Source organism: Sceloporus occidentalis, unplaced genomic scaffold (assembly GCF_023333645.1).
Source record: "Sceloporus occidentalis isolate IW3139 unplaced genomic scaffold, rSceOcc1.0.p SCAF_14, whole genome shotgun sequence".
Lineage (NCBI taxonomy): Eukaryota > Metazoa > Chordata > Lepidosauria > Squamata > Phrynosomatidae > Sceloporus > Sceloporus occidentalis.
Genome location: NW_028316994.1, coordinates 14074234 through 14128652, shown reverse-complemented (window position 1 = coordinate 14128652; position 54419 = coordinate 14074234). Strand labels below are relative to the sequence as shown.

The 54419-nt window shown below is 40.4% G+C and overlaps 2 protein-coding genes across 2 annotated transcripts; both read left to right on the top strand.

The window, feature by feature from the left end:
• The first annotated feature begins 23476 nt into the window (after positions 1-23476).
• Positions 23477-30319, top strand: LOC149304150 (vomeronasal type-2 receptor 26-like). The gene is made up of 5 exons (XM_089480372.1): positions 23477-23767; positions 24000-24848; positions 26182-26409; positions 28067-28193; positions 29418-30319. The coding sequence occupies exons 1-5, from the start codon at positions 23477-23479 to the stop codon at positions 30317-30319; spliced, it is 2397 nt and encodes a 798-aa protein (XP_089336498.1).
• Positions 30320-37727: 7408 nt separating this feature from the next.
• On the top strand, positions 37728-44175 carry LOC149304149 (vomeronasal type-2 receptor 26-like). Its single transcript, XM_089480530.1, has 5 exons — positions 37728-38012; positions 38463-39320; positions 40275-40502; positions 41005-41131; positions 43274-44175. The coding sequence occupies exons 1-5, from the start codon at positions 37851-37853 to the stop codon at positions 44173-44175; spliced, it is 2277 nt and encodes a 758-aa protein (XP_089336656.1). The 5' UTR covers positions 37728-37850.
• Positions 44176-54419: the final 10244 nt, after the last annotated feature.

The window sequence follows — 54419 nt, the reverse complement described above, 5'->3', positions numbered from 1 at the left end:
AGAAGCCGTCACTGTGCTTCTTGCACAGTAATAGAAGCCAGAGTCTTCTGGCTTCAGGCTTGACATCTGCAGATGGACTGAAGTTTGAGCATTGTCCCTGGAGATAGTGAATCTGCCCTGGACCTTGGGATTATACCACTGGCTACTTCCACTGAGCTGGCTTACTTGAGCCACCCACTCAAGTCCTTTCCATGATGGCTGACGGATCCAGTTCATGTAGTAATTAGTAAATGTGAATCCTGAAGCTTTGCAAGTAAGGCGGAGGGTGCCTCCAGGTTCAACAACTCTGCCCCCGGTCTCCACCAGCAGATCCTCTGCATGGCCACCTGAAAATGAAAATCAAATTGGGAATCAGGGGATCCTTGTGTAGAAAAATGTACAAGTTCCTGCTTTTCCTGATGAGAAAAAAAAAATTACCTGGGAGGACTAGAAAGAAAAGGAAGAGATTCAGCCAAAGGATCATGTCTCTGACTGTTTAGAGGGTTTCTGGAATTAATTCCTGAACTGGACCAATATGGTTTGTTTGTGAGAGGTTGAGAGATTGAGACTGCAGCTTTAAGGAAGTGAGCTAGAGTGATTTGCATGGGCTCCATATTATAAAGGCTGCATTTATCCCTCCTTCTGGGCCTTGATTCCTGCCATCTGGAATAGCTGCACTGAGGGGGATACAAAACCTTTGGGCACAGCTAAAGAGGGCTTGGCTGCTTTGGGGGCCGACAGTGACCTTTTTGCGGATGGAGAAACTTGGTTCAGATTCATCTCTGCAATAATCGTGATAGAATAGAAGCAGATGTTTGCTGTGAAGGCAAATATAGACCCTTCATAATTTCTCTCCTATTTTCATATGCTGGGGACAAAAAAAGAGAAAAGAGTAGTAAACATTTCCTTACCCTGAATATGAATTCTGGAACCAGCTGAGAAAGCTGAGGATAGAACACATCATCCGTGTATCTGTGTGAATGTACATTCATCCCTCCACATTTGCGGCTTTGATTTTTGTAGATTTAATTATTCTTGAATTTTATTAATATGTTCTCTGTAGGAATATGTAGGTCCTCCAGGGTAACTCTATGGTCAACTTTAACCAAAAGTCACACACAAAGACCTAGCAATTCCTAGAGAGAACACTAGGCATTTGTAGCTCCTCCGGCACAATACTATGGCAGATGTTGACCACAGATTTGCAATGGAGGACCTAAAAATTCCTGTCTCATCAGTGAGGTGGAATTGTCCCATCATTTCCCTTCATTTCACATTTACAGAATAAGCCGTTAATACTAGTGACAAGGCAATTCTGCTTCAGTGACAGGATAATTACCAGATAAGTGTGATATGTATGATATTATTTCACATGATCATGATAAGGATGGGAGAGAGATCCACTTTGCACCCATCCCCATTTTGCCCTCCTTCTCATAATCTCCATAATCTTTAGTGAGTAGGGTTTTTTTTTTTATAATTGAAGACTCTATCCATCCATCCATCCATCCATCCATCCATCCATCCATCCGTCCATCCATCCAGCTGTCCATTTATCTATCCCTCCATCTATTAGAGAAGGCTTTGCTATCCCCTGGCCTGGTCTCTGTTAGTCGCACATACAGGGATACATCAATAGACATGTGTTTTTGGTCAGTGTAGAGATGGGTCCACAATGATCAAAGCCCCACCTCCTGAAACCTGAGGAGGACTCTGATGATGTAATTATTTCCCATCTTGCTATGTGGGCCTAGCCAGATGCTTTTCCATTTCTGCACCACCATCAGACATGGAACATCAGGGAGAGGGGAAGTAAGTCTCTCTCTCTCTCTCTCTCTCTCTCTCTCTGTGTGTGTGTGTGTGTGTGTGTGTGTGTGTGTGTGTGTGTGAATGGTCAGCTGTTCTACAAGTGGAACTACTGTGCTACACTGAGCCATTGAGGCCCTGCTGTGACATTTTTCCTTTGCCACACCTCTGTCAGCTATATTCTTCATTTGGTGGCAATTTCCCTGGTTTTATAGACATTCATTTGTACTAAGATAAGGCTGGCTGGACAGGACCCATTTGTGCAATTGAGCCATGAATATTTCAAGTGTGCTGTTCACATTCAAAAAGTTCCTCCATGAGCCAAACCTGCTTCAAAACCTCCAAAGAGAGAAGTGCTATAATCCTATAGCACCTGGACCAACATGTGTGTTATGGGGTCCACGGCAGGGCTGTATGAAGTGCTGTTGGTGAGCTTTGCCTTGCTGTAGTGATGTGGAATCCTAGCCTCCAATTTGGCTATGCCTGTTTTGTATTCTATTAGGATCAGGAATGTGAGCTACATTTTTCAGCTGCATAACACGCCTTCATTGGGAGTGTGAGTGCAGTATAGACACTCAACATGCCAATGAAGCTGAACTCTGAATCTCACAGGCACAGCACATAATAGAACTGCATCAGTGCCAAGCTGACACCAGAATAATTGCACAAGTCTATATATGGATACTTATCATTGGTATTTAATAATAATAATATTAATAATAATAATAATAATAATAATAATAATAATAATATTTATTTGCCATCATGATTGCTATTCATCAACTATCCTGCACAAGTTTTGCAAAATCAAGGCATCTGTTGCTTCCTTGACTGAATTAATCCATCTGTAATAAAGTTTTACCCTTTTACTACTCTCTTCCACTTTTCCCAGCATTTATCATATTTTCAAAGGAATCACTTCACCTCATGATATGTTCAAAGGACTACAGTCTCAGTCTAGTCCTCTTCACTTCTAACGAGAATTCAGGCTTGCTTTACTCTTAGATGCCCTCATTGTGATATTTTAGCTGTCCATGGTAATTTAGCACGTTTCTCCCATGCCACATTTTAAATGAGTTGGGAATAATACCCTTGAAAAAATATCCCTCAAGCTAAAGGCTCATTGGTGCAAAGCTCAATGGTGCATGGACTTTATGCTCACCATCTTCATTTCTGGGAATGTAACACTAAATGTAAGAATTTGGAAATATAGGAATCCAACAGGAGTGATTCCCAGTTACATAGATTCATAGAATTCTAGAGTTGGAAGAGACCACAAGGACCATCCATCCAACCCCCCTGCCATACAGGAACTCTCACTCAAAGCATCCCTGACAGATGGCCATTCAGCCTCTGTTTAAAGACCTCCAAGGTAGGAGACTCCATTACACTCTGAGGGACTGTGTTCCACTGTCGAACAGCTCTTACTGTCAGAAAGTTCCTCCTAATGTAGAGGTGGAATCTCTTTTCCTGTAGTTTGCACCCATTGTTCCTGATCCTGTTTTCTGGAGCAGCAGAAAACATCCCCAGCTCCCAAAGTCGTTCCTCATAGGGCATGGTTTCCAGACCCGTCACCATTATAGTTGCCCACTCCAGTTTCTCAATGTCCTTTTTGAATTGTGGTGACCAGAACTGGACACAGTATTCCAGGTGGGGCCTGACCAAAGCAGAATATAGTGGCACTATTACTTCCCTTGATCTAGACACTATACTTCTATTGATGCAGCCTAAAATTGCATTGGCTTTTTTAGTTGCCGCATCACACTGTTGACTCATGTTCAATTTGTGGTCTACTTGGACTCCTAGATCCCTTTCACACGTAGTTTCATTCAGCCAGGTGTCCCCCATCCTATATCTGTGCATTTCATTTTTCTGCCCTAAGTGCAGTACCTTACATTTCTCTGTGTTGAATTTCATTTTGTTGGTTTTGGCCCAGCTTTCTAGTCTATTCAGGTCATTTTGAATGTTGATCCTGTTCTCTGGGGTATTAGCTATTCCTCCTAATTTGGTGTCATCTCCAAATTTGATAAGTATGCTCCCAATTCTGTCATCGAAGTCATTGATAAAGATGTTGAAATCATGCCTTGCTGAAATCAAGATATACTATATCCACAGCATTCCCTTCATCTACCAAGCTGGTAATTTCAAATATCAGAAGAGGAGACCAGATTTGTCTGGCATGACTTGTTTCTCTGAAACCCATGTTGACTTTTTGTGGTTGTGGAATTACCTTCTGGTAACTTCATAGTCTTTTTTTCTGAGAAGACTGAAGGGAAGAAGGTGTTGTGTAATTCTGCCTTTTCTTTGTCCCCTGTTAACATTTTGCCATCTTCTCCACACAGTGGCCCTACCATTTCCTTTCTCTTCCCATTTGCTGTGGACTACTTGAATCCCCTCTTGGAACAAAGACAGTGGAGCATAAATTACATTAGTTAATAAAAATATTGGTCCAAAACACTGAGATACAATCCAGTTTGAGACCACTTTAACTGCCCTGGCTCAGTGCTAGGGTATCCTGGGAATTGTAGTTTATTGTGACACCAGAGCTCTCTGATAGAGAAGGCTAAATGTCTCACCAAACTACAGTTCCTAGAATTCTCTAGCATTGAGTCAGGGCAGTTAAAGTGGTCTCAAACTGGATTATTTCTGCAGTGTGTTTTGGACCATTATCAACAGAAGGTTTTTGTTCAGCTCCTGATTCACTTCCTTCACTGTGTCTCTTGCACAGTAATACACAGCAGTGTCCTCTGGTTTCAGGATGTTCATTTGTAAAAACAGCAGGCTGTTTGAATTGTCTCTGGAGATGGTGAAGCGCCCTTTGACTGCATCAGCATAGTAAATATAAGCTGCATTTGTTGGATGCATGCGTGCAACCCATTCCAGGCCTTTGCTAGGAGCTTGTCTCACCCATTCCATGTAATAGCTACTGAAGGTGAACCCAGAAGCTTTGCAGGACAGGCGGAGGGACTCTCCTGGCTTTCTAACATCCCCTCCAGATTCTTCCAACTGGACTGCTGACTGGACCTCTGAAAAGAAAGGACTAAAATCATACTTCAGACAAACAAAGAAGTAAAATGTATTCATTGTTTTTGTTTGAAAGGACAGGGATACCTTTGAAAACTGTTAAAAGGAAAACAAGCAGAAGCCAAAAAGTCATCTCCTCTTTTTTCGCTATGAGAGAGATTATACAGAAATTGGTCACAGGACCTGCAGAGTTGGGTATTTGGATCCAGCTTAGTAGGGAGTTTATACACTAGACTGGAACAGGATGTTGTCCATGTATTTGCATAGTCATCAACATAAAAGTGCCAAAAGAGACTTTTGCCAACCCACACTCTACAGTTAGGGAAATATCAAATTGTACTTTGAAGGAGAAAAAGAACAGGATGGATAGGTTGGAGGTAGAGGGATGCCCTGATCATTTCTTGGAAGGGCGGGGTAGAAATAAAATTTATTATTATTATATTATTATTTATTATTATTATTACACAGCCCTTCTCACCTTGCTGCTGCAGGGCCGCTCTACTCATAAGTAGACCAGCACCTCAGCAGCAGCAAAAAAGGGTTGCGCACACCCTTTTGGCCACTGGCCCCAAAAGCCCCACCCCACTTTCCCCCTGGGAACTCTGTCCTTGTAAGCCCTGGGCCCAGATGCTCCTCTTCCTCCACCAGGTGACACCAGGGGCAGGGACACCATTGTCTATATACCACCTATGTAGTTGTATTCATTCTATAGCACAGAATGAAACATGATTGTACTGAAGGATTTATAAGAAATCTCTTGGGAGATTGAAATCACTCAAGGACAGATGTTGTTTCAGGAAAGCAACCAGAGGAACCAGTCACCCACAAGACAGCCCAGGTGCAGCATCAATATTCCAGTTCCCTCATGACTAAAGTCTTTTTAGAAATTTTGTTCATGTCTCTGCTGCCCTCTTTTGGGAAGCTGGATGAAGGCAGACTCTTGATCTTGCTTTGAAGGTGCTGTTCAAAAAATGGTCCAGTGAATTCATACTTCAAGCAGATGTGCAAGGCATTTTTGAAATCATAGTCAGAGGGATAGAGAGAGAGAGATAGAGATCTCCTATGAGCCTTCATTTCTCCATTCCTCATCTGTTATACAGTGGACCCTTGTTGTACGCTGGGGTTTGGTTCCAAGATCCCCCATGTATAACAAAATCTGTGTATGCTCAAGTCCTATTAAATATAATGACATAGCAAAATAGTGCCCCTTATAAAAAATGGAAAATCAAGGTTTGATATTTGAAATTTATACTTTTTTTGAATCTTTTCAAACCGTGTATGCTTGAATCCATGTATAAAAAATCCATGTATAAGAAGGGCCGACTGTAATTAGTGATTTATGGAAGATATGAAACATTAACACAGACACATTCATGTGCAGCTAGTTGTTAACATACTAATTAAAAGCATTTCCACAAGCAAGTCATCCTCTTTGCCAAACACGCCGTGTTGCTGAACCTCTTTTGTCAACAATGCTACATTTTTCACATCTTGGGCATGTTGGCTAGCCCAGGATGTTCTTTTTCTGGCTTCTTGTAAGAGGCCAGTTAAATTATACAGGGTGGCATGTTTGTGCCGCACTGAGAAAAGGGTTGGGGGTGGAGCCAAGCCTTTATATGGCTGGCACCCCTGTCCTTCTTCCTCCTGCCTCTACAGCAGCAAGAGTACATCTGGTCGCTTTGGGGCTGGGTAGGAATTTTCTCCCGTTTCCAAGGTTTCCCCACCCCACCCCTCACTGTTTCAGGGGACTTTGAAAATTGGCTCAGGTGGTGGCTTAAATAGTCGGTCACTTTCTGTTTCTGGGGGAGATATATAGAGATGAGGTGAAGGTTAGGCCTCTGAAACTATTCCTTTTTTTAGACCATGTGGCTAAACGGGATAGGGAAAGAAACCTTCCTTGGTACTGACCTGAGATAAACACCCTTACTCAAGTCCTATGAGTTGAGTGAGGAAGTCTCAGATTGGTATTCCTTATGCGAACTGGCTGGGGAGCAACCCAAATATGGGTTATCCATGGAGCTCAGCTGTTTCACCACCTGCCACAGCTGCTCCCGCACTAAGTTGCTCCCCCAGTTTTGCAGATCTCTCAGAAATTACATAACTAGTTAAAGTTAAATAAAGTGGCCCATTTTCTAACCCATGTGCATATCTGGTCTCATTAATTACAAGTAAGTCAGCAAATGAAATTAAAGCTGTGATAGTTCTACTTTTTTATTATTTGCATGTGTCTCTCCCCCTCCTTTGTCAGTGTTGTAAATGTGCTTCTGTTTTGTTTTTGTTTTTACAAAACCCTACATAGATAATGCCGAATCAATCTTTTTTTAAGCAGTGTCACATGCATTCACCCTTAGGTTTGTTTCTGTATTATACCAACTTTGAGAAATCAGAGGCATTCCCCAAACACTGGTGCAATTTAGGAACTTGCTCAAACACAGTGCATTCCAGATGTAATGAACAAAAATGTACAACATTACCAAATATTTGAAGGATTGATGGTCCCTAAAAGCTGATTCCATATGAACACTTGGAAGAATCTCTTTGTCAGGGTCCCCTTGAGGTCCCCTGTTATGGGTTATTGGTTATGATGGTTTAGGTTATGGAATGTATGGAGCAGTGATGTTATAACTGGGGGAAACTGTTTTTGCTGTTGAAACAGTTTTCATTAAGTGGCTGGAAGTGGGAGGCAAAAAGGAGCAAGGCATTCTTGTTATTTGAGTCTCAAGATTGCTCTCCTAGAGAAGGAATGAGAGGAGGGGGAAATTATCAGGGAAGAGGGCAAGTGTGAAGGGGTTATATGCTTGTGTTTAGGGTTCTGCAGCGAGTTTTGGCAAATGCTTATCTGTCGTGCTGGGCTACTCAATAAATCCTTTTTGGTTCATCCATGGAGCCTGGTTATTGAGTTAGCTAAAGACAAGGACATCACAGTCTTCACAGTAAATCTGTCCTACAGTGTAATGGATCTCTTTGGAGGGTGGTGAGCTCTCATACTTTGCCGGACTTTAAACAGAGGTGGGATGGGCATCTTTCAGGAGTGCTTAAGTTGTGCTTTCCTGCATGTCACTGGATTGGACTAGGTGCTCCTTGTGGTCCATTCCAACTCTACAATTTCATAGTTCAATGGTGCTGGTTGGGGATGATGGGAATTGGGAATTTTAGCCATAAGAGATGGCTAGGTTTCAGAATATTGGGTCACTCAAACAATCATGGAGAGTCAGTATGGTGTAGTAGTTTAAGCATTGGTCTAGGACACTGGAAGACCAGGGTTCAAATCCTGGCTCAGCCATGGAAACCCACAGGGTGACCTTGGGTAAGTTACACTCTTCAGCTTCAGAGGATGGCAATGGCAAACGTCCTCTAAATAAATCTTGCTAAGAAAACCCCATGATAGGATTGCCTTAGGATCACCATAGGTCGGAAATGATTTGAAGGCGCGCACACACACACAATCATAAAAGCATAGAATTGAAAGGGATCGCTGGAGCTCTCTAGTCCTATTTCCAGCCAGACAGGAAAACAAAAATGTATTCTCCAAAGATTGCCATTCAACCAGTGTTTAAAAAACGTAAGAGGACGACAGTATACTACTCTGTGAGGCAGTGCATTTCTCTGTCAAACAGCTCTTACCGTCAAAAGGTTCTGCTTTGGACAAACATTCTGTTCATTATCCTTCCAAATTTATTTCATATAAATATGGAGCATGCCTAGGAATTCTAGGTTTTTCCTCTTTTTGTACAGCTCCCCAATTGCCTTGTCTCACTGTGTTTTCTCGGGCACAGAAATATATAGCCGAGTCATCCGATCTTACTGAGTTTAGCTGGAGGGAAAATTCATTCTTGGAGGTGTCTGAAGAAATGATGGTCCGGCTCTTCAAAGAATTAGCATAGAATTTATTTCCTGTGTTGACATTTATTGCAGCAACCCATTCAAGTCCTTTCCCAGGTGGCTGGCGGATCCAATGCCAAGCATAAGAAGAAGAAGTGGAGATGGAGAAACCTGTCACTTTACATACTAGATTGAGAGTCTCCCCAAGTTGCACCACTCCTGGTCCTGATGATACGAGTTGGACGTCTGAGAAAGCCACTTGGAAAAAGAAAACATTAACAGTGAATATACAAATATTGTGTCATCAGTTTGTTCTCTAACAATATATTTCTTAGCATTCCACCAAAAAAAAAAAAGCATGCTTACGTCTTGAAAGAGCCAGCAAAGAAAACAAGAAAAGTAATAATTTTATCATGATGACAAAGAGGCACTGTTGATAGTTGAAGAGAGAGGAGGCTTTGATACGGAATGAACAGGAATCTTTCACTGGATGGACTCTTTTTAAAGATTAACTTCCTCCACCTTCAGTTTCTCCTACAGGGATTTGCATAAGTCCCTCCTCAAGGGGAAGATGGAATATAAAGTAGCTGCTCAAATCAGTTTGTTGTTGCCAGGGTTTGTTCATGGCTTCCTTGTCTTTTGTAGGTCTGCCTGCCATGTTGAAAGAGTTTCTAGTTGGGGATGCATGTTGGATAGTCACGTTTTTCCTGGAGATAGCTCTAAACCAAGTGGTTCATTGATGCCCAATATCTGTAATTTCGAGGTATCAGATTTCAAGGTAACATATGAATCTGCTATACAGGGCAGAGTCTTCAGCCTTCAGGCTCGTCATCTGCAGATAGAGCCTTAAGCTCTTTAGGAGAAGGCTTTCTCTTGGTCCCACCACCATCACAGGCTTGTTTGGTGAGGACACAAGAGAAAACATTATCAGTGGCTTCTCCCACTCTCTGGTACTCCCTTCCATGGGAGGCTAGGCTGGCCCTCCTCCATGCTTGCCTTTCACCACCAAGTAAAAACATTTTTATTCAGGCAGACTTTTTAAAATCATGACAGAGGAAGGTATTTTACATTATTATTTTTTTAACTTTTGTATGTTTTAAACTTAATTTTATACTGTTTTAACTAGGTTGTTTTAACTGGTTTTTTTTAAAAGAAAATGATCCCTATTGGGAAGAAGGGCCATATAGAAATGAAATAAACTAAATAAATACATTTGTCCCATCAGACCAGTTCCAGCTCTCAGTCGTGTGTGATATGTCCCATCAGGAGCTTCATCTTTCTCCTCCTCTCTTCCTTTGCTTGGACTGTCAAAACAATAGTAGAGCGTTAAGCTCCTACCATTTCAGAACATACACATTTTGCTTCCTTGTTGTGAGATTGTGTAGCTGCACCTTCATGGATAATGGTGTCCTTTGCCAGTCAGTGAAATAATACGTTTGATAGATTCATTTACATATTTTGGCTTTTTTTTTCTGGTGCAGAAAATGTCAGCTGTCATCTTGACTGCCCCCACTAGAACCATGACTTGGGATTTCCTTTTATAGCTTCAGTAAGTAATGGTGTATTTCCTACCTAATGATCTTCCTCTCTGGTAACATTTGAAGTTTTTGTAAAAGAAGTGAAACAGAAGCTATCAGTGTGTGTCTTGCACAATAATACAGGGCAGAGTCTTCAGCCTTCAGGCTCGTCATCTGCAGATAGACTGAACTTTGAGCATTGTCCCTGGAGATGGTGAATCTGCTCTGGAGTTTGGGGTTATACCACTGGCTTCCTCCATGACTGCTTATTTCAGCCACCCACTCAAGTCCTTTCCCTGGTGGCTGACGGATCCAGTGCATGTTATAACTTGTAAAGGTGAATCCTGAAGCCTTGCAGGAAAGGTGGAGGGTGCCTCCAGGTGCAACAACTCTGCCCCCAGTCTCCACCAGCAGAACCTCTGAATAGCAATCTGAAAACAAAAATCAAATTGGGAATCAGAGGATTTTTGCAAAGAAAAATGTACAAGTTTCTGCTTTTCTTGATGAGAATAAAATTACCTGGGAGGACTAGAATGAAAAGGAGGATATTCAGCAAAAGAATCATGTCTCTGACTGTTTAAATGGCTTCTGAAATGTTCTCCCAAACTTGATCAATGCAATTTGACTCTCAGTGGTGGAGACTGAAGGATTTAAGGACAGGACCCAGACTGATTTGCATGGGCTCCTTATTATAAAAACTGCATTTATCCCTCCTTCTGGGCCTTGGTTTCTGTCAGTCCAGAATAGGTGTACTGAGGGTGACAAAATCTTTGGGCACAGCTAAAAAGTTCTTGTTGTTTTGGGGGCTGACAGTGACCTCTTTGGGGATGAAGGAACATGGTTCAGATTCATCTCTGAAGTAATCATGATAAGAATATAAAGAGATGTTTGCTGTGAAGGCAAAAATAGACCCTTCATGTTTTTATTTAATTTATCTCCTATTTTCACATGCTGGGAACAAAGAAGAATGAATGACAAACATCTTCTTACCCTGAATATGCATTCCAGAATGAGCTGAGAAACTTGAGGACAGATGTTTGTCTCCAATATAAATGGAAATAACATTTGATTTAAAAATTCCAAAAATGTTTTTTGGTTGGGGGTTATATTTATGGTTCCGTAATTCCATAAAACATAACTGTTCTTCCGTTATTTACAGTATAGCACTTATATAAATATATAATCCCATTATGAAATCTCATTTAACTTAACATCCCCAGTGCCTCTACTAACAGGGTTCAAATCACCCAATCATTTCATCAACTTGTTTTTTTAAAAAAATATGATTTTTAATAGTTTTCCTAGAGCCTATTCCAAATCTTGTATTTTTCCCTAGTAATCTCTTCAAAATTGGTTTTAAAAAACTATTTTGAGAGTTGAGAAACCATGACAAGAAGAACCCTGGACTGACAACCATCTTCATAGTTCAGGACTTATTCTGCATGAAATGTGTATGTGGTTGTTTTGTACATTATTATTCCTGCATAGCAGATACTAACTACAGGAGGTTGATTTATAGCACAGAAGGGTTATCGCCCTTCTCAGCTTGAATGAAGAGAAATAATTGTTTTTTGTGCATAAATGATGCATTTTGTGTCCTCTGCATCCTGCTTTACATGAATAGGGGGAAACTGAATAACATATGTATGCCTATCAGCCTGTTTGCCTCTCAATTTGCCACCCAGAGTTTAGACAGTTATTTCTGAAAAGTAACACAGGCCTTTTCTGCACTGGCCAGGATATTCCGGGAGGGAGCCTAGAACATTCTGGCCTCACAACTCCCCTGATCTGCCCCCATAGCCTGGCCCTTGGTTCTTCACTATCTGCTTGGGTGTCCCACCGAGTCTCCCGGTTCATCCACCACTGTCACAGGTTGCTTGCTTCTAAGATCTGAACGAGGCACCCAGTGACGATGATGTGACTGACACCTAGTTCTAACTTTAGAACAAGAGACCCACGGTAGGGACAGACACACTGGGTGGCTTGGTGGGATGACCATGCAAACAGCCACCACAGTGCAGGAGGGGAGGGCTCTGGATTGCAGCTTTAAGGACGTGAGCCAGCAAGAAAAACTTTTTTAAAAAATCATATTAAGGCTGTTCAACCACAGTTCTTGTGCATAAAATGCCAGCTGTCATCTGGACTGCCCCCACCAGAACCATGGTTTGGGGTTTCTTTTTATAGCTTCAGTGAGTAAAGGTGTGTTTCCTACTTAATGGTCATCTCTTGGGAAACATTTGAAGTTTTTGTACAAGTTGCAAAACAGAAGCTGTCACTGTGCTTCTTGCACAGTAATAGAGGCCAGAGTCTTCTGGCTTCAGGTTTGTCATCTGCAGATAGGCTGAACTTTGAGCATTGTCCCTGGAGATGGTGAATCTGCCCTGGACCTTGGGGTTATACCACTGGCTTCCTCCACTACTGCTTACTCTAGCCAGCCACTCAAGTCCTTTCCCTGGTGGCTGACGGATCCAGTTCATGCTATAATCAGTAAAGGTGAATCCTGAAGCTTTGCAAGTAAGGCGGAGGGTGCCTCCAGGTTCAACAGCTCTGCCCCCGGTCTCCACCAGCAGAACCTCTGCATGGCAACCTGAAAATGAAAATCAAATTGGGAATCAGGGGATTCTTGTGTAGAAAAATGTACAAGTTCCTGCTTTTCCTGATGAGAAAAAAAAATTACCTGGGAAGCCTAGAAAGAAAAGGAAGAGATTCAGCCAAAGGATCATGTCTCTAACTGTTTAGAGGGTTTTTGGAATTAATTCCTGAACTGGACCAATATAGTTTGTTTGTGAGAAGTTGAGAGATTGAGACTGCAGCTTTAAGGAAGTGAGCCAGATTGATTTGCATGGGCTCCTTATTATAAAGACTGCATTTCTCCCTCCTTCTGGGCCTTGATTCCTGTCCATCTGGAATAGCTGCACTGAAGGGGATACAAAACCTTTGGGCACAGCTAAAAAGGGCTTGGCTGCTTTCAGAGCTGACAGTTATCTTTTTTGGGATGAAGGAACTTGGTTCAGATTCATCTCTAGAATAGTCATGATATAACAGAAGCAGATGTTTGCTGTGAAGGCAAACGCAGACTCTTCATATTTTTATGTAAATTTTCACATTCAATTTTTACATTCTAGGGACAAAGAAGAAAGAATGGCAAACATTTTCTTCCTCTGTATATGAATTCCAGAACTGGCTGAGAAAGCTGAAGATAGGACACTTTATCCATGTATGTTTGTGAATATATCTGCATGTCTGTGTACAAGCTAATGAAGCAAAAGCAAACAAAGTTCAACTGCAAGAAGGAATCCTCTAGCAGTACAAAAAGATCTGGGTGCTTCATGAAGCAATATTGAAGGTTGGCTTACATTTCAGCCTAGAAGAGACCATGTCTGCTGCTCTAACTGTCACAGCTTCAACTTACGGAATCCTGGGATTTGTAGTTTCATTTTGGCTCCATGGCTTTCTGACTGGGAAGGCTAAAAATCTCACAAAACTACAAATCCCAGAATTCCACAGCAATGAGCAATGGCAGTTAAAGCAGTGTCAAACTGCACTAATTCTGCCCTGAGCAGGGCTTCGAACCCAAATCTCCAGATTCATGGTCCAGTGTTCAAACCACTTCACTCACTTCCATTATCAATCTTTCTATATAGATTGCCTAGTTTTTCACTAAGAATGTTTTGCAGGCTGTTTTTCACCTCATTCTCTGTCAGTCAGAGAGATTGTACAGAAATCAAAAACACACATCATAACTAGTTCTGTTTATGCTGCATGCTGGAAAAGTGGGAATAAGACTTCCTCTGTTTTATAGATGATATTCTTTACCCTCTATGCTCTTTTGTGAGAAATTGAAGACTTCTGTGAGACTTGCTTCTCTTCCATACTGCAAAAATAAAGCAGTTTGACACCACTTTAACTATCATGTCTCCATCTTCTTCATTCCATCTTCCCCATGGACAATCTGATAAGGACAGGAAGACAATGTGGCTCACATTGGGTGTGTGATTTTTTTTTTTAAATGTCCTTGCAGTAGTTATATGACAGTTCTGGCTGCAATGTCCTGCTTCATCTCATGATATGCACTTGTCTTGATGTGTATTGTCATACTTAAATTGCTAGCATTAAGTTAGGCAAAGTCAGCGAAGTATTGACATTTGAACACTATCATAACTAAAACAACAAACAATACAATACAGCATTAAAATGTCTTTATAATAAAGGCAGCACGTAGCAGTAAAATACCGTTCGGATTGAACATTGTCCTAAATCAGCAAGGATCCATGGAAAATTTAGGAGATGTTGCTGTGAATCCTATTGTGTGGGTCCAGATACAGTAGATCCATTACACAGATTGGAACTTCTTTAAGTTTTGATGTACCAATTTCTCACTTACTCCATTAATGTATTCTACTTGGGATTATGTTGTAGTCTTCACCTGGTCCCTCAAAAAGAACAAAACAAAAACAGTAGCTCAGTATTTTTGGAAGACATTCTACTATTGGACTACCAGCACGGCGGCAACCTTCTCCTTACTTGGCTTAATGTGGTGGTGTTGGTGGGGGTGGGTGGGGGGGAATGGAGCAAGGTCTCCAATGAGAAAAGATTTGTGTATGTTTTTGGGTGAGAGTACTTTTTCAGGTGAATTGGTTCTAAGCCCATGGCAGTGAGACCAGAAATAGTCTGAGATCAAGTAGAAATGATAAAGCATTGGCATGTTGTTGCTGTTGTGTGCCATCATGTCATCCCAACTTATGGCAACCCTAAGGTGGACCTATCACCTTAGGGTTTCCGGGGCTGAGAGTGTGTGACTTGCTCATGGCCACCCAATGGGTTTCCATGGCTGAGCAGAAAATTGAACCCTGATCTCCAAAGTCGTATGTTCCAATGTTCAAACCACTATGCCATACTGGATCTCAGAGTACTGGCATACAGTCGACCCTTCTTATACACGGATTTATTATACACGGATTCAAGAATACACAGATGTGAAAATGTTCAAAAAAATTATAAATTTCAAATATCAAACCTTAATTTTCCATTTTTTATAAGGGACACCATTTTGCTATATCATTATATTGAATGGGACTTGAGCATCCACAGATTTTGTTATCCACAGGGGATCTTGGAACCAAACCCCAGCTGATAACAAGGGTCCACTGTATTATGTTTGAATTGTCCAGGCTCCAAAGAACATGAGAAACCACACTTAGAGGATTATTTAGCTTAGTGTTTACTTGCTCTGCTCCTATTTTTCCTACTGTTTCTTTATTTTAGTTTGTTTCATTGATTCAGTGCTTTCTAACATTGTTTCCTCTTTTTGTACACAGTTCCCATTGGCTTCATCTTACTGTGCTTCTCGGGCACAAAAATAAACAGCAGAGTCAGCAGCTGTCAGGGAGTTTAGCAAGAGAGAGAACTCATTCTTTGAAGAGTCTGCAGAAATGGTGGTCTGACTTTTCAGAGAAGGGGCATACCATATGCCCCCAGTGTTGGCATTTATTCCTGCAATTGCTTCAAAACTTTTCCCAGGATGCTGTCGGATCCAATACCAAGCATAAGAAGAAGAAGAAGCAATAGAGAAACCTGTCACTTTACAGACCATTCTAAGATCCTCTCCAGGTCTCACCATTCCTGGACCAGTTGGTACAAGTTGAATTTCTGAAAAGGCCCCTAGAAAAAGAGAAAGAAAAATGGCAATGTCTTGATAATATATCATGATCTCATCAAGGGATTCACCAAAATTTCTTAACTTTCCACAGAATTGTACACTTACATCTTGGAATGGCTACCAGAGAAAACAAGAACAGCAATGATTTCATTGTGTTATTGAAAAGATGTCTTAGCTCTGTGTTGAAGACAAGGCTTTGAAAGTCAGTGTAAACTGAACTCTGTAATATGACAGAGGTCCTTTTGTAGAACAACTCTCTATGTACTGGATGGATTTGCATGAGTCCCTCCTCCTATGGCAGATAAAATATAAAATAGGGGCTAAAACAAACTGCCCTGAAACAGCTGGCTGGAAGTGCCCATTTTAACTCTGGAGGGACGCCGCAGCAGCCAAACCACGCAGCATACCTCCGGAGGTGCCCAGCTGATGTCACACGTGTGCCATTGGCACACCAGTGATGTAAGCAATGTGCATCAACATCTGTATGCTGCACATCCCTTACGTCATCATGGTGGTGCCCGTGTGGATGGGATGCCTCCATGTTGCTGCCGCCCATAAAGACTAGGGTTCCAGAGTGTGTGGTTGCTGTGTGCTCTGGAACTTTAGTATCTGCGGCGGCACACCACTTTGGGCCCGTCTGTCCCAGACCTTAGTTGTACAGAGCAGAGTTTGGGCATGGTTTGACCCTGTACTCTATATTTGTGCATGATGTGTACTTCTGAATAGATTTTATGACTTAACATGTCTTGAAGAAGGATCACTACTTTTGCACTGGGTCCAGGTCTTTTCTGAGCCAATGCAGTACATGACTGTTGCTTAAGTTTTTAAGCCTCATAGCAGAGCTGCATAGGTTTTATCCCACCAGACTTTTAGCTATGCTTTGTATGGTTCCAGAATACTCCCCTTTCTGCAAAGCAGCTTAGATGATCAAGCTACTTTAGGGCAAGCTCAGTACATTTTTGTTGCCTTAGACAAAGGATAGGATGGAACCCTACACATGCAGAAGCTCCATGACTTGGTAGCCACTACACCACAGGTGACAGGACAACATCCTCCAGCATGCTTGAGACAGCAGACTTACTTGTGGAGGTACAGGTTATGCGGTACATATCCCTGTCCTCTATCTTTTTGCTTTGGTCCAAATTACTTCTGTATTCTAGCCTGCCTAAATACCCTAAAGGCACTAGGTCCTGTCTAATCTTGAATGCTAAGCACAGTCAGCTCTTAGATGGGAGACCACTAATGAATTCCAGGTGTTGTAGACTAGATTTCAGAGTAAAGAACTGGTAAAACCACCTCTGACTATTCCTGGCCTAAGATAATTCTATGAAATTCATGGGGTCAACATAAGTCAGCAGATGACTTGGAGATGCTTAAAGTGTTTTAACTGATGTAATGTGTCTGTTAAAACTATGGATGCTGGCCATGAAAGCCTTCGACTTCATAATGTCTGTTAATTGTTGTATTTCCTTGCCTTGATCCATGGGGAGAGGTAGGCGATAAATAAATAAACAAACAAACAAACAAACAAATAAATAAATATGTCTAACCGCATACAGTTCTTTTACCAATATCATTACTGATGTGAGCACTACTTTCATTTAGTCACATATTATAACATGCAAATTTCCAATCAGGTTGTGGAGAAAACTACACTATGGAGCAAATCTGAAGTCTGTTTTTGGATTTAAAACACCCAATTCCTATAAAATCACCATCCATTTTTTTAAAAGTTTGTATGACCTCAATTTTGCAGGCCTGTGTATTGTTATTAATAGCAGTCCACCAAATTCTGCAGTTCAGAGATCCAAATGAACCCAGATGTCTACCAGGAGCACAGGGAGGGGTTTTTCTTTTTGTCTTGTTGCAGATTCATTTCCTCTCACTGTGTCTCTTGCACAGTAATACACAGCGGTGTCTTCAGGCTTCAGGCTGTTCATTTGCAGATACAGCATGTTTGAGGGATTATTCCTGGAAATAGTGAAGCGGCCTTTCACCATGTCAGCATAGTGCTGCTGGCTCCCATCAGCATATATTCCTGCAATCCATTCCAGACCCTTTCCAGGAGCCTGTCGCACCCAGTTCATGTAGTAGCTGCTGAAGGTGAACCCAGAGGCTTTACAGGAGAGTCGAAGGGAGTCTCTGGGCCTCTTTAAGTCCCCACCGGACTCCTCTAGTTGTGGCTGAACATTGGATTGGACATCTGGAAAGAATAGGAAATTGTCAAATTATCTTAAGAGTAACATCTGGAAAAGAACATCTTTTTGCACTGTAAAAAAGAAAAGGACAAATTACCTGTGATTCCTGTTGAAATTAAAACAATGTGAAGCCAAAATATCATTTTGTACACCTCTTTTTGGGGGGAAGGATTTGCTAGAAAGCATTCACAAGAACACAGGGGTGCGTCTTTAGAGATAGATGTCAGAGGGAAGGTGCATGAGATGAATTTATAGAAGATGTATCCCCTGAATTTACATAGGCATTGACATAAAAGAGAAACAGTCCTTTTACACTATCTGAAAGTAGGTGTAAAAGAGATTTGAGTGAAAGCAAGCCCACTGTGCATTGCATGTATGCTCATCCTGTTTTTGCTATTTGGAAACAGGGTTCTAGGTGTCTTTTTTTAAAAAAAAACCCTGCATAACCTATTTGACAAAATCAGTAGTATCATAAAAGAAATATACAGGTATTACAATGACATGCTTCTACCATCTCCCCCTCAAAATAAGGCTCCAGCTTCATCTCTTTGCTTATGTTACCTACTGAAGATCTGAAAGACAGCAGATCACGTTGCATATGTGGAGTCCAATGGAAATAAATTCTGTGTCTGTGTTCAGAACAGAGCAGAGTTAACTTTAAAGACTGAACTAACATGATTTTAAAGAATGGACTTTCTCCAAATTTCAGAACAATGGAAGATGGCAACGCTTGTGGAGTGTGGGATGTGAAGAAATCTTGTCATATGCCCAGCAAGCTTTAATGCATTAATGCATTTAATTTAATATAATGGTGTAAGGTTTGTGTGTGTGTGTGTGTGTGAGAGAGAGAGAGAGAGAGAGAGAGAGAGAGAGAGAGAGAGAGTAGTGTAGTGAGAGTATTATTTTATTTGTATTTATTATGGTATTTATACCCCGTCCTTCAGCCCTAATGGCTATCAGAGTATGTAGTGTGGAGAGTAGGGGGATACATACATACACACAGTGTACAGCTGCAAATTTGTCAATAGGGAACCTAGTAAAATCTGACACTTAAAGTGGTGTCAAACTGCATCATCGAGTTAGATCTGTTAACTCTTTTAATCAAGATGATGATGATGATGATGATGATGATGATGATAGGAACTCTCTTGGAGAGTCAACCCTACAAGGGATCAGAACAATGTTTGTTTTTAAACAAATGGCTGAGGAAAGAATAGATCTTACAGTTGAAACCACAAACCATGATGTTCAGCTTTGCCATGGCCAATGAATTTTGCCATCTATGCACCATTGCTGCCCTCTTGTGAGAAACAGATGGAGGACAGATTAAGGGACAATTTGAATGTCCTGCATCTACACCATAGAAATAATGCTGCTTGACACCACTTTAAGTGTCGCAGCTCCAGCCTATGGCATATTGGGATTTGTAGTTTTACAAAGTCTTAAGCCTTCTCTGCCAAAGAGTGCTGGTGCCTCACCAAACTACAAATCCCAGGATTCTGTAGGTTGGAGACATGGCAGTTGGTGGTGTCAAAGTGCATTATTTCTACAGTGTAACTACACCCTGGATCAAACCAGAACTCCTTTGAAATGTAGTGAATTTAGATCTAAACAATTCTAAACATTCATTGGCAGTTTAGATTTGGAGGGACACAAAGACACGGATGCTGTCTCTCCAAAAATGTGTGCATATCTGCTTAATAGCTACACACAAGGAAACTATCGAGGTGGGGATTGGTGGGAGGAAAAGGAGGAGAGGCTGTTTTTGTGGCTGGCAGTTCTAGATCAAGGAGAAGGACAGGGCACAGCAATCCTCCCTTTGAGAAACTACCAAAACCAAAAAATGATAAGCCTTATTAGCTCATCCACACAATTCCACATAAAGAAGAATAGAGAATCCTAAGTTGTCTGTCCTCTGCTGCTGCTTAGTACTTTTTTACAGGTTGCTCCAACCGTTCACCCTCAAACCAGTCTCAAGCAATGAAAGTTATGTGGATTGATTCTTTTCACTTGCTGGTGCCTCAAGGATATCACCAGGCAAGCATTTCTTCTACCTAAGTATCTCCACTCTGTAACTGTTAACAATTGCTATACAAACATCCCATGGAACAATATGACACGGATTCTGCGAAAAAAGCTATGTCTGAGGCCAGTAAGGACGCAACAGAAAATTCCCACTCATATAGAAAATGTGAAAAATGACTGATAATACACCTCCGAGGCTTAGATTTTTCTTCATGTCTGCGGGGCTAGGGGGTGACAATGTGAAAATACATCCCTCCAAATCATATCAGGAAGGCAATGAAATGCCACAGCTTGCAGAAGTTACCCATCCAATAGATTGATTCTCAACTCTCAGTGAGGACTATGAAGGGGTGTAGGGAACAATATTTAAGCCCTACATCAGAATCAATATAGACAAAGAAAGCAGACAGTTCAACAAGCAGGATAATTGATATGTATCAGAAATTGCTTATACATTCAGTAAACAAAGAAACAAACCAGGCTATGACTTATTCATGCATAATGTCAATATTTTTGTTGTTGCGTAATTTCAACTTACGGAAACCCTAAGGCAAACCTACCACAGAGTTTTCTTAGCTAGATTTGTTCAGAGGGGGTTGCCTTTGCCTTCCCCTGAGGCTGAGAGAGTGTGACTTGCCCGAGGTCATCCAGTGGGTTTCCATGGCAAGCAGGGATTTGAATTCTGGTCTCCATAGTTGTGGGTCAACACGCAAACCACTATACCATGGTGGCTATCAAAAATCAATATACACCATGTTATAGATGGAATTCCATATCATTGTATCTTTCAAACATTCCTTGGAGATATCCACTTGTTTGAATTCTCACCTGGTAGCTTGATTCTGGAAACCTCTGCTGTTTGGTGCCCTAGACTCATATGTTTTTAAAGGGAGGTTTTTCAATTGTGCATGTTTCTCTGGAGTTTGGAGACTTATTGGTTTGGGCTTTAGTTGTGTTTTTGAGACATTTTGTCTGAAGAAGTCAAGTAAAACATTCTGCTTCCTAGCTGTCATGCCTTGGGCATTTAGGACATCAGACATGGTCAATGGATGTTTGCAATTAACATGTAGACTGTATGTCAAGGTTTTAATTTTATCTATCAGACTTTTCTTGGGGGACATTATTTGGACAGTTCATCAAAAAGTTCTGATGTATCTGAACAATATGTGTCAGAACACAGAATATCTAGACATGCCTTTGCCAGGAGAGGAAGATTGATCATCCAGCGTATGGAACTGGCACATATTGTTCTTGTAAATCTAGGAATTTTAAAATAGAATTCATAACAAGTAGAAAACAGAATTTGTAAAATATATATGAGAGTTATACCTTTTTCAATACCTTTTTAATTAGTCACAAATATTTTGAATATCTCACAATTTCTAGTTTCTGTACTGTGCATCTAAATATTCCCTTCTGTTAGTGAGACATATTTTTGTTACTGTAGATCATGGACAGGTGCTCATTCCCTTATTTCATCATGGTGAATTTTATGTATGTATGTATGTATGTATGTATGTATGTATGTATGTGTTGGGTTCATAGCCTGCCTTTCTCCCAAACTGGGATTTAAGGAGGAATTTAACTGTGAGCCAAATTGCAATTAATTTAATGGAATATTACTTCACTTTAGAGATGCATTTACAGAGGAAGTGAAGACTAGGGACTCTAAGCTATTCTGTTTTTATCTCAATATTTGTTTATATCAGTTTTGATCTCAATGTCTGAATATTTAGGAACATTGCTTCAACTCTATTTGATAGAACTGGGGGTAAGGTATTTGAGAATAATGACTAAAATGGCTTCTTCTAGCTGGAAAGACTAGAAGTGCAGACAAAGTGCAACAGCAGTTCTTACTCTCTGATATCAAGATACATTATAATCAGACAAGAGTGAATACATCAGTTTCACAGCAACCAAGAACCTTACAGGCAACTTCCCCTATAGAAAAACCTATACTGTCTTATCTTGGGATGTCATCATGAGGAGGACATCAGGTGCCATTGCCAAGTTCTGTCCAATTCTGTTTTCCTTCTCTTTGGCTATACTCTGGGACCAATCTCAGAGTTTGCTTGTGGACCTGGTCTCCCTCTTAGTATCTCATGAGGGAACACAAGTAAACACCTATTTTCCAGACTGTGTCAACCATAGCTGGAATTTGGCTGAAGCAATTATCTTCCACTATAATTATGAAAATCACTACAATTGCTTCTGTGAGCCAAATCTCCAGCACCTTTCCAGAAGAGGCACGAAAAACAATCTATATCCAGATCAAAAAGTGGTTATAAAATCCTCCTCATGTGCCATTCAGAGCTAGGATGAGGGGTCTGTAGGCAAGGCTCTGTCAGGTTGAACTTAGATTTGCCCCTTTCATTGTATCATAGTGGTTTGCTTGCTGTCTGTCAAGGTATGCTTTTCTAATTGTTGTCTTAAACATGAAGCTGATACACCTCTTCCTTACAAAGTGAGCTGTGAACCAGGGCCACTTTTTAAAATTTAGATTGATAGCTATCAGGTTGTTGGCAGATGCAAGCAAATAGACATTTAGCTGTGAGAATGATGAGGTTCCTGGCACCACTTCTTCTGCTGACTCTCCATCAATGCAAAAGAGAACATGCAAAATGTCCTAGGAAGGATTCCTTCCCCATTCCGGTTCCTCATGAGTGGCATCAGCCTGGGACCCTTCTTATTGGTGGCATGGCTTCTCACATCATTTGTTTGTTCAATGAACTTTTCTTCAGAAGGGATCCAAACGACTTTGAAGAACTGGGTATTGGTTTTCAAGTGTAAGGAACGCATCCACTTTCTCTATATCACATGTTCTTGAAAATGTAAGAATGGTATAATTCAGGAAATAGAATTTTCAAAGAATATTCATAGGAAGTTCATCCGAATCAGAATATTCATGTCTCAAAATGTTATATATCTGCACCATGTATTTTCTGCAGTTTGACTGGCCAATGAAGGTATTGCTGTTTTGTGGGTTTTAGATGTTATAGTACTTTGCCACATGGCAAACACTGCTACTCAAGATAAATTGTTTATTTGTTGTGTATCACATGGTTTTCTAATTTGTTCGCAGTGTCCTTCACCTATATATGTTCTTTCCTTAATAACAGAAAGCTTTCTCTTCTGTCTCACAAAGTGAAATTCTGTTTTTTCCTGTTCATCGGGAATTTGACATACTATGTTGACATGAAAAATGTGGGAGATCTGAGCTTGTGGTGGGGGTGAGGGAGACATTGAAAAATGATTTCAACAGGAGAATATGGTTCTAGTGAGCATGTCAAATTAGAAGGAATCAATTATGAAAGAACTTCAATGGAAGCTACACTATCACAGGCTAAGGAAACATACACAGTGAAAGAGAGTAAGGGAAAAAGAAGTAGGAAGGACAATTGCTTTGCTTTATTCCTTCTGAAATGTCATGTAACTCTGCTTGCAGCATGGTGACAAAGTTCTACCAGCATGTCCTGGCTTTAGCATTTGCCGTAAATAAAATAAATGAGAATCCTGAAATTTTACCCAACACCACCCTTGGTTTCCAAATCTATGACAGCTACTACTTTGAGAGGATGGCATATCGTACAGTTTTGGACTTGCTCTTCAAATCCCAAAGATTCATCCCAAATTACGAGTGTGGTCCACAGAAGAACCTAGTTGCTGTAATTGGAGCACTTGGGTCTGATCTCTCCTTCCACATAGACGAACTGTTAGGACCCTATAAGATCCCACAGGTAAAACTTCTATGGGAGGGGGAAAGGGCTTTGTTTGTTTCTTTGCTTATTAAAAGCTTAACTTGCAATGTTCTTTTTGTATTATGGTGATGCTTGTTTCAAAGACTCAGAGATATGCTCAGTGATGGGGAAGCTTTATTTCAAATCTACATACAGTATATCAAATAGAGAATAGTTTTTTTTTCTCATTCATTGTTTCATTTATCTGAAGTCATTGTGCATGGTCTTTTAGCTTGCCTATGGTTCCTTTCCATCAAAACCAAGTGATGTGAGACATATTTCGTCCTTCTACCGCATGGTCCCAAATGACTCCAAACAGTACATGGGGATTATCCAGCTGCTTCAGCATTTTGGATGGACATGGGTTGGCCTCTTCACTGCAGATGATGAAAGTGGGGATGAATTTTTGCAGGTCATGGAGACCTTATTTTTCCAGAATGAAATCTGCTCAGCTTTCACACAGAGATTCCCACGGCATGGACGTATTCTGGACAAACAGGACAACAATTTTGTGAGAGTAGAGGTGGATCATAAAGTCAGAATATTTCTTATGCATGGTGATGCTATGATGATTATGTGGATGATCACGTACTTTAATGTATTACTTTCTGAGGAGATGCAAACGGTCTATTTTGGGAAGCTGTGGATTACGACAGCACAGATTGAGTTTATTGTAACAGGTGTCACAAGGGGATTAGACTCTCAAATATTCAAAGATACTATATCCTTTGCAGTTCACTCAAAGGAACCTGTAGGTTTCCAGAAGTATCTTCAGAATCTAAAACCTAGTCATATAGAAGGAGGTGACTTTCTTCGCCAGTTCTGGGAACAAGTTTTCGATTGTTCAGTCCCAAGTCCCAAGGAGCCAATGCAGACTGATGATATATGTACATGGGAGGAGAAGCTGGAGAATGTTCCTAAGTCTGTTTTTGAAATGGACATGACTGGTCACAGCTACAGCATCTACAATGCTGTGTACACTGTGGCACATGCTCTCCATGCCATGGAAGTATGTAGAGGAAAACTCAGAATGATGTCGGGTGTTAAAAGAATCAAATGTCAAGATCTTCAGGCTTGGCAGGTAGCATTTCCATCATAATTATTTTTCTTTCAGATAGCTAAATAGCATCCCAGTTAGTCAACTATAAGAGGTGCTGCAATGATGTTACGATGATGATGATGATGATGATGATGATGATGATGATGATGACAGCAGCAATTATTACTGTATTTCTTAGCATTAGTAGTGCAATAATACAGGGGTAACCTTGAGCCAGTGTGGTGTAGTGGTTTGTAACCATACCCTACGCCCCCATATAGGGCTTTATATTTTCATATCTGGAACCAGTAGTGGAATTGGAGATAGCAATAGTGCAATTGGAGAGAAATATAGAGCATGTTACATCTTGAGATAATTCAGTGTGATTTTTAAATTTGTTTTCTAAAAGTGTACAAAAATTGTACATTGCCTTGAGCAGAAAACCTCTCAAAGGCCTCCTTGAAGCTAAGCCATTCCCCCAACATTGAAGGAGATACTAATACAATTGGAGGGGGACCCCCAGTCCTTCCACTTTTGGGGGTTACAGGTTCGAGTGTTGGACTACAACTCTGGAGACCAGAGTTCAATTCCCTGCTTGGCCATGGAAACCCACTTGATAACTTGGGAGAGTCACACACCTTCAGCCCCAGAAAACCATGTCATAGGGTTCCCTTAGGTTCATCATAAGCTGGAAAAGACTTGAAGGCATACAGCACACAGCAACAACAACATACCAGGAGTGTCATCCACAGCATCTCAAGCAGCAGCAATAAAACTCTCTGCCATTTACATCAAAAGTAGCTTCTGTGAAAAGAGACAAAGGGGGTAAAAACACTTAAAATACAAGTTCAACATTAATTTCCAATGCCAAACACCCTCCTTTAAAAAGCAGCAGCAAGCATGGGAAGAGAAATAGAAAATTACGCTTATCTTACCCAATGGATCTCAAAGTGACCCTTGAATGCTGTCTATGGCACAAGGCAATGTACAGTTTTTGTACACTTTTAGAAAGCAAAGAAAAATTATCCTGAATCATCTCAAGATGTAGCATCTTCTGCAGTTCTCTCCAGTTTCACTATTTCGTTTCCAGCTATAACAGAACATAGAGAGGATTATCTCTATGAGGATTATCGCATGGCAGAACATGAGCAAATTCAATTGGGCTGCTATGGAGAAGGTGGAAAGGAAGGGTAGAGGCAAGGTTCATTAACACACTAGTGACACTTCAGGACCAAACTCTTGATGGATATGGAACATTTTATTCCTCACAGTACAGTGATTTCAGAGCAATTCCAGGACTTCAAGCAGTAATAAAAATATTTGAAAAGGTCCGCAAATAGGCCAAATATCTTTATCTCTTTTCTTTTGTTATTAGCTCCACCCCTTTCTTCGTGCCACTTTTTTTAACAACTCAGCCGGAGAAATCATAACCTTCAGTGATAATGGAGAACTGATGACTGGATTTAACATAATGAACATGGTCATATTTCCAAACAATTCTTTCCTTAAAATAAAAATTGGAATGGTGGATCCCGATGCTATTGATGGAAAGCATTTGATCATTAATGAGGATAGGATCAAATGGCGTGCAAGATTCAACCAGGTGGGAATTCTTTGGTTTTCTTGGAGGAAACTCATTTAGCAGAATAGGTGAACTCATGGTTGGGCATTTCTTTTCCTGCACGACTAGAAAATGTCCTCAGTGATCTGCTTCTATGTATGGCAGCAAAAATAAAGGGATATGTCATATTCAAGTACTGAGCATCTTTGATCTTCATATTTAAAAAAAGCAGTTTGATATATTTAGTAGAAGCAAAACACAGTAATTTTTTGCAATATATTAATGAAATGTATAGAAAGATAAAGGAGCCAGATAACTTTGCTCCAAAAGTTTTTTATGTCACCCCTTCAATTATATTTATTTTCAAAATGGGAAAGAGCAGTAAAGTTATTGTTGTTGTATGCTTTCAAGAAATTTCTGACTCAAGGCGACCCTAAGGAGTATCTATCACAGAGTTTTTTTGGCAAGATTTGTTCAGAAGGAGTTTGCCATTGCCTTCATCTGAGACTGAGCTTCTAGGATAGTTGCGTTGTTGTTGTTGTTGTTGTTGTTGTTGTTGTTTTTAGTTATATTTCCAAAGGTAAGGTTGTGATTTACTCTGTTCTGATAAGTTTTGTTTTTATTTTTAAAGATTAATGCATGCCATAATTTCTGCTTAAGAAAACTGTTTCCAGTCACTTTTTCTGCACAGTGCTTCTTTTGAAGTTGGCTTTAAAAGAAATAGTTGTGAGGTTAAACCAGCATAAGTCCTTTCCTTTTCTTTGTTCGGACATTGAAAGCAGAGGCATTTAGTATCTCCTTGCACAACACTTCTCTCCTGCCAGTGGAGCAATAGTCAAAACAGTGCAGGGAGCACCTCTTAATAGCAATGGCCACAAACTGGCCATTGGTGCATGCCTTCTAACCATCCAGGGAATAAGTAAGCCTTTGCCATCCCAGAACACCAGAGCTTTATGCATTCTAGTATCCTTGGATTTCAACCCCCTCTACTATCTTCAGAAAAATTGCGGCCCTTTTGGAAGAGCATGTAATGTTCTTTGATGTAGGTGCAAGTCAATTGACTCCGACTCAAGTCAGACTCAGTTTAATTCAATCCCTTGACTGGGACTTGACTTGGCAATAAATGATGCATTGGCTCAGCTTGAAACTTGTACATTTTTAGTCACCAACTTGCTGGCCTTACTTCATCCAGAGGCAGTAAACACATTAGACAATGGGTTTAAGGCAGGGTTTAGGTCTACTTGGCAGCATGTCCCCACAGTACATTGGAGGAACTTTCTAAAGCTTTGTCAAAGCTTTGGAAAGATCTTTCTGCCTCATGACTGTTGCCTGACATGTTTGCTGTTTCCTTCAGAGAATATTTTTACCTAACTTTGTGCACATCTTCTTAATTTTCTAGTTATTGAAAATACACACACACACACACACCACCACCACCACCACCACCACCACCACCTCCTTTTTTTGTTGTCAAAGTTGTCTCCCAGACTTTAGACTTGAGACTTGACTTTACAGCATCTTGCAAGGACTTTAGACTCAACTTCAGACTTGAAGATAGAGATGTGAGACTTGACAGTTGGAGTAAATTTCTTGAATACATCACTGGTCCTTTGTAAACTTTTCAATTCTTTTGTTGTCAACGAATGTATATCTAAAACTTTCTTCTCTCACCCAAATATCTCCTCATTTTTATGGACAGACACTTCCCCTTTCTATGTGCAGTGACCCCTGTCAACCAGGGAATTTAAAGACGAAGTGGGAAGGGAAGAAATTTTGCTGCCATCTGTGTCATCCATGTCCAGAAGGGAAGATTTCCAATAGAACAAGTAAGTGACAAAAATTCTCCTCTAACATTCAAGCATTCACATTCAACCAAGATACATATTTATCAACAGGGTTATATAACGTTAGGATTTTCATCTCAAAAATCATTGTAGTCAACAACCAATTGTTTTGTGATTGCTGCTAAACAATGGCACACAAGATTTGTTATGAGCCTGATCAGACATTTTAGTGCTGACCTGTTAGGACTTGATTTTTGTTCCAGTAAACTCATTTTTTTGGAACTGCAGGTTTTGAAGTCTTGTTCCATGAACAAGTTAATAAAAATTGGCCCTGTATAAGATATTCAAGTGACTCAATTGCTCAGGAAATCAAGGGTCTCAGGAAATTGTGCTGGGTTACCATTTTTCAACTTTTTTATTTCTTTAGTGGAATATGAACAGGAAAAAGACCAACTTTATTGATTATTTAAAAATATTCAGGGTTTTAAAAAAAACCCACTAAGAGTGTGCTAAACTTCAGACCATCTCACTACAGTATATGAATGTAGAAAATGAAATGAAAAATCCTGTTCCATACAAGTAAATTCATTGTCTTTTATTATCAAGGCATTGTGCGGTGAATTGCATACAAGGGGTGACTGCGTTAGGTTTGGTTGAGACTGATATAGAAATCTCTTGGGTATTTTGATAAAATTGTCTTCCTCTGATATAGGTCCATGCCTTCATAAGCTAGACTTTGTCCATCATGCTTAAAACAAGATTTATTCTACAGCTTGGTCCAATGTGACAAAAAGAGATAACTTTATGCTACATTTTTTTTTTACTTTATAATATATCCCAACATGAGAAACATTGATTTGGCAACATGAGAAAAACTGATTTGGCAACTGGAACATTACAGTTGGCCCTCCATATCCACAGATTCTTTATCCACAGATTCAACCATCCAGCTTGAAAATATTCCAAAAAGATATACATTCCAAAAAGCAAACCTTCATTTTGCTAGTTTATATAAGGAACACCATTTTATTACACCATTATATTTAATTGGACTTCAGCATCCATGGATTTTGGCATCCACTGGGGGTCATCGAACCAAACCCCAGTTGATTTCAATGTACTAGTGGATCTTATATTACTATTCACTAGCCCACCTCCATTCAAGGAAACAGTAGAAGAATCAGCAATTCCCATTCACACTTTCATGAAATCATGCCAATTTTGCACAATTGTGATAGCATTAATTCTTCTGTTTTTGTTCCACAGATATGAAAGAATGCTTTGAATGTCCAGAGGATCAGTATCCAAACAACAACAAAACCAGATGCATTCCCAAAGACATATCCTTTCTGTCTTATGGTGAATCTTTAGGGATCACTGCTACTTCAGTTGCTCTTTCTTTTTCCTTAATCACAGCCTTGGTGCTGGCTACTTTTATTAAGCACCAAGATACTCCGATAGTGAAAGCTAATAACCGGGACCTTACTTACATTCTCCTCATTTCCCTATTGCTCTGCTTCCTCTCTTCATTCTTATTCCTTGGGCAGCCTGGCCGAGTGAGTTGCCTTTTACGGCAAGCTGTATTTGGCATCATCTTTTCAGTAGCAATTTCTTGTGTGTTGGCCAAAACTATCACTGTGGTTGTTGCTTTCGTGGCTACAAAACCAAGGTCCAACATGAGAAAATGGGTAGGGAAAAGACTAGCCACCTCCACTGTCCTTTCTTGCTCTTGGATACAGGCAGCTATTTGTATGATCTGGCTAGGAATTGCCCCTCCATTCCCAGCTTTGGATATGCATTCACTAACTGGACAAATAGTTGTGGAATGCAATGAAGGTTCTTTTATAATGTTTTACCTTGTCCTAGGTTACATGGGACTTCTTTCCATCATTAGTTTTACAGTCGCTTTCCTTGCTAGGAAATTACCAGACAGTTTTAATGAAGCCAAGTTTATCACCTTCAGTATGTTGATATTTTGCAGCGTGTGGTTGTCGTTTGTTCCAACATATCTGAGCACTAAGGGGAAATACATGGTGGCTGTGGAGATCTTCTCTATCTTATCTTCAAGTGTTGGGCTACTGGCATGTATCTTTTTCCCTAAATGCTACATTATTCTGTTGAGACCAGAGTTAAACAGCAAGGACAAGCTAATAAAGAGAAAAAACTGAAGCAAAAAGAATTATTAAAATAATAATATTAAGGAATAATATGAAATAATTATGAAAAATAAAGAGAAAGAACTGAAGCATGTAACATTATCTTATTATATGTAGAAGTGTAATGGGTGCTAATTAGGTTTTAAAAAATCTTAACACACATGACCGCTCACAATGAAAATGAAGACTAGCCAACTGATTCTTTGCATTTTGGAACTTTCCCCAGAAGAATTTGCTTGCTCCACATTCATGCGTCATTGTTGGGGGCTTTTTTTTCTGTGCAGAAAATATTATTTTTGCATCAGCAACACTCTTAGGTGTAAAATACTTTGTTTTCTGAAATCATGTTTTCTGCAAAGCAAATGAAGATGATTTTTGTGTAGGTGAATTCTCTTGTAAAGCATCCCCAGATTAAATATTACTTGAAAAGTGTATGCAAACCCTTGGATTCTTATGTAGTGGGAAGAAAAACAAATGCAGAAATTATTTGCTATTGCAAGCACATATGAAAGAAACAAAGGCCTGTTACAGACTGCCAAAATAAAGCTGCTTCGGGTCTCTTTGGAGGTATGCTATTTAAATGATGCATGGGTCCTAAGAGTCCGGAGGTCGCGCCAAAGCCACACTCCATTCCTAAGCACTGAAGTGCAGCTTTGATGCAGCTTCCGGATTCTTAGGGTGCATGCATCATTTAAGAAGCATACCTCCAAAGAGACCCGAAGCAGCTTTATTTTGGCAGTCTGTAACAGGCCTTTGTTTCTTTCATTTGTGCTTGAATAGATTTCCATTTCCAGTTACATGTTCCAACTTACATGTTTACTTTGTGGTGTGCACAGTAGTGGAAGCGATGGCCCTAAAAACCCAACCACAGAATAATTACTGCGCTCATACATCATGGTTGAATACCATGGATTTATGGTCAGAAATTTATGTAGTGGTTGTGTTACACCACTCCTATTGCAAACTGTGATGTTCTGCAACTGATGGTGCATATGCCAGTGTGTGTGCTTCTTGTCTCATTGTGCAATGATGAATGTGTACTGACAAACAAATGATAATAAAGATATGATTTAGGTTATAAACTAAATCCCAGTTAATTAAATAGATTATAACACAAAGCCTCTCTCCCAATATAATTGTGCATTTTAAAACTACAGAAATAGTTCTTTTTGTACAACCACGTAATTGCAAATTGGTAACAAATCGGCACCATTTTTTCTCACACTGTTTCATTCAACTATTGCATTCAGGCGTCACTCATTAGCTATCTGAGATTAAGCTTGCACATGCATGGTTTTGCTCAATGGAAAATCCAACAAATTGTTTTTTCTAGCACTAGAATGGCTATGGATGTTCAGGGACAGGGAGGGGAGAGAAAGGAGTAATGCCAACTCACACCACATTAGATCATCAATCTCCAAATTACCCCAGGAAGACCTATCACACACATTCTCAATAACTAGTTAACTGGACAATTGACAGCTATTCATGTGATTTTCCTATTCATTAAAAGTTGCAGCAGAAGCACGGATTGGCTATATGATAGCTACTGCCCAGCTGTGCAGTAGGATCTTGCTATTAGAGTAAACATCACACTTCTATCCTGCTATTTAAGATCAGTGTGATAATCCCCTAAATAGTTTACTGAAGCTTCAAACACGTAAATTAACTAAGAAGCCACAAAATTTACAGGGCAGCCATTATAATCCAAATTTGACTACATACAGGAAGCTGAGGGGCAACTGTCCAGCAGTACCTTTTACAGACTCTTCTGTAATAATCCCACAGATAAATCCAGGAGGGAATTACAGAGAGGATGAGGACCAAATCTGAATTGACACCCCCTCACACATACTTTTGCAGCTCAAGAGACTAGGAAATTAGTTACAGTGGTCCAATTGGGATGCAACTAAGGCATGTACTATCATGGCCAGATCTAACTTCTCAAGGGGCACCAACTTTAAATGGATCCAGCTAATCCATTTCTTGCAGAAATCCCTGGATGTGGGAGGCCACCAGATGTGCCAATAACTTGCCCAAAAATGGTGTTTTGGACTTTGGCCAATGATTATCAATTTTAGAGGGATTCAGGGATGGCTTTTTCAACAAAGATCTCACAGCTGCCACCTTTAGGCACATTGGCATGATGCCTTGTTGTAAGTAGACACTGACAACACCCTTCATCCTGTTGTACCTGCTTGCCATGTAGCTATTACACAGGGGTCTGTGAAAAAAAAAGAAAGAATGGCACCCAGCCACCACAGTTCTGCACCACAAACATGGCTGAATACAGGAGTCCAAAGCTAGCCACTTAAGGACAAAGTACTCAAAGTAATCTGCGTGAATGGGTAAATCTGTGTTTTAATTTCCACCATCTTTATTTTTTAAACTAACACAAACTCTTGCTACTCAGTTTATGGACAGATTTACAATTTTTAAAAGTGGTTCTTCAGAAAAAATGAATTATTAAGTTTTCAAACTACCCCTCCACTACCTGCCTTCATGCTGTGTGCCTTCAAGATTTTTCTGACTTAGGATGATCCTAAGATGAACCTTTCATGGGGTTTTCTTGGCAGGATTTGTTCAGAGGTGGTTTGCCATTGCCTTCCCCTGAGGCTGAGAGAGTGTGACTTCCACAAGGTCACCAGTTAGTTTAAAAGATAGCTCAGTGATCAATCATCCTGTACATAACAAAATCAGAGTTCATACTATGTTAATCCACATATTTGGGTGAAAAGATAACCTTGTATAGAAAGATACTCTATGGCGCTTTACAGACCGCCCAAAAGGGTGGTCTGCTGGCGCCGGTGTTTACTGCACCAGGGAGCCGCAGCGGACAAACTGCGCGGTTCCCCGGCACAGCAAAAAGAACCCGGAAAAGCGGGTTCTTTTTTCGGCACAGAAATGACTCCGCAAGGTGCCAGTGGCACACTTGCAGTGTCATTTATGTGCCACGACATGCAAATGCTAAGCGTCCACTACGTCAAAATGGCATCGCCCATGTGTATAGGGCACTGCCATTTTGTACATGCTCGGCACGTACTAGGGTTAGGGGCGTCCGGAAAGGACGCCCCTTCCTAAACCTAGTACATGCCGGGCATTTACTTTTTGGCAATGTGGAACCCGCTATAGTACAGCTGATAAATGGGGACAAGAGTTGCATAAAAGCATCCTTTCATATTTCCGCTATTCTGCCAAGCAAGGGAGATTAATTTTTCTGCTAAAGCAGTCCACTAGTGTATATCTGAACACCTGATAGACCATAGTTAAGAGATAAAAAAATCTTAGCCATCTCAACTTTCTGACTCTGTGACTATGAATGACTAGAAAGGGGAGAGTGTCTTTGATTGTTTTCTCTGTTTGAAAAGCTTCCTGCAGGTTTTTGTACCAACAGGAAGTAAGAAGCTCTCACTGTGTCATCTCGATGCCTTGTGCAATAATACAAGCCAGTATCTTCAGTCTTCAAGCTGTCTATTTGCAAATAGGATGAATTTTGGGTGTTGTCCCTGGAAATGTTGAATCTCCCCTGTACCTTGGAGTTATACTTTTGCTTGCTTCCACTTGGGTAACTAACAAAAGCCACCCACTCTAGTCCTTTTCCTGGGGCTTGACGGACCCAGTCTATTGCATAGTCAGTGAAGGTGAATCCAGAAGCCCTACAGGAGAGACGGAGGGAGCCATTTGGTGCCACAACATTGCCTCCTGTTTCCATAAACTGAATCTCTGAATAGGAGCCTGCAGATTAAAATAGATTAAAGATGAATTAAGAAATGAGAGACTATCTGTGCAGCAAAATTTAAACAGTGTTGAGGTGAGGGGAAGAACTACCTGAGAGCCCTACGAAGAAGAGGAGGAGGCTAAACCAAAGTTTCATGTCTCTGACCATTCAGTGGGGTGTTCAAAGTAGAGTTAACCCTATCACTAATCCAGTTTAAAAAGCTCGCAGTGGTGACTGGAGACTGATGGATTGGTTTGCCAAAAGTGGGCCTTAAACACCAAACCGTTCAACTGATTTGCATGGGCTCTATGTTATAAGGGATGCATTGAAACACTTTCCCTCTGACCTCCTCTGCTGTCACACTGCAGAATTCATTTTAATGCCATTTTCACTGCCATGACTCCATCCTACAGAATCCTGAGATCTGCAGTTTGATGAGGCACCAGAGTTTTCTGACAAAAAAAGGCTAAATTTCTCACAAAACTACAAACCTCAGAAATCCATAGCATTGAGCCATGGCAGTAAATACAATGTTAAACTGCATTAATTGTGTGTGCAGCCACAGCCCTCCTCTCTCAGCTGAATCTTTAACTAGGGTCAAAGAGGGGAAAAAGTAGAGCGATGGCTGTGCCATCATGTCTGCAAGGACTACAGAGGCCAGTGATTTTAAATTTCTTCTTCTGAAACTGTCACTCCCATTGGGCCCAATGGAAAGGAGATGGAGGCATTTCCTTACTGACTGCTCAGGTCAGGCACATTTCCAGGTAGATTATTGTTCTGTTCTGCTTTTCTCATTCCTCATCTTTTCTTCTGGATGCACTGGCAATTGTGAGCCAAAATGTGGCTATGGAAAAAACCAACAATGTTTTATTGTTTGGCAGCCTTTTAATATTTTGCTGCTTTTCCTTCTAGTCCAATGGCACAAGAATACCATACACCAGGGGTTCCCAACCTTTGACTCATGGAGCCCTTTTTAGAAACAATTTATATGGAGGACCCCCCAAGAGGACTACCTTATGTCTTACAAATTAATGGCTTTCTTATTTTGATTCTACTATTTCATTATTTTTGAATTTCATTCCATTTTTATTTGTTTCATTTTCCTGGAGCAGCCGCGGAGCACCTGGGAATTACATGAAGAGCCCTAAGTGCTCCATGGAGCACAGATTGGGAACCGCAGCCCTAAACAATAAATTTAACCCTACTCCCTATTTCCTCATCCAACTTTCAGAGTAAATTGCAGCCCTCAGGCCTTCATTCATTATTCCAAATATACTTCTGTCTAGTGGTTTAATATATAATATAATAATATTCAAGCACAGCTGCCTGCTGTTCAGTTGCCATTCCAATCCCTCACCATTTAGAACTTGTGGGAGTAAACTAGGCAGCCGAGAGATCATGACAAAGCCAGATCAAGAACATCATGGCCAAAAAATGTTTCAAGGAGAATCCCACTGAAGAAATGCTTTTCATTGACATTTGCTCCCTTCCATAACAGAGGGAAGGTATAGAAATTATCAAAGGGAAGAAAGGGGAAAGCCCAATTTCATCACTGCCAGGTTTAGACCCGATATATCATTGTACGTTCTAGCTTAAGTTTAGGTAATGAGTAACAAGAAACACGTGGATGTCCAGATGTTTCAAATGCATCCACAGCCTTGCCCTAGGGCATAGAAATTCCCTAAGGGATTTTCCCCTGGAGCCATTTGAACCTGCCTCTCAATAGGGGTGAAAAGAATATCTGAAAATACATTTAAAAAGAAAAGTTAGAAGAACATGTTTTTCAAGCACTGAGCAACCCTGACAAGAAGAAGCCTGGGCTGATGAGAATCTTCACAGTTCATGACTTTATCCTGCACAAAAATTGCACTTGGCTTTGCACAAAAATAGCATTCACCATATAGAGAAACAAAACCTGTTTCCTCTGTTAAAAAAATGCTATTTTCTCTCCAAAAGAGTTGCATGTGAATTTTATGCAGAATAGTTCCTGAAGGCTTTTTAAATAAGTTTTTTTTTAAAAAAAGTATGTTTTTGAAGTCTTTCTAGAAGCAGGAAAAAAAACTGCTACAACTACTTGTGCTTTACTATCAAAAGAAAATAGTGGTGAATTCCCACTTCTATTCCACTAACAAACAGAAAAATGGGAAGAAAACAAGCTCATTTCTGCCAAGGAGTATCCCTTGAGACCCTCTGCTCCTGAGATAATTAATGGGTAATGTCCATGTAGTTATACATTTCTGCCATTCTCAGAGGAATTAGGGTTAAGATACAAACATGGTTCGGCAAAGTTCTGACTGCATGTCTGCAATGTGTTGCTTGTCATTGTGAAGTCAAGTTTTCCCTAATGCTAAATTTTAGACCAGGAATACGAGTCTAATGATATCCAGTGTGGCTCATTTAAAAGATGTGAATTCTGGTCTTAATGTTTTACGTAACCACAGCAATGTTTGCATTTAGAAAGATCTGTTCTCAGATGTTGACAGTAGTGCTGTTTCTACTTCTGTTCCCTTCAATGGCTTGCAAAGTGGACAACGTCAAATGCCCCTCAAATGATCCCCACCCAGTTCTTCATGAGTGGCATCAACCAGGGGACCTTCTCCTTGGTGGGATTTCTTCTCAGATCATTATTTTTCCCTCTATAGGATCCTTCACACAACACCCTTCTAGGGATCTGAGTTTGGACTTTCCAGCGTAAGAATACTGTTTGTCTTTCCTTGTGCTTTTTTAATATGAGAATCACAATGATCAGAGGGTATGCATAACTGGGTACACTAACACCAGAGTACATAGGAAATGTATGTTGTTATGAATGTGGTCAGTTGCTATGTTCTTCAGGAGATACCTCTTTGAATATACTGTTCAATAGTATATGCTATTCAATAGGCAGAAGCCCATTTGAAAGACAGGCAGGAGACAGCATTGCTGAGAAATCTGGGAATGAACTTCCCTTGAAGTTGCAGCATTTCCAACTTTTGCTGCATTTAAGGAGTGATTAACTATTTTTGTTTCAACTTGGTTTTTGTTCATGTATGTTTGTTATAATGGTTTCCTTCATAATGAGTCGTTATGCTTCAAAATGGGGGCTTATCAAACTTTTAAAAAGTCATCACAGCAGAAAACTGCAAATTGCTTGAATGAGAAGCAAACCGACACACACACAGTATTTTAAAAGAAACAAAGCAAAACCTGTCTAAAAACACAAGGCAAGGTGAGTGAATATCAGGAGAGCACAAAATAACCATCTGCAGATTTACATAAATAGAAATTTTGTTACTCGACCATCTCTGACATAAATATGACAAGACAGGGAGAGATGGAAAGATAACCTGGCAAAATAGTTAATTTTGATTACTTAGATTTAAAAAAATAACATGGCCTTCTCTTCTCATATGATGATAGTATGGTTGGTTGTCATGTATATTTTATATATTCATATCCGTTTCAGCTTCCTTGTCCCTCATAGATCTCTTTGCTATGTCCTTTAGAGTCTGTCTCTCATCACCTTTGTAGGACCTCCATGCCCCATTCATTGTGCAATTCTACAAATGATGAGAGGAAACTGATGGTATTTATATGGATGGCTTGCCAGAATGGATGCCCTTACTGAAAGCCTATACAAGCCAATATAATATGATATTTTATTAAAAATCAATTTGCTTATTCTCCTCTGAAAGAATGCATATCTCTCTTCACAGGGTAGTGACAAAGTCCTACCAGCATGTTCTTGCCTTGGCATATGCTGTAAGTGAAATCAATAAGAACCCAAAGATCTTACCCAATATCACACTTGGCTTCCGCATACATGACAGTTATTGTGATGCAAGGATGGCCTACCATTCCACTCTGCACTTGCTTTTCAAATCAAATCAATTGATCCCTAACTATCAATGCCGCATGCAGAAAAGTCTTATTGCTGTCATTGGGGGAATGAATTCCGATATCTCTTTCTGTATGGCAGACCTCTTAAGTCTTTACAAGATTCCACAGGTAAGGTCTGTGGATGACGGAGCATAGCCACAAATAATAACTATAAATAGAGTGCATGCCAAAAATCCTCTTGGTGTCATACACATGTGCTTGCCCTTTTTTGGCCATTGTTCAATGGAGATAGTCATTTCACAGTTATGTAAACAGAATTTGACAAGTATTATCTTTTCACATGGCACTAAATCTTGTTATTAGTCTCAGCTAAAGTAGGGACTAAAGTAGGGACCCACTTTGTTCTGTTCTGCCACTTCGTCACTTTTATCTGTGTTTAAATATTAATTTATGTTCTTCCACATTTTGGTTTATGTGTCATTAGCAGACTACAATTCTTGTTTTAGCAGTAAACTTTGATGCATGCAGATTACCTAGAAACACACATATTTGATGTACTTGAATATTCCTTTCCTTTTAATTCTCTAAAAAACCTTCTCTTATCCCATTGTATTTTAGCTCATGTTTGGCTCATTCATCCCAGAAAGAAGTGATGCAACAAATTTCCCTTCTTTTTACCACATGGTGCCAAATGAAGCCCATCAGTATAATGGGATTATCCACTTGCTTAATCATTTTGGATGGACCTGGGTTGGCCTTCTTGCTGTGGATGATGACAGTGGAGATCATTTCTTGAGGGTCTTGGAGCCATTGTTCTCACAGAATAAAATCTGTTCAGCCTTCACAGAAAGAATTCCAAAACAAGTTTACTTTCTCGACCTCATTGACCTGATGGATATGGCCTCAAAAGTGTATCCATCTTTCATGGATGGGAAAGCCAGAACGGTTATTATTTATGGAGAAAGTATGACCCTTATGTGGCTGAGCACCTTAGTGCCTGTAATGTATCTGGAACATGGGGTGAACATATCTGCTGGAAAGCTGTGGATCACAACAGCTCAGATTGATTTTTCAGTAACAGGCTTAATAACTCGTACGAATTTTCACATATTCCAAGGAGCTATTTCTTTCTCTAGTCATTCAAACAAACATCTGGGATTTCAGGCATATCTTCAGAACAGGAAACCATATTTGATCCAAGGGGATGGTTTTCTCCAGGGATTCTGGGAAGGTGCTTTTAGTTGTTCATTCTCCAGCCTTGCTATGCCAGTCACGGAAGATAGAACATGTACTGGAGATGAGAACCTCGCAAGCCTTCCTGGGCCTATTTTTGAAATGCACATGACTGGACAAAGCTATGGTATATATAATGCTATTTATGCCATGGCACATGCTTTGCATGCCATGGGTACATCTAGATCACATCAAAGCCCATTGGTCGGAGATGAAAGGTTTCCAAATTTTCAGCCTTGGCAGGTAATATTTGCTGAATAATTTGGGTGTGTTGTTGTCATTAACTGTCACTCAGTGGGGAGGCTGTGTGATCTTCTTTGCACCCAGCATGCACTGCATGGGATGGCATAGAATTCACTAGTTGCCTGGTTTGGAGACAATGTAAGATTGTTTTCTCCAATGTTATGGTTAGAGGTGTACATGGTGGGGCTGTGTACATGTACTAAAGTAGAGGGAAAATCTGGTTGATGAGCTGTTGTCATTATTCCTTGGGGTCTGGAAGAAAATGAATGCAAAGGTAGAAAAAAATTCACTTGGACATCTTCTAAGGCAGGCGGGGGAAAATGCAGCCTTGCAGTTGCTACTGGATAACTACTTTAATCATCCTCCCATTGTTGGCTATTCTGGCTAGAGCAGATGCAACCTGCAGTCCAACAACTTAAAGAAAGGCAATGATTTCCACATTTGTTGTAAGATGACAAACCAAAGGGGCCATTTTTCAGAAATGATGCAGACAAAACTCTCTATTGGAGGCCCACCTGTCTTCCTAACATGAAGTCATGATGCTTGTTAGATGGTTGTTGGCATCTCTGATTTTGCACATCAGTATGAAAGCCTTGAGGAGCCATAAGGAGGAGGAAGCCTAGACACTGAATGTCCTTCTGACCTGTGGGATACACCTAGTTTAGGGATAAAACTAAACATATTTGTATCCAGTGGGACACAATATAGACTTCTGTATGTGTTTGAAAACAATACATTGGTGGTCTATTGAAAAGTTGAGTGTAGTTGATGCTTCTTCAAACTAAAATATACCTTATCTCTTCACTAGGGATGGTAGAAGGAGTGAGTGAGTGCAAATTACATGCATCTCCAGACAGATTGTATTCTAAATAAAATGCCCAAAGCTAGAAATTATTGTCATGAGGAGTCAAATGTGCCCTGTTATCTCATTGTTCCTTGTTGTCTTTCAACTAGATCCATCCGTTCCTTCAAAGCGTTTCATTCAACAACTCTGCAGGAGAAACTGTGTCTTTTAATGATAAAGGGGAACTGGTAGCTGGATTTGACATTGTAAACTTGGTCATCTTCCCAAATAACTCATTCCTAAGGATAAAGATTGGAGAGATGGATCCTAATGCTCTGGCAGGAGAAGAATTCAGCATCAATGAGGATATAATGGTACAGCTCAGAAACTTTAATAAGGTGAAGTCAAGAGGTTCCATTTATCAGGATGCTTAACCTTGGGGTTGAAAATGTCACTTTTAAGAACATCACTGAGAGATCTTGCTGCATAATGAAACTGGAGTTGGGCATTTCATTTTCTGCAATATATCAGTGAAGGACCATGACATGGCTTCATGTATCCAATTTAGAAACTAAAGAGAGATGTTAAAATAGCCACTCCTTTCAGTACTGGAAGGCCATTTTTCTATTTTCACTAAATATTTAACATGCAGATTAAAATCCAGTGGAGATTTGAACAAATGCATTAATAGACTGGAAAAAGAATGTTGACCCAGTTTCTGTATGATAAAATAACCTATTTTCTTGTGGTGGTCCCTATTTTCTTCTTACAAGAGAAATATTGTAGAAATAATAGTGATCATGAAAATCAGAAGAAAAAAACTAGCAGAGTGTACACAGCCTAATGCTGTCTCTTTTTTTAACAGTATCTGATGAAGATGATCTTTTTTACTGCATATAGGTGTATCCTTTTTCTGCATGTAGTGACTCCTGCAACCCTGGTTATTGGAAGAAAAAGAAAGAAGGAGAACAGTTCTGCTGCTATGACTGCATCCCTTGCTCCCAAGGAATGATTTCATATCAAAAGGGTGTGTAGCATATTTTGAAGCAACAAATTCAGTTTAAAGTAGCTAATGGGATAACTGGTTACAAGTCTATATGCTATCAAGAAAAAGAAATTACTATATTTGAATCTCTAGTAGGAATGTGTGCCAGTGTAATGGATCCCATCAAAAATAATAGTAGTGGTTGTGAATAAAAACAGCTATGGGTGTGTACATTCAGATAACTTTTTCCATATTCCCAATGACTACTTAGGGTGCATTTACACTGTAGAAGCCATGCAATTTGACACTACTTTAACTGCCATGGTTCCATGCTATAGAATCCTGAGATGTGTAGTTTTGTGAGGCACCAGCACGCTTTGGCAGAGAAGGCTGAAGACCTTGTAAAAGTACAAACCCCAGGATTCCATAAGATGGAGCTACAGTACTTAAAGTGCTGTTAAAATGCATTATGTCTACAGGGTAGATACATCCTAAGTCATGATTTTGAAACTATTACTATGAGACAACTCGCCCCCTGTCTCAACCTACTCTACCAAGTATCAGCTGCATGAATGGAAAGATATCCATTCTGCCGGTGATTGGAGCATGGCTGAATGAGATTTCTGTGCACTTTGGGGAGAGGCAGGCCAGAAGAAGTTTACTTTCTAAACAGTTCATTTGCAGGATCTATAAACACTGTCATCTCTCCAACACAATCGGTGCAACACTTTTAGATCTGGGCTGATTCTAATACTTATGTTTAGCATGGCAGAATCAGTTTGTATGATATCTAACTAAAGGTGCTAATTAGAGGGGGAACTGGTTAGATCCATTACCATGTAGATGGAGAATCCAGACTTCATTTTGGAGAGGTGGCATAGATATAAAATTTTATTAGTAGTATTCTTAGTATTATTAATTTTACAGTGAGCCTTCCGATAGCTGTTCCAAATCATTGGCGGGGGCATTCAGGTGCTGAAGTCTATTCCAGACAGAGACACTGAGAGAGATCCCATATTACCTGGAGAAACTGCAAAAGGAGTAGCTGTAAAACTGACCATTTCTTGTGCATGAAACAGAGATGTAATGAATTGTTATATTTTTCCTGCCTCCTTTCTTGGTGAGAAAGGGTATCTTGAATTTTTCACACATCCCAACTAAAAAGATTATCTGTTGTGATATTTTTTCATCCCTGCACAAAAGTGGAAAGCGCAGATATATTATTATTATTATTATTATTATTATTATTATTATTATTATGGTCATCAGGAGTGACAAAACATTGTCTGGAATTCTGCTGAGGGCTTATGTCTTCCTAAGTGGACTTACATCTGTAGTAATTAAAATTGGGCAGTTCCATAAAAGTCAACCTCCAATAAGGAGCTGATTATATGTAAGTACGTGGAGGATCTGCCAAAAGTAAATGATGAGCATTGAGACTGAAGCACAATGGGACTTATACCAGGAAGGGCATGCAGGTGTGCACTTGCAAGTACCTCTGCTATGTAGCTAAGTATATGTAAAGTTAAATTAAGCTTAAATAGAAGATTCCAAACATCTGCTGCAAACATTTTTTTTTCTGTGCAAAATATATTTCCAATAATAGATCACTCTAAGGACCCACTGTTGCTTTTCATAAGAATAACCAGAACCATGTGTAATCAATACTAAAATACGTTCCACAAGACTCTCCAGAGCACAAAAAGATAAAAAAATAAATACAGATACAAGCTGAATTCACATGCTGTTTTTGCATATTCCATCAACATGCAAAGACGGATCTTCCCAACTCTGCCCCCACCATCTCTGTTGTCTTCATTTTCCACAACTGGGAAAGTGGTGGATATAAAATGGAGCTTCTCTATTATAATGATCCCCCCCCTTGAATTTTCAGGGTTCTGATTCAGGTGGAAAGTGCCTACAGTGTGCAAAATAATAATAATAATAATAATAATAATAATAATAATAATAATAATAATTGAAATCAGGAATAGATATGTGGGGTTAGGGTGCTCCATTCCTTTTGTTTTGGAAGAACATTCAAAGATGTTGATGGAATAAATCTATAAACCTCAGAAATCCTCATGAGAAGAGGAAGGCCTAGATTCTGGTTCTGTATATCCATACCTTTGGTCCTGCGCAATGTGATAGCCTTTGTTTTGTTCTCTCTTTCTCTTTATTTAGACATGGATGATTGTTCCAAATGTCCAGAAGATGAATTTCCAAGCAAGAATCAAGATAGATGCATTCCTAAGACTACAAGCTTTCTCTCTTATGGAGAACCTTTAGGGATCATTTTAACATCGCTTGCTTTTTCCTTTTCAGCACTCACAGCTTTGATGCTTGGGATTTTTATTAAACACAAAGATACCCCCATTGCCAAAGCCAACAATCAAGACATCACCTATACCCTCCTTATCTCTCTCTTGCTTTGCTTTCTTTCATCTTTGCTTTTTCTTGGCAAACCTGGGACATTAACCTGCATGCTCAGACAGTCCACTTCTGGCATTATCTTCTCCATGGCAGTTTCATGTGTACTGGCCAAAACCATCACAGTAGTTCTCGCTTTCATGGCCACGAAACCAGGGTCCAGCATGAGGAAGTGGCTGAAGAAAAGGCTGGCCAAATCCATTGTCCTTTCCTGCACTTTGATTCAGGCATCTATATGTTTGATGTGGCTAGGAACCTCTCCTCCCTTCCCAGACTTGGACATGCAGTCACTAGCTTCAGAGATTATAGTGCAATGCAATGAAGGTTCCATCACCATTTTTCATCTTGTCTTGGGATACATGGGGTTTTTGTCCATTGTCACCTTTATAGTGGCTTTTCAAGCCAGGAAGTTGCCAGATGCTTTTAATGAAACCAAGCTCATCACCTTCAGCATGTTAATTTTTTGCAGTGTTTGGCTTTCTTTTATTCCAGCCTACCTGAGCACCAAGGGAAAATACATGGTAGCTGTAGAGATCTTTTCCATCTTGGCCTCCAGTGCTGCGCTACTGGGTTGTATCTTTCTCCCCAAATGCTACATCATTGTGTTAAAACCAGGTCTAAATAACAGAGAGACATTAATAAGGAGAAAGAATTAGAGCAGAGGGCTGTCTAGATATTTCTGAATAATCATACAAATAAAGAGACCAGATACAAATACTGGGTTGAATAAAGACCACTTAGGCATTATGTAGACACCACGGCCTGACTCCCCCAGCCCCCAGGCCAGCCAAAGATGCCTGTCTTCACAGCCCCTTAAATTATGAACCTGTTTAAATGTTTAACCTCTGAGATTTGCAAAAAGGGGGAGCAATCTTGTATGGGAGCAGCTGGTCTCCCCCAGACCTCCTCCCCAGCTTCTCCTGGGCAAAACATCTGAGCTCCAAAGAGAATCCAAAAGGTGGGTTGTTCCCCAGTTGATCCATTACTGAAAGGCCAACCTGAGAAGCTCACTCCCAAGCCCCATGACTTCAAAGTGAGGGATGAATAAACTATGTAGTGCCAATGTGCATTGGCAGAGCCTGATGAGGACTGGGACATTCTTGCCATTGTCCCATTACACATCTTTCATTTCATGTACAAGATTACTTGTGTACTGTCCCATTCTCCTGACTGTATCTCCAGCTAAGGAGACCTCTTTAGGGCTCCTTACACTCTGAGGTCTCTTTCTCCACTCCTCAAATCTCATGTCTTAAAAAGTGGAAGACCCAAAAACACTCTCCTCCTCCAAATGGGATCCATAGGTGCCCACCAAAATCCTACTTCTGTCTGCTCCACCACCTATTTAATACACCACCCATATCCAACTCTCCAGTCAACAACAGTGATTATGCAATAAATAAATAAATGTGGAAATGGGGGGGAAATTCCTACTTGGCCTCAAAGGTATCAGCTTTGTATAAGGGCTGAAGAGTGCGCCAACAAGATCCAGCAAAAAGGGAAGAGGGCAGCAGGAATGTATTAATCTTCTGCTCCTGAAGGCAGACTGACCTTATATGGAAGCCTTTGGAGAAAAAAAGGCTCAGAGGGTGGGGATAGGGGGGAGTTGCTGATACGGTTTTTCAAGAGCTATCTAACAATGATTAGTTGTATATGATAACAGAGCTCCTTTGGTTTGGGGAGCTGAGGGTCCTGAGAAAGTTGGGCTCCTTACCATGGGATCTCTGTAAATTTTGTTGTGCACGTTCAAGTCATTTCTGATTTATGGCAATCCTAAGGTGAAACTGTCACAGGAAGTTCTGGGGCTGAGAGTGTGTCACTTGCCTAAATTCACTCAGTGGGTTTCCATGGCCAAACGGAGAATCAACTCTTTATCTCCACAGTTGTCCAACACTCAAACCACCACATCACGCTGGCTCTGTAAATACTTCTTACCTATAATCTCAGAATTTTTCAAAATATTCTCAGAATGAGAATACTATACATTAACAATGGGACTATAATCTAGGAGGGTTTGGGGAAAGAGACACTTTTCTAATGCACACAGCATTTCATTGTCCTTTTGCTCTCCCATACTAACCTCTCTGCTTAATTAATTTAAATTAATTGCATTTGAACATCCATCACCTTACCACAGAAAATGGAAAATGAAATGGTAGTGGGGAAGGAGGTGGAATGAATCTCTTTATATTTACTTCTATAAATCATTTCAAAATTTAAATAGCTGTCCTGACCAAGTTTAATCAAGATTAATCCAAAGACTCTGGTTTAGCTATACTGTTCAGTGAGCTTTGGTCCCTAGTCTCCATTCTTTTCTTTTATTCAGCAACTTGCAGCTGAATTACATTGGAGAGCTGCCAAGACCAACTGGAGGTTATTGCTTAGCTCTGAATTTCCTTCCTGCCACTGTGTCTCTGGCACAGTAGTACACAGCTGTGTCTTGGAGTCTTAGATTGCTCATTTGAAGATAAAGCGTTCCTGAGGCATCATGCCTAGAGATGGTGAAGTGGCCTTTTACCGAATCTGCATACGATTGCCGGCTCCCATCGCCGTTATTGTCTATCCATCCAACCCATTCGAGTCCTTTTCCAGGAGCCTGCTTTACCCAGTTCATCTCCCAGTTGCTGAAGGTGAACCCGGAAGTGCGACAGGAGAGGCGAAGAGACTCTCCAGGCCTTTTAATATCCCCTCCAGATTCTACCAGCTGGACTTCCAATTTGACACCTTTAAATGGAAAATAAATAAATAAGAAAGCTCTTGTCTTTACAAGAATAAAATGTTGTTATCCAGTTATACATAGATGACAAACCATTACCTCTGAAGACAGCTAAAAAAATCACAAACTGAAGCCAGAATATAATTCTTTCACACATTTCTCCTTGTGTTTTTGATGAAGTGGCCACAAGCAGGCAGGGTTGTCACCTGAAGTCACTGGGGAGGAAAGATCTGCGACTTATTTAAAGAAGAAGCTGCCTCTGTATTTACATACAACTTCACCTAAATACGCTGAAGTCACCATGTCCCATGAGAGCCAGCGTGGTATAGTGGTTTGAGCATTGTACTGACTCTAGAGGCCTGGGTTTGAATCCCTGTTCAGTCATGGAAACGCACCTTGGGCAAGTCACACTGTCTCAGCCTCAGAGGAAGGCAAAGGCAAACTGCCTCTGAATAAATCTTGCAAAGGAAACCATGTGTTCATCATGGGGTTGCCATATGTCAGAAATGACTTGAAGGCACACAACAGACACTGTCTGATCTTGAAAGCTAAGCAAAATCAGCCCTGGTTAGTACTTGGATGGGAGACCACCAAAAATTATCAAGTGCTGTAGGCTATATTTTGAAGGAAGGAACTGGCAAAACCAGCTCTGAGTGTTTCTTGCCTAAGAAAACCCTATGAAATTCATGGATCACCATAAGTTGACAGGTTACATGAAGGTACATGTGCATGCACCCACGGACACACACACGATAAACAAATACCTTTATTTACAGCTCAGGATAAAACAGTCAAATTGCAAGCAGTGGGTCTAGGTTTGGAAGAACTCTGACGTCACACAGCACACAACATATTCACACATCTAGATTCTGCTCATAGGAAATAAGTTGGAAAGGTATTTAAATTTATGGCTTTTTAAAAGCCCTTTGTATTGTAGATTTTCTTTTTCTTTTTAATTTTGGTTAGAAATGCACCCACATGTTTGTGAAATATTGAACGACTGCTTAAAATACCCCAGAAGTAAACATGCTGGGTACTATAGATGCTAGCAATAGAGGACAGGTTTAAGTTGCAATTAAGTAAACAATAAAATACAGCACTGAGCACTGGAAGCAAACACGTTTATAGATTGCCTCACTTTTGAAGTCCATACAGTATTGCTCTCAAGGTGTTATCAGAGCATCTGTATTGAATACTTGTGTGTTCACACAGCCTTCTGAGAAGACAAAGTCTATGAAAGAAGAAGGCTTTTATGGCAACCGTAACAAATGCAGGCAGGGAAAAATACAAGCAGCTAAACACTCAAGCAAAGGGCTGAACATGGAGGACTAAAATAAGGGAAGCTGAATGTCCTCCATCCCTGCAATCTGTTGTGATCTGAAAATCTTCCTTGCCCACCCACCCTCAATATTTTGCAACCAAATCCATTTGGAAGGCTTTTATAAGCAAAAGAGGGTTTTTGTCATTCATCCCATCACTGTGTGGCTGGCTCTCTTGCACAGAAATACCAAGCAGTGTCCTCCAGTTTCAGCATGTTCATTTGCAGATACATCATCTTTGAAGCATCGTTCCTGGAGATGGTGAAGCGCCCTCTCACTGCACTTGCATAGTACTGTGGGCTTCGGTCACCATTGTTGTCTATCCAGGCAATCCATTCCAAACCTTTCCCTGGAGCTTGTCGTACCCAGTGCATCTCATCCTCGCTGAAGGTTGATCCAGAGTACTGACAAGAAAGATGGAGGGACTCTCCAGGCCTTTTGATGCCCCCACCCAACTCCACCAGTTGGACCTCCAATCTGACAACTGAACATATACACAAAATATAAATATTGCAATGTTCCTTCCACTCACATTACCCTCAGAAGGCAATTAACTTCTGCTTGCTAGTTGTTATGATGAAGAAGACCCATTACCTGTCAAGACAGCTGAAATGAAAACAAATTGTAGTTGAAGTATCATGTTCTCTGATTGTGCTTGCAAAGCATTCAACACCCTCCCTGTAGGCTGTGTCCTGGAACTGAGTTGGGAAAGTGAGGATGTAGAAGTTATTTTAAGCAGCTTCCATCTCTACATTTACATATATCTCAGGATAAAAGAGCCATTTGACAATCTGTCTATGACAGTAGCTGGCTTGGAACAGCTCACAGACACCTCGAAAACAAGAAGACAGCATGGGTCATGTCCACAAATCTTCATCACAGAGAATAGGTCTGGCAGGGCTTTCCAATGGTTTGGGGCCTTGCTAATTATACAGTATTATCTGTCTAAGGAAACTGTCTGATCCAAGTAAATTTGGGAAGAAAATGAAGTATAAATGAATGTTGAGAATAAGCAAGGTTCTCACACTCCTTTCAAAATCCTTAGAAACAGGGTAAGTCTCCCATCCTTACAGAGCAACACTGCACAGTTCTGCCATATTGGCTGAAGGAACTTTTCCTACACATTATGTGCTGAACATTTAGCATTTGGCTAAATGTGTTGGGGATAGAGGTCGGGTTGGGGATAGAAGTTGAATTAGAGAAGTTGAATTATAGCCCAATAAAGGTTTAAAGTGAATGAGCCCAAAGACTCTTATTTCACACTCCTTATAATTTATCAGGTTTCCTGTTCCTGACAGTAAGACTTGTTTGACCATGGAATACTCTGCCTGAGAGTCTGTGTGAGTCTCCTTCTGGATGGCCATCTGTCAGTAGTGTTTTGGTTGTATATTCCTCCATGGCAAGGAGATGGACTTGATAGCCCTTGTGGTCTCTTCCAACTGTATGGTTCTATGATTCTATGCTCAGCACAGTACAAAGCACATCACTCCATAGGGATCCCAATCTCAAAAAAGACACCAAGAAGTCAAGTCCCTGAAACCTTTGAGTTAGGATGAGAATTTATTAAACTCTTCTCACAATAATTGCCTAAAACAATAGCTTGGCAATCCTCTAGTCGTACTGAGCATTAATGTGTTAAATTCCCTAAGCGGAAACAATTCCTTTTCCTTTTTTGTACAGTTCCTTATTTGCTTTGTTTCATTGTGGTTCTCTGACACAGTAATAGGTAGCTGAGTCTTCAGCTGTCAAAGATCTCAACTCCAGATCGTGCTCATTCTTGGTGGGATCAGCTGAAAGGGTGGATCGGCTTTGGAGAGTTGAGGCATAGTATGTGCGCCATAATAAACCAGTCCAGCCTATCTCGCCCAGCCATTCCAGTCCTTTTCCAGGAGCTTGACGAATCCATTCCCAATATGTACTCTTCACAGAATCTCCAGTGACAGTGCAAGTTAGCCTGAGGGATTGCCCAGGCTTCACCATTTCTGGTCCAGTTTCCACAAGTTGGACACTGGATCGGACATCTAGAGCCAACGACAAAAGGTGTTCATTAAGAAAAAGTAAACATGAGCCACATTCCTTTGTTTGTATCTAGAAGATACTCACACAGTGGAGCTGCAAATATTGAAATAAAAAGGAAAGGAAGCTTCATTGTTCAGTATGAGAAACTCGTCCTTTTGCTTAATGGCAGATTTGGATCCCCAGTGAATCGTCAGACTGTGTTTAAATGAAAAGACAATTTGCATGTGATTTCCATGTCAGCTTGTTGTAATCAGTAAGAAGCAGGTTGTCTAAAGACCCTGGAGAAGTATCGGATCTGGGATTCTCCAGCCAGGACAAACACAGAGCTGTCCCCAGATTTAGGGTGTTGTCCCACAGTTGTGTGCTTCATAGATCTTTTAGCTTCTCAGTCTCTTAAGCTCAGAAATTTCTCATCTTTTCCTAATTAGTCACACACAACATGAGCAAGTCACCTCTTTGCCCTGCAAATATAGACTATCCCTCCCCATTTTGTCTTTTATTATATTTATTCCTATTTATTGTAGGTTTTTTAATTTGTAATTTTTAAATTGGATTGGGGGGGGGACTTGTTTTAATGGCACCTGATATTGTATTGTATGGTTTTTAAGATGCTGTAACCTGCCTGGATTCCTTGAGAACAGGTGCACTATAAATAATAATAATAATAATAATAATAATAATAATAATTTATCCTCAAAGAAAAAAGGGTGGCATAAGAAAAGTACCAAAGGAGACATACATGTAGACAGAATAAGAAGTTTTTGCCATCTCCTCTATATATGAAACATTATATCCATAATGTTTTTCTGCTGTTCCAGAGAATAGGCCACAGAGTAATGGATGCATACTATATGAAATGAGGTTCCACCTCAACATTAGAAAAAACTTCCTGACAGTAAGAGCTGTTCAACATTGGAACACGCTCCCTCAGAGAATGGTAGAGTCTCCTTCTTTGGAGATTTTTAAACAGAGGCTGGGTGGCCATTTGTCATGGGTGCTTTGATTGTGAGTTCCTGCATGGCAGAATGGGTTTGGACTGGATGACCCTTGAAGTCTCTTCCAACTATATGATTTTATGATAACTGGATTTTGTATCTTGGAGAGACACTTCAGAGTAACTGTTATAGAAAGTAAACTCCTTATTCGTTTTGGGTGCGATCTCTAGAGATGTTTTGTTGGTGGTGGTGGTGATGGTCTCAAAAAAAAATTCTGCATTTTTGTGAGTGATTTTAACAGTCACAATGTGCAAATGTTAATGCTATGCTAATCGTTACTACATCACGTGGGCCAATAAACAACAATACCATTGGATGGATTGTTTCCTTCATATTCAGAGATAAAGAAGTTGGCCTAAGGTATGGGGTTGGATCTCTTAGCCAGCCAATGGAAGGTGCGAAAGTGGGGGATACTGATTAACCTACCTCCCAGTTGGGTTCTTGGGGGTTAGAAGGAGAGACAGTCCAGTCCACGTACAGGATAAGCAAGGGACTATAGCTCAGATATGAGCAAGGGAATGAATCCTGAGTAAAGATTGTAGGAAACCAGGGATCATGTAGTTATACAGATTAGGTTCTTTTGAAAAGAGATTGTAAAAGAGGGTTGGCAACAGGTGGAGTTGGAAAGCATTATGATATAGCCCCTTTGGGTCCCAATTTCTAGAACAGATCAAGCCTGAACTCTCGCTGGAAACCAAGATGATTAAACTGAGGATATATTATTTTGGCTATATCATAAGAAGGAAAAACTAACTAGAAAAGATGATCATATTTGGCAAAGTTGAGGGCAATAGGAAAAGAGGAAGACCATATTCCAGATGGCTGGATTTATTTAGGGGAGCCATGACCATGAATCTGTGAGAGCTTGAAGGCCTATCATTCATAGGGCCACCATAGGTCTATGTTGACTTGAAGACAGTTAACAACAACAACAACAACAACAATTTCCTTCTGGTTTGTACACTGAATCTTGTCTTGTTAAAGATCAGAAAATTGTTATGACCAAGTTTTGTTTTTGTCTGGCTTCAGATTCACTTCCCCTCACTGTGTCTCTTGCACAGTAATACACGGCAGTGTCCTGTGGTCTTAGGTTGTTCATTTGCAGATATAGCATGTTTGAAGGATTGTTCCTGGAGATGGTGAAGCGCCCTTTCACTGAGTCTGCATAGAATTGCTTGCTCCCATCATCCCATATATGTGCAATCCATTCCAGCCCCTTCCCAGGAGCCTGTCGCACCCAGGTCATTTCAAAGCTACTGAAGATGAATCCAGATGCCTGGCAGGAGAGGCGAAGGGAGTCTCCAGGCCTTTTGACAGCTCCTCCAGACTCCACCAGTTGAACAGCTGATTGTACACCTGGAAAGAAAGAGAGGTTATCAAACTCACTAGACATTAGCAACTACACTGTGTCTTTGTGCTAAATATATCTGACAGAGAAATAATTACCCCTTAGGATAGCTGAATAAACAATTATCTGAAGGAAAAGTATCATCTTTCTTGTGTTGTATCAATGGAATTGGGTGGGAAGTGGTAACAGACCAACACAATGCTTGTGTAGTTAGGAGGAGCAGCGACAGGGAATGTTTCTTACAGATTTAAACAGAAGCATGGTTCTGTATTTGCATAAACATTAGCATAAAAGAGCAAAGCAGCTCCTTTGTATGCAGAGACCTTTAGAGACAGACCAGATTTATAAGCAGCAGTAAGGCGGCGGGTATGGATCACATGTATGTGATCCAGGAAGAGAGAATTTAGTTAAAGATAAGTAATGTAAAAAATATATTAGCTTTCACTTGATCATAGAATCATAAAATCATAGAGTTGGAGGGGACCACAAGGGCTATCCAGTCCAACCCCCTGCCATGCAGGAACTCTCAATCACAGCATCCCCGTTGATGGTGAATGTGAGAATAGATCTAGCTAACGTTGACCAGTCTCTATACGTACTTCATCACTTATTGAAAATCATGAAGAATCTTGTCTCCAGATATGTGTGAAACAACAGGTATGGATGCATTCACAGTGCATAAATAATCCAAGTTGATACCCCTTTAACTGCTCAGTGCTATGGAATTCTGGGAAATGTAGTTTCTTGAGGCATCAGAGCTCTCTGTCAGAGAAGGCTAAATGTCTTAGAAAGATACAACATGAATTCCACAGCACTGAGCTATGGCAGTTAAAGTGTCAATCTGGATTATTTCTGCAGTGTGGATGCAGCCCAAGAGAAGTATTTCATACTGAACAGTAATTCAGGCTGAGATCCTGCTCATATTTACTTGGAAATGAAGTAAATATTTACCTGGGAATTATTTCTGAATAGACACATATGAGAGTCTACTGGTAATGAAGTTAATATTGTGTATTTTTATGAACTTGAGTTGACTGCAGTAGTAGAACTAGGGAAAGGCTGTGGGCTGGTCATGCAAGTGGCATCTTCTTGTGTGACATGTTGCCAGTTCTATGTGAATTCTTAGAGTCCGTACCTAGTTTTCTAAAATTGGTTCCTTTTCAATGTACATTAATCACACTTTTGCTCCTCCTTCTATACTTATTCATGAAGGTGTGTGAGCAAACCCATCTTGAATGAATGAATGAATCTTTATTTGTATACCGCTATTCCCTTGATCACAGCGGTTTACAACAATAGTAAAACATACAAAAGTTGCACAGTCAAATAAAAATCCCCTCAAATTATAACAGTACAGTGTTAACAGTACAGTACAATATAAAAAATCCATCATTCAATCTCAATTAAAACCAGTTAAAAACCAATAAAACGATTGCAGCCAATACAATACAATACACAAGGGAGAGGAATGGCATTAAAAAACGTGGGGGAAAGCTTGGCAAAAGAGGTAAGTCTTTAAATTTTTCCTAAAAGACTCCAGGGAGGGGGCCGAGCAGAGCTCGTCAGGCAGAGAGCTCCAAATCTGCGGGGCCGAAACAGAGAAAGCCCTATGTGCAGACACCACATACCCCACATTAGGAACTCTCAAAAGTTGTTTCCCGCCCGACCTGAGAGTGTGGGGCGGATTGTATGGGGAGAGGCAGTCCTCCAAGTACTCTGGGCCCAAGACTCTCATTACTCTGGAGCATAGATGGGCATAGGGCAGCCCTCTCGGCAACTCTTCTCACCTACAGCTGGCATATCCTATGAAACGAAGTACTAAGAATCACCTTCCAAAAACATTTGGAGGACCATACTTTGAGCACTCATCTTCTAAAATGACGAAGTCTCTTGGGGATCCAATTGCTCAAGGGACCAGGACAATGTTGGTTTCAGGTAAACTGCTCAGGAAATTATTAGCCTCACAGATGAAACCACAAACCATCTTGCTCAGGTGTCCATTGCTTTTCTCTTTTTGGCAATGGGGTTTTGCAATTAATGCACCATTGCTGCCCCCTTGTGCGAGGAATAAAGAAGAGAGTTGTGAGGGATGGCTTTTTCTGACCCTGACAATTTTTGCATGTGAATTTTACAGTATTTTTCCTACAAGAACAAGACAACACACTACATTAAATATATAGTGGCTGGTTACGTGGGACAAGTGAGGTTTTTCTTTAGTTCATTTCTTTATGGGAAATTGCCCAAAGTTATATGATTTTTCTGAAAATCTGAAACAATGAAATGAGAGACTGTGGTCTCAAAGTGATGGTGACGAGGGGGGTTCACAGAGCATTTCTCCTTTTTCTGTCTGAATCGCCTTCCCCTTTCCTTCCAAAACTGCCTACAGTATTATTAAAGGGGGAAGGGGGGAGTGCATGAAGATATGCAGTGTCTCTAGGGATCCCTCTATCTTTTTGTATTTTCTTCCCTCCCTGTCACCAATTCTGTATTCTGGTGGAGTTGGAGA

Bases quoted from the DNA above. Each gene is read 5' to 3' on its own strand.
- LOC149304149 (XM_089480530.1), top strand. From the start codon at position 37,851: ATGGCCTACCATTCCACTCTGCACTTGCTTTTCAAATCAAATCAATTG. The intron at 38,013-38,462 runs GTAAGGTCTGTG...ATTGTATTTTAG, and splicing joins GTCTTTACAAGATTCCACAG to CTCATGTTTGGCTCATTCAT. The intron at 41,132-43,273 runs GTGTGTAGCATA...CTCTTTATTTAG, and splicing joins AATGATTTCATATCAAAAGG to ACATGGATGATTGTTCCAAA.
- LOC149304150 (XM_089480372.1), top strand. From the start codon at position 23,477: ATGGTGACAAAGTTCTACCAGCATGTCCTGGCTTTAGCATTTGCCGTA. The intron at 23,768-23,999 runs GTAAAACTTCTA...ATGGTCTTTTAG, and splicing joins GACCCTATAAGATCCCACAG to CTTGCCTATGGTTCCTTTCC. The intron at 24,849-26,181 runs GTAGCATTTCCA...TTTTGTTATTAG, and splicing joins AAGATCTTCAGGCTTGGCAG to CTCCACCCCTTTCTTCGTGC.